The sequence below is a fragment of the Dreissena polymorpha genome, chromosome 11 (genome assembly GCF_020536995.1).
Source record: "Dreissena polymorpha isolate Duluth1 chromosome 11, UMN_Dpol_1.0, whole genome shotgun sequence".
Lineage (NCBI taxonomy): Eukaryota > Metazoa > Mollusca > Bivalvia > Myida > Dreissenidae > Dreissena > Dreissena polymorpha.
Genome location: NC_068365.1, coordinates 5,884,259 through 5,956,347, shown reverse-complemented (window position 1 = coordinate 5,956,347; position 72,089 = coordinate 5,884,259). Strand labels below are relative to the sequence as shown.

At 35.5% G+C, this 72,089-nt stretch overlaps 3 protein-coding genes across 11 annotated transcripts; 2 read left to right on the top strand and 1 right to left on the bottom strand.

The window, feature by feature from the left end:
- Positions 1 to 9,338: 9,338 nt before the first annotated feature.
- On the top strand, positions 9,339 to 11,114 carry LOC127851205 (uncharacterized). The gene has a single exon (XM_052384832.1). It carries the CDS (start codon positions 9,339 to 9,341, stop codon positions 11,112 to 11,114), a length of 1,776 nt encoding a protein of 591 aa, XP_052240792.1.
- A 6,009-nt stretch (positions 11,115 to 17,123) lies between these two features.
- On the bottom strand, positions 17,124 to 34,105 carry LOC127849515 (protein FAM32A-like). Its single transcript, XM_052382139.1, has 4 exons — positions 33,979 to 34,105; positions 21,376 to 21,526; positions 20,832 to 20,885; positions 17,124 to 18,285 (listed from the first exon to the last, which is right to left on the bottom strand). Exons 1-4 carry the CDS (start codon positions 34,047 to 34,049, stop codon positions 18,217 to 18,219), a joined length of 345 nt encoding a protein of 114 aa, XP_052238099.1. The 5' UTR covers positions 34,050 to 34,105; the 3' UTR covers positions 17,124 to 18,216.
- A 363-nt stretch (positions 34,106 to 34,468) lies between these two features.
- Positions 34,469 to 64,252, top strand: LOC127849513 (spermatogenesis-associated protein 6-like). Of its 9 annotated transcripts, none has more exons than XM_052382133.1 (14): positions 34,469 to 34,609; positions 38,755 to 38,892; positions 41,315 to 41,363; positions 41,785 to 41,957; positions 42,319 to 42,417; positions 44,264 to 44,349; positions 46,009 to 46,041; positions 49,498 to 49,579; positions 53,139 to 53,265; positions 54,680 to 54,726; positions 56,738 to 56,801; positions 57,876 to 58,102; positions 60,518 to 60,576; positions 61,876 to 64,252. In XM_052382133.1, the coding sequence occupies exons 1-14, from the start codon at positions 34,562 to 34,564 to the stop codon at positions 62,030 to 62,032; spliced, it is 1,389 nt and encodes a 462-aa protein (XP_052238093.1). In that variant the 5' UTR covers positions 34,469 to 34,561; the 3' UTR covers positions 62,033 to 64,252. The 9 variants fall into 9 exon arrangements, with proteins under 9 accessions (XP_052238093.1, XP_052238092.1, XP_052238094.1 ...); XM_052382132.1 differs by having other exon boundaries at positions 49,408 to 49,510; XM_052382134.1 differs by lacking the exon at positions 54,680 to 54,726 and adding an exon at positions 54,489 to 54,514 and having other exon boundaries at positions 49,408 to 49,510.
- The last annotated feature ends 7,837 nt before the right edge of the window (positions 64,253 to 72,089 follow it).

Below are 72,089 nucleotides of genomic sequence, written 5' to 3'. Positions count from 1 at the left end.
ACAATTAATATCTCCAACGATTCAACCTTTAACGTTTTGGAACAACGAAGGTTTGCTTATCAAGGTTTCAGCCATTTTTGGGGCGATTGCCTTCTGAAATTCGCCCCATAGGTAACATAATATGTATACCGAAGACAGTAACCATTTAGCATCCAGATTCTGCATTCGCAAACAAATATCTCCGATCGCATGGTATTAGTATTAATACGCCACTAAAACACTGTGACGAAGTACATCAGTATTTGCCGTTTCAAAAATTGACCAATCAGAAGATGTCAAAGCTATAGGAAATTGTTAGATTTTTTAATTATACATATTGCTGAAACAAATGAGTTTGACCGGTTAGCGCATTCGGTAGAGCACGAGACTGTAACGTCGGGGTCGTGGGTTCGAGTACCAAGTTGGCTGATAATTTTTTCCCTATTATTGAATGGATGTACTTAATTCTTAGACAGAATACCCCTTTGGACAAGACGTTTTTACCTTACCTATGGTTTAGTATCCAATTCCTCAAAAACGAACATTTGCCGTATATTACTTGATACTGAAGGGATTAAAGTTATACTTTGACATACGGAGGCCCGTATACTAAGGCAATAACGATCCAGAAACCTTACTGTACTAATTAGAAATTACTGCAATGCTTGTCTTTATAAAATGTATGTCAAGTTTGGAACTGGGTTGCCTTTATTACCATGAACCCTGGTTGACATTGACCTTAAGTATCAAATTACTGAAGAAATAACATTTTCCATATCTTACTTAAAACTGAATGGATTTACTTTATACACACACGGAGGCCCGTGTTCTTAGGCAAGAACGATCCAGAAACCTTTCTGTACTAATTAGAAATTATTGCAATACTTGTCTTTATCAAATCTATGTCAAGTTTGGAACTGGGTAAGTGTATTATATCTTCGCAGTTTAGCTATCAATTGGCAAATACGACAATGACTTGTTTTAAATAGAAGCATTTACATTTAACCCAAATAGTCAACTTATATAATGTTGAAAGCCTGTCACCCTTCCTTACTTCCCTTTGTTTTCTTAAAAAAAAATGTGATTGGTTGGCATCACGTCGTAAAGTGTTTTAAGGAGCACAAAATTTGAACAAATCGCCCCACCAGTACTTGCCTAGGTGCCTATTTTTACTGAAATACGACCTCTTTCAACGTATGAATCAACTTTAGCACGTTAAATGATTTATTATCAACATAGCACGAACACGTGGAAGAGAAATACGATCTGCATTCAAACATTTTTCTTCTTTCTTAATTGGTGTATCCGTTGCGATTTAGAGTATTTTAAATATCGATAATATATTTTAAGAACATTTCAACCACGATTCAATAGGCGATATCACTTAAGTTAAACACATTTGCATTTTGCGACATTAACCAATCAGTTCATTTAAGCTACGTATCATTGTGCAATCTATTTATGAAACCCTGACTTCACCACGTACACCTGTCTATAAATAAAGATATCTTTCGGTTCATATGCAGTTTAAAACCCGAGCTTTTCGCTTGTTAACATGTTTCAAGGACTTCTCATTGTGGGCTTCCTCTTGGGAGGCGAAGTGTTGGATGAAGAGCCAGCTTGTTATACAACAAACCGGTTGAATACGAGAAAAATGTACTCGAGAAAATGCTTTACTTGGAACAGTTCAAAGCCGATGCTACAGTGAAATTGATTTATTTGGAGCAGTCCAAAGCCGATGCTACCTAAGGATTGCTGCTTTGGCGAGACAATTGCAAAGTACATAATTGTTTTGAAATGTTGGCCTGGGTCAAAATACAGATGAATGGTGCATAGAGTGAAATGACGTTGTAGTATATTATGAGTGTGTATTAATACAGTTAACTTCATATTTGTGTACTGGAAATGTCATTTAAAACTTGTCACATTTAAACATTCTATGAACAATCAAACCTCTATAACTATTTTGCTTCAGCTCATTAAGCACAATATTTTATTATCAGTTGTAACTATTGCTTTCGTTTTTGGGAAGTTATGTTTTCATCAACGATCTCAGTGATCATCATAATTTAAATAAAACACATCCCTGTGATGGATTTATAAATACAACACGAACCATTTGCTTTCTGTTTCGGTTACTGCTCAAATTTCAATAAATATTTTATTTGAGTAAATTGACTTTGAAAAAGAATGAAGTTGTTTCTTTGTTTTCTATAATTATTTAATAAATATTTTAAACATTCCATATATAATTGTTTTGAAAAAACAACAACATTTGAATAAAGGAGAAATAACAATTCAAATCTATTCCCAAAAATAGCGTTTGAATAAAAAAAAATTATAAACAGATTCACATTGCTTGTAATCGGTAAAACCAATCGCATTATACTAAATTGTGCAGTTGTCTATTCAATCATGTTTGTATCACATCGATAACAATATAAGGTCTTGAAAATATTAAACTCAGACTTCAATATACTTTTTAGGCCAGACAACACAGTCCCCGCAAACCATGCGGAGTTCGTCAACATACGTGCACTGGGGAATGAAAACGTGTCCCAACGTGACAGCTACAAGTCTTATTTTCAGCGGACAGGTAGCTGGATTGTATACAAACCGAGGCGCAGGGGAGTATATTTGTTTGCCAAACGACCCATCATATGATCAATATAGCGACGCCGCTGACGAATATAGGTCATGAATGTACGGTAACCGAGTACGAAACATTCTCGTCTCCAGTTTTAACCAATTTCTATAACTTTGAAGTCCCATGCGTTGTTTTCCTTGCCTGACGGAAGACAATCGTTATGATACCTGGTCGTACATCGTGCTACAGCGGCTGGACCATGGAGTATCAGGGGTACCTGATGGGGCCGTACTATAATTATCACAACAAGGGGTACCTCTGCGTGAACAAACTTGCCGAATCCTTGTTTAATTCCAGCTCTGGCAACGAGGATGGAGCTGTGATCTACATGACTGAAGGTCGATGTGGCTCCCTGAAGTGTCCTCCTTATAAGAACGGAGCAGAACTTGCCTGCGTCGTTTGTTCAACAACCTCATAGATATGAGTGTTACATATGGAGTATTGAAAGCAGATACAAACCTTTTTAAAGACGTTAAAATGCCTAGTTTAAGTAACCACAGACAAAGTTATTTTCAACAAATAGTGCACTTCCATATACACAATGCTCTTTCATAATTGTTTCTTCTTATTTGTGTTATTTATATTCTGACCTCATGAAAAGTATATGTTACTTTTTATGTACATTTTATCATCGTGTTAACACGTTATTTTATGCTACCATTTTTCTGAAGAATGAAGAATAGCATTACAACACATTATGTCAAACATCGCTTTTGTTAAATTCTGCTTTAAACAATAATGCATTTACATATCGCATAACGCATCTCATTTTTAATATAACTAAAATGTACTCTGGTAGATATAAATATATATTTATCTATCATATTTGTTTGTTTTAATATGTCTTATAAAGTGTAACAATATTGACAATAGAACGTTTTAATGTGTAAGTTACGGCTGCATTGTCTACTTGGAGTCGAGGTAACTGCAAACACGGAAAAACACAGTCTACGCTTCTTCTGCGATTATCTTTGGATACAAGACAGATGAAAAAAACTTCTTTGACAACAATTAAACTATCTTTCTGGAAAGTGTGTTGATCAGCCACAATCAATTTAACTGTTCGACAAATGTCTCTTGAGCAAACAATTAAATAAGATCTTCAAATGATGAAATGTGCGCATAATAATTACACTAAACTGGTTAACCAGGTTTGGACAGTTTCTAAAATTTATTACAACCAAAGTTTTCTTGCCTGTTCATATGTGGGCTGTTTGGTCGCGTTAGCTTTAAATATTTTGTGACAAATGCCGAACACTATATCGGAAATCTTCACCGCTCATAATCTAGAAAATAACGGGCAATTGAACCATAACGTGCTAAAAATAGTAACCATGTGGAGGCAATAATATCCCGACATTGAATTAAACGGACAGTGGTTCATACGCTGACGAACATATGGCATACTTTGAAATACACATGATTGCTTAAAATCTTTCAGCAAGTCACTTTGAAGAACAAACTAAATCGTTTAAAATTCGTGCGTGTTCAAACAGAAATAAGGATTAACCAAATGAACAGCTTAATTTCCTGTTTTAGTTTACATTAAATCAAGATGAACACTTTTTGCTGTCTTGTTCAATTGTTTAGATGTTTACTTCGTCAACAATGACTACAACAAAAAGTGTTGCATCATCTCTAACCTATACGAACCCCCTTATCATTATTTAAGCGGACTGAGTTTATACATAACTGATATATTAATTTGCAATGACTATGATGCCTTTTCGCTTGCAAGAAAGTGTGTAAATAAGACATAAAACCATGCTATTCCATCGTAATGCAGAAGGACCGTTTAAGCTGTACATGTGATAATCATAAGGATTAGAAAGATATAAATTATAAATGATTTATAAAGACAACCATGAACTGAATTCCACAAGTCTCATTTTGAAAGGTACTTACAAGTAACTATTGATACAACAGTAGGTTCACGTTCGAGATGGCGCCATTACGTCGGTTGAAAACAATAAGAATTTTCCTCCACAATAATCGCTAGCGTTTGTTAAACGACTTTGAATTTGTTGTAAACAAAATTGATACTTTCAGTTAAAAAATGACAAATTTAATGTCATGACCACTCATTCAATAAAGCTTCGTGATGTATAATATTTTGCCGCATATTGGGTTAAAATGGAAGTAATAAACAACATCATGGGGTTTTAGTGTGAAACGATTATCTCATTTTGACATGTAAAACAGAGACAAGAGTTTTCTACCGAAATAATCTCATTTTGCAATACAATTTTGTATTTATCTAAAAACATACATGTCATAAATTATGCTCACTTTCCATCCATATCAGTAAAAAGGTATTAGCGTTTATTTCGAATGAAAATTCGCTTTTTACCTGGAGTTACATCAAGTCAAATTTCGCAGCGAGTTTATTCGAGATATAGAGCTAATATTAAAACGAAATAAACGCTAGTAACTTTCTTGCTTAATGGCTGGAAAGTGAGCGGTATGTAAACAATTAATACAAGTAATAAAGGGTATAAAGCGGCGAAAAATACCTGCCTCGGCATGGTTGTCGCTATCTTGATAGTCACGTGATAACACCCTCTGGCATAAAATTTCTTAAACTTCGACGGGACATGTGACAATTTACTGGGAAACATAATTGCTCAACACTAAAGGTGTTCCGCTTGTAAGTAGCCATAAAATTTCTGAAAGAACCAATCCAAAAAGAAGCTAGTCCGTTAGTTTTCGGACAATACTATTCGACAAAATCAGGACATTTTAGTGTTAGTGATGGGCAATTCGACCCCTAAAAACAATAATTCACAATAAACACCAACGACTTGTATTTTCCATGACGAACAATCCAATATTGACGAACCATGTGTTGAAGAGGTCACTACACAAAACGTTTACCATGCTACCCAGTATACTTGCCCGTAACTTTAAAAACTAAATGGTTTGATATGCGCTTATTTGGCGTCCAATCGAGTCTGGAGTATTTACATTTCGTACATCAACACCTGATCTGCGAGCACCTAAAACTTATAACAACCAATCAACAAGTAAATACAATGTTTTAGTGTTTGTAACGTGAACCAGCTATTTTCTGAACATCAAACGAACATATATGCTTTACAAAGAAGAGTGACAATTAGTCAATAGTCAATATCAATCAGTCAATACATTGCTAATACGTTATACAAACTGCTCAACTTTAGCATGAACATAATGAAAATTGTGGTTATCAGGAGTTATGAAGTGATTAATACTTAAGATTCAACTGTATAATGTATTAGTGCGATTGCCCAAGAATATCGCATCTCAGCGGGACTTTGGTAAAGTCCTTTCGGAGCCAGGGTAATCCCAACGAAACCGGGTTTGTATGGCATGTATGTCTAGAAATGTTGATCACGTTTTACTAATCTATCAGATTCACATAGCATCTTTTTAAACAAGAATAGATGCAAAGTAATATAAAAATGGACTATCTGGAAACATTCAAGAAATGATTCACAACATTCCAAATTTTAATAATATTCAATCCTTTGTTTTGTTTAAAGGCACAGTTACATCATGTGATCTTTACGAATGATTGTGTGTGACTTATTATCCTAGCCTATAATATTGAGCTTGTCCGTCCGTCCTTATTTCTTTATGTCAGTCCGGAACACTATTGTGTCCAGGACCGGAGCCATAAATCGGGACTTCTTGGGTAAATATTTCAGCGCAATGACTGTGCGCCGAACATTTCATAAAGAATCCTGTATTTTTCCAATAAACACGGGTTGCCAAGTCAAGCCACCAGGTACAGACTTTTATTTATATAAATACTATCATACCTTTGGGAAAAATTGTGTTCTTTTGACACTCGTTTAGTTGTGTTCGTCTGTCCATCATATTGGCTCTTTATTCTGGAGTAAAAAGAGGGGCATATAGACGTTTAATACGGTATTTTTCTAATATTTTGATCTTAAAATATATGAGTATTTAATGGCTTTTTTCACAAATGTCTCTCGGAATTAACGTTCATTAAAATATTTATTGTTCTTACTATAAAACAATTTCCCGTGGGAGTACTCATTGCGCATCAGGACATTCTGACGAAGTAGACAAATCGTTATGGATGAAATTTACATGAAGGTCCAATTAAGACATTCGGTAACGAGACTTTGCTTAGCGAAATTCTCATTTATGTGCGTTATTAATGTACACATAATTTCGTGAAAAAGTTGAGGCGAGTTAAAAAAAAAAAAGTTTAATCACTATTACTTAGTTTCTAGATAATCATCTGCTTTAAAATGAGAATATGCATTGATTAAATACCTGTCTATGTTTTGGTGAAATACAGTCGGTATGCTCTTTAAATGCTTACATACGACCATGCCATAGCTAAGATCTATGTCATGGTGATGTGTAGCGGGGCTGTATAAGTTCAAACATAGGTAACTAATGTACTGAAGTACGGACTATATGAGATTTACATTTAAATAGGTTTTGAATTCTTGAAATCAGTTGTACTAATTTAAAACAGGTATTTAGAATTGTGAGTGTTATGGTTTATGAAGTGTTTGTATAACTAAATATATGGGATTACTCTATATATTTTTATAGATGATGACTTCATATATTTTATAACTTTATAATTTTGACATGTGATGATTTAATATATGTGTTGGCTTTATATATGTGATGACTTTATATATATGATAACTTTATATGTGTGATGACCCAATAACTTTACATGAAATGATGATTTTATATATGTAATTACTTTATAAATGTATGATGACAAATAAATGTGATGACTTTATAGATGGGATGAATTTATATATATATAACAAAGTCTTTATTAGCCTTGTTGTGTTTAAACAAAAACGCTGTAGTTATTTTTTGCCGAAGCTTTCGACCTCACGGTCTTCATCAGCGGCCATTTTTTATTTTCAGATGTTTTATTATGAATGGAAATGACGTCGTGCATTTCCGGCGTCAACGTTGCTTACGCGCCCTTTTATTAACGTTTATTCTTGCACGTTGATGCCATATGGTCGGTATGTCCTTAGTTTCGACTTCCACAATTGCTCCATGGTTTTGCGGTATTCGTCCGACCCGCTGAGTTTTTCGAGTCCCATTATTTGGAAGTCATCCATGGACTGTCCGTCGGTGTAGAAATGTTCAGCTACCGGGTCACTGTGCTGTGTGCGAATACGCGACAGATTCAATAGATGTCGCTGGTACAGAGTTCCGCCGGTCTCTCCCACATACACGAACCTGCGACTGCGACGACAGTTGACCGCGTACACAACATTGGATGATTTGCAATCAACATTGTTTCTGACGCTGTACTTCCTGCCGCTGGGATCTGTGAAATATTCCGCCTTCATCATGTACGGGCAAATGGCGCATCTATGTGCCCCACAGGGCCCGCTCATATTGGGTTTTCGGAAGAACATCCTATTGTGTTTCTTGTGCACTAGGATGTCTTGCAGGTTGCAATCCCGTCTGAAGGCTACTAATGGGGGCTCAGAGAACACGTCCTTCATTCTATCAGACGTGTGCAGCGTGTGTATGCGTCTACGGATGATACGGCCGATGTTGGGTAGTGCGCGCGAAAACGTTATCACCAGCGGAATCCTTGTATTATGCTCCGAGTTTTTCTTTTCGCGTAAAAGGTCCTCTCTCTTTTTACTGTCGACCTTAATCAATTCGGTCTCCACAAACGCCCCGTCATATCCACGGTTCACGAGCTGTGTTTTCACCGCCTGTCTGTGCTTCCGGTAGGCAACCTCTTCTGAACAGATTCTTTTCTCACGCACACCCAGACCATATGGTATTGCTTTTTTTGTAGATTCCGGGTGCGAAGAATCCCTGTGTAGGTACAGTTGTTTATCGGTAGGCTTAGTATATAGGTCGGTTTGAAGGCGCCCGTTCCGTATTGTTGTCACCGTGTCCAGGAACTCTAGTTTTTCTGAAGAATAGCGGAGCTCGAGTTTAATGCGAGGGTTGATTCCATTCCCTTGTGTGTGGAAAGTTTTAAGTGCCTCGATACCATGCGTCCATAAGCCCCACACATCATCCACAAACCGGAAGTATGCGAGTGGTTGCTTTTCTGACCGCCGGAACAGTTCCTGTTCCCAAGCACCCATGTAGGTTGATGCATAGTTCAGCCCGAGGCGTGAGCCAATAGCCGTCCCTTCTGTCTGTATAAAGTGTTCGTCGTTGAATGAGAAGGTGTTGTTCTCCAACACAGTGTCCATCATCACGATGACGTCCTCTGTAGGTATTTCCGGGTCCGTTCGCCTGTTTAAAGCGTCTATAGCAGCAGCACGGGCCTCATCTCTCGGGACACTTGGATACAGGGCCTTCACATCTAAACAGAATATTAGCGTACCTTCCGGAATAGGTTGTTTTAATTTTTGTATTTTGTTTAAGAAGTCCATAGTGTCTCTTACAAACGACGGAAGTGACGTCACATGGCTTTGCAACTGGTCCTCAACAATTTCCGCCATTTTCTCTGTCGGGTGGCTTCTACCATTCACAATGGTGCGAAACGGCATTCCTGGTTTATGTAACTTCGGGTTCCCTTGAAGCTTACCGGAATACTTGAAGATAAGAATGTCGCTACTGACAAACCGGAAGTGCAGTGTAACCACACCGGAAAATGTTTAATGACTGCAGAAAGCGTCCTTGTCGTCGAAGAGGAACCGGAAGTGGGATCTGTTGGTTCAGAAAGACTTTCCATGCCTACAAAAATATGCATGTGTTGTTAGACAAGCCGGAAGTGCAACGCCGCAATACAGCAAACGGTTCAACGTCTAAAAATTGTGTTATCGTCACTGAGGGACCGTCGGTCCAACCGGATGTAGTGACTAACCTATCTAAGAAGCAACTTACTGTCTCACAAATAAGAGTTCTATCTAAGGGATTGAAATTTGTTCCAACAAGAAGAGTCGTTGACAAAGGCAAGTTGTTGACGGACCTCACTGCATGGGAACGTCGCATGCGTCTCAGAGAATATTTCTACTCTGAAGAGAGGGACGGACATCCTAATCAAGAGAAACCGTACAGGAAGAAGACGCCGTCAACATGGACTCAAAAAGCAGGCCGCGATAAATGGTTGGATGCGTATATCAAGGCTGTAAAGGATGACATCATCAAGGGTCTAAAAAGAAGGTTTATGCTCAATATGAGTAAATCTGAAGAATACGCTCTAAAAGAACTTCTTAACGACGATGAAATTGTCATTCGGCCTGCTGATAAAGGTTCTGGTATAGTCGTAATGGATAGCACAGATTACATACAAAAATTAAAAGGTGAAATTTCCGATAGCGACACATATGCGGAAGTTACCGACGACAAAACAAAATCAGTGCAAAACAAGGTAAAAAAGGTGGTAGACAACCAGTACAAAAGAGGTTCCATAGACAGTGATCTCCGACAATACATGACAAGGAACGATGGCACTTCCGGTAAGCTTCAAGGGAACCCGAAGTTACATAAACCAGGAATGCCGTTACGCACCATTGTGAATGGTAGAAGCCACCCGACAGAGAAAATGGTGGAAATTGTTGATGACCAGTTGCGAAGCCATGTGACGTCACTTCCGTCGTTTGTAAGAGACACTATGGACTTCTTAAACAAAATACAAAAATTAAAACAACCTATTCCGGAAGGTACGCTAATATTCTGTTTAGATGTGAAGGCCCTGTATCCAAGTGTCCCGAGAGATGAGGCCCGTGCTGCTGCTATAGACGCTTTAAACAGGCGAACGGACCCGGAAATACCTACAGAGGACGTCATCGTGATGATGGACACTGTGTTGGAGAACAACACCTTCTCATTCAACGACGAACACTTTATACAGACAGAAGGGACGGCTATTGGTTCACGCCTCGGGCTGAACTATGCATCAACCTACATGGGTGCTTGGGAACAGGAACTGTTCCGGCGGTCAGAAAAGCAACCACTCGCATACTTCCGGTTTGTGGATGATGTGTGGGGCTTATGGACGCATGGTATCGAGGCACTTAAAACTTTCCACACACAAGGAAATGGAATCAACCCTCGCATTAAACTCGAGCTCCGCTATTCTTCAGAAAAACTAGAGTTCCTGGACACGGTGACAACAATACGGAACGGGCGCCTTCAAACCGACCTATATACTAAGCCTACCGATAAACACCTGTACCTACACAGGGATTCTTCGCACCAGGAATCTACAAAAAAAGCAATACCATATGGTCTGGGGGTGCGTGCGAAAAGAATCTGTTCAGAAGAGGTTGCCTACCGGAAGCACAGACAGGCGGTGAAAACACAGCTCGTGAACCGTGGATATGTCGGGGCGTTTGTGGAGACCGAATTAATAAAGGTCGACAATAAAAAGAGAGAGGACCTTTTACGCGAAAAGAAAAACTCGGAGCATAATACAAGGATTCCGCTGGTGATAACGTTTTCGCGCGCACTACCCAACATCGGCCGTATCATCCGTAGACACCTACACACGCTGTACACGTCTGATAGAATGAAGTAAGTGTACTCTGAGCCCCCATTAGTAGCCTTCAGACGGGATTGCAACCTGCAAGACATCCTAGTGCACAAGAAACACAATAGGATGTTCTTCCGAAAACCCAATATGAGCGGGCCCTGTGGGGCACAGAGATGCGCCATTTGCCCGTACATGATGAAGGCGGAATATTTCACAGATTCCAGCGGCAGGAATAACAGCGTCAGAAACAATGTTGATTGCAAATCATCCAATGTTGTGTACGCGGTCAACTGTCGTCGCTGTCGCAGGTTCGTGTATGTGGGAGAGACCGGCGGAACTCTGTACCAGCGACATCTATTGAATCTGTCGCGTATTCGCACACAGCACAGTGACCCGGTAGCTGAACATTTCTACACCGACGGACATTTCATGGATGACTTCCAGATAATGGGACTCGAAAAACTCAGCGGGTCGGACGAGTACCGCAAAACCATGGTGCAATTGTGGAAGTCGAAACTAAGGACATACCGACCATATGGCATCAACGTGCAAGAATAAACGTTAATAAAAGGGCGCGTAAACAACGTTGACGCCGGAAATGCACGACGTCATTTCCGTTCATAATAAAACATCTGAAAATAAAAAATGGCCGCTGATGAAGACCGTGAGGTCGAAAGCTTCGGCAAAAAATAACTACAGCGTTTTTGTTTATATAAATATATATATATATATATATATATATATATATATATATATATATATATATATATAATGCATAGGAAGCTAGTCAATTAAACACCTGTTACTCAAACCATCTGAATACAACAGCCACCTCTCTACACCACCCAACTCCTATTTATGGCAGTTGGTTGTTGTCAGAAGGTTGAAAAAAATCCTTATTTTTTCGGTAATAAAGTAATGGCAAGTTTTTTGAGGCTCATAAAATAGTGAACCAATGAAGTAAGGATTGCTATCATCACTACCGCCTACTTTAAAACTGTGACTAATTAAATATTATACATACAACCCCCATTTACACTTATTAAGACATCGTTCTATAAACCTAACCAATTAATTTATGTGACAAAGCAGTCAAGTCTTTCTTTCCAAAATAGTGTTGTTAAAAAGAAATAAAACACGAGAATTTATTTTGAAAAGGCACAATTGATAATACATAAGGCATTTAAAAGTACATTTGTATGCATATGCGCCCACATACACTTAATATATGCCCTATAAAGCAAAGAAATTGCAACAAAATGGCTTGAATTATAAAGTCACTGCTCACATAAGGTTTCCTGGTCTTCTCCAGATGGTATCCGTGTTTTCCCAACATGGCCATTAAAAACGCAAATTTCTCCACAAGAAATAGTTTTCTGGAGAAATCCTGCCGAGAGGTTATGGTGGCAAACATGTGTAAGTTTGTATAAATCCTTTAATAATTGTAGTGGCTTGCAAATTAACGCAGTTTTTCTCCCCTAAATGCCTAAACATGGCCCATTTTGCCCGATCTTCTACTTCAGGGAGCCACATTTCGCTCATTTTTTACGAAAATTTGTCAGGATATTTTTTACATGAAGGCCAATACCTTTGTTATTAATGTTAATACACAGTTGTTTCAAATTGGACTTTGAAAAAATATTTTTTTTCCAATTTACTTACCCTATGTTAGTTCATGCTAAAATAACGAGCACTGCTCCAATGGTATCACACTGCTCACAAGGTATCGGGTTTCCTGGGGTGAACAATTAATCTCTCCGACAAGCCATTCGATTTCGTAAATCGTAGTTTTGGTCAGTATTCCATACAAACATTTGCGGGTGGGCGGTAATGTCAATATGTCAGTGCAGAGGTTCATGAGGAAGTTCTCTCCTTTCTACTGCTCATACAACCGGATGCTGGTATTGCGTACATTATTTCGTCATCAGTGATATCGCAAATCTTCTTACATATATTAAGGACGAAGAATCAACGGGGTTTACACACGCGCTGGGCAGAATGTAAACACACCGTTAAGAACTTTATTTTTCAAAGATCTCAAGCTATTGAAATTCTTTTGCAACAAGGGCTGTTTGTAAAACATGCATGCCCCCCCCCCCCATATGGACTGTCAGTTGGAGTTGCAGCCATTGTGTGAATACGTTTTTTGTTATTGTGACCTTGACCTTTGACCTAGTGACCTGAAAATCAATAGGGGTCATTTGCCATTCATGATCAATGTACCTATGAAGTTTCATGATCCTAGGCATAATTATTCTTGAGTTATCATCAGGAAACCATTTTACTGTTTCGAGTCACTGTGACCTTGTACCTATGAAGGTTCATCATCCTAGGCGTAAGCATTCTTGAGTTATCATCCGGAAACCATTTTACTATTTCCAGTCACTGTGACCTTGATCTAGTGACCTGAAAATCGATAGGGGTCATCTGCCAGTCATGATCAATGTACCTATGAAGTTTAATTATCCTAGGCGTAAGCATTCGTGAGTTATCATCCGGAAACCATTTTACTATTTCCAGTCACTGAGACCTTGACCTTTGACCTAGTGACCTGAAAATCAATAGGGGTCATCTGCCAGTCATTATCAATGTACTCGTGAAATTTCATGATCCTAGGCGTAAGCATTCTTGAGTTATCATCAGGAAACCATTTTACTGTTTCAAGTCACTGTGACCTTGACCTTTAACCTAGTGACCTGAAAATAAATAGGGGTCATCTGCAGGTAATGATCAATGTTCCTATGAAGTTTCATGATCCCAGGCGTAAGCATTCTTGAGTTATCATCCGGGAACCATTTAAATGTTTCGAGTAACTGTGACCTTGACCTTTGACCTAGTGACCTGAAAATAAATAGGGGTCATCTGCTAGTCATGATCAATGTACCTATGAAGTTTTATTATTCTAGGCGTAAGCATTCTTGAGTTATCATCAGGAAACCATTTTACTGTTTCGAGTCACTGTGACCTTGACCTTTGACCTAGTGACCTGAAAATATATAGGGGTCATCTGCCAGTCATTATCAATGTACCCATGAAGTTTCATGATCCTAGGCGTAAGCATTCTTGAGTTATCATCAGGAAACCATTTTACTGTTTCGATTCACTGTGACCTTGACCTTTGACCTAGTGACCTGAAAATATATAGGGGTCATCTTCCAGTCATGATCAATGTTCATATGAAGTTTCGTGATATCAGGTGTAAGCATTCTTAAGTTATCATCCGGAAACAATTAAATGTTTCAAGTCACTGTGACCTTGACCTTTGATCTAGTGACCTGAAAATCTATAGGGGTCATCTGCCAGTCATGATCAATGTACCTATGAAGTTTCATAATCCTAGGTCTTAGCGTTCTTGAGTTATACGGAAACCATTTTACTATTTCGAGTCAATGTGACCTTGACCTTTGACCTAGTGACCTGAAAATCTGTAGAGGTCATCTGCCAGTCATGATCAATGTACCTATGAAGTTTCATGATCCTAGGCCTAAGCATTCTTGAGTTATCATCCGGAAACCATTTTACTATTTCGAGTCCCTGTGACCTTGACCTTTGGGCTAGTGATCTGAAAATCAATAGGAGTCATCTGCCAGTCATGACCAATGTACCTATGAAGTTTCATGACACTAGGCCTAAGCGTTCTTGAGTTATCATCCGGAAACCATCTGGTGGACGGACGGACCGACCGACATATGCAAAACAATATACCCCCTCTTCTTCCAAGGGGAGCATAACAATGTAAAGTGCATAAAAAACAGCTTTTCTTGCATTTTGAGAAGATATCCTAATCTATAAGAATAAATCCTTGAATACGTCTGAAATCGGTGACAAATTTTACTTTGTGTGAAGCATAACCGTGCGGTACACAAGCATGTTTTAACCAATAACACAGGCTTATTAAATAAAGTAATTATGATGTATTTCACATTGCCATAAACAGCATAAAACTCTGTCTTTTATGCACTGGGTGAAATTCATAATACATGTATTTTTTTAAGTTATTTGAAAAAAATGCACCACTTACCGGTGTGTTTACATCTATAAACGTTTAAATGGCAAACCCACAAAGTCACGTGATCGTGCTTCCTGATATTATCGTTTGTTTATAGCTCAGCCCTTGGCAATCTTTAGCAGCTTGACCATTAAAAATGACAGGAACTATTGTGTTTTCAATAACAATTATAGTAAAATAATGAAACACGAAAACCATTAAAGACTTTATTCACTTTTGTCGAAAGTAAAACTTTTCTCTTAGTATTAGTTTAGGTATAAAAATAAATGAAGTAAATATACATCCATTTCAACAACATGCGATTTATTATTATATATGATTTTTACTGAAAAATAAACGTAAATATTGCTGCTAGTTCATTTCATTACACCTCATGAGGTGGGATTCACTATGTTACAGTGCAAGTTCGCTGGACACCCACAGCGGCATCAGATCTCGTCGGTTAAAGATAATATTTCGTGGTTAACACATATACAGTGTAAACGATTTTAGAATGCATTGCACAATGGGCGCAAAGTACTCGTGTACTAACAAAACTTACTCTGCATAAGTTCTTTTTCAGCAATGTTCGGCGTTGTGGCATAAAGGCCGGCATACATTTTGCAAAATCGAACACTGTCCATTTTCTAGTTTTTCTTTCCAAATTTTGAACATAATGCAAAGCTGTTTAATTTATTATGTAAAATCATTAATTGGAACTCTCCCTCTGCATATATGTGTTAAGTTTTCGCTTAAATATATTGAACTTTTGCAGAGTTAGACATTATTTTGCACAAACGCACACTGTCCAATATTTGAATATGCTTTCCATCCCACATTTACGGTGTCATCAAAAAACTAATCATACTTTAGATTATCAGAACTCGTTTTGGGGTATTGAAGATTAAAAAAAGATCAGGTAATTAATTTAATGCATCAATATGTATATACAATAATTGAAAGTTGTCACTTTAACTTTGTTCGAGCTAGTTTATCGATTATTTACACTCTAAGTTTACAAAATCGTGTGAAATCTAATATCTCCGGTCTTTGAAAATTAAGATACATCATCCATATTGACATTGATTAAAAATCATATTCCCGATGTTGAAGTTACTAAATATTAAGAACATTTAGAAGTATTATAGTCAAATTTCGATGTCATTCAAGAAAATTAAAGGTCTATATTGATTCTTACAGGTCAGAATTGAATAATCATATCTTTTACAATTTCCATTTATAATCTACCGGTAGTCAGTGGTTCATGTTCATAGTTTTTAAGCATAGTTCTAACACATGAAATTCATTTTCAGTGAATCTGCATTGTAGACAATTGTATTTGAAATAACATAGTTTCTCTACCTACCTTCTCAGCCCTTTTTGCATGGGTTAGGGAGGGGAAAGGATCATGCTTTTATGTTTGGCCTTATGGTCAAATTACAGCCCATACACCTTAAGTACAATAGGAGGCATAATCATGCTTTAAAGCTGTTTACAGATAAATCTTGGTCAGTAAATGTTCATATGGACCCCAAAAACATATACCAAGTGTTATATAAATATACATGTATGTAGTAGAAAGAGACATGGAGTAGTTGAAAGCAAACAATCATATTTTTTAAGTAAAAAATGGGGCTTAATACTGCTAAATGGCAGATCAGAGTCATGAACCTTTGTCATTGACCCAAACAATGACCCCAACCACATGTTTCAAATCAATACCTGTAGTAGAAACAGTCATTTGGAAATGATGCCTGTTAACCTTGACCAAATCAAAACGCAGACACTGACAAATGGGCGAGTAGTATAGCTCGAACTACATGTATTCAATGAATGGCTATAAATTACAGTAACCAAAACACCCAGGTGCAAATTCAAATAAAGCTACTTAATATGTTTGTAAATTTTCATTTCTCAAGCAGTATTTGTTTAGTTACTAAATGAACAGATCTTGCATTAAAAAAGCCTACATGCTTTATTTCAAGTCTAAAATGCACATAACATTGATCATGCAAAAGTGGGGAAAAGAACATGTTCACCTTGGTGTATGTTGAAAACTTAAAACATTTATGTTAATTTAATTTAATTACAAACATACATTTCAAAATGTGAAACTTGTAAGACAGAGCATGACAATAGACATTATTTTACATCACACCATTTTCATTTAAACAGTTGAAGAAATAAATGTTAGTTAATAATATAATTACAATACCCGAAAACACAGTACAAACAATTCAAATAAAGTAAAAATAATTGCATACAAGTTTTATCATCTGATCAATGAGATACATGCAGCATTAATAATTATAAAAAAATCCAAGTGGACAAATTCAGAAAGGAATAATAACAGTGTGCACCAATTTGTAAATCAATTGCAGAAGCAGAGCTAAGCCAATTCTGATGCTACTAGTATGTGTTAATTTGTATTTTATATACACACCAATGGGCCAACACATCATATACCTAAGACCTATGTCAATATAACAGGTGAAAACAAATGAGCCATGCTCTGGGCTAAGGGAGATTTATGTATGTACATAAAGTTTCGTTCAAGATTAGCATATGCAGCCTGTACGGGCTAATCAGTGATAACACTATCCACCTAAACGGGATTTTTGCTCAGATGAGACAACCTTAAAAAAAAATCCATTACAGTTGAAAGAGTTGTTGCTGATTAGCTTGAGCAGATTTAACAATCTTATCTGGGACGACACTTTATGCACAAGTATTAAGCCCAGTTTTCCAAGGGTTAGGGTTAGGGTTAGGGTTAGGGGTTAGGGTAAGGGTTAGGGATAAACCTCAAATCCAAGACTTTAAGGCTGATTCATCTTTCAAACTATCGTCTACATACAATTAGTGTTTACATATACTGTAAAATCATTATAATTCGTACAACATTCTTTTTTTGTGGATTTTGTGGGTTGCCCGATCAACGAGTTTAATATATCGGAAAATTACTAACGCAAATACCTTTTTTTTCAAAATCAGAAATCCATGTCCACAAAACATTTTTTGAAAACTCACAAAATGTAACGCTGACAAATATAAATTATTTAACAGTGCTAAAAGCATAGCCATTAAGTGATCACTGAACACAGAAGCTGAGAGTTCTTCCTTCCACACACAGCTTGTGTCCCACCATGACCCAAATGTCCCTCACTTTGTCCAGCTCACTTTGGGGATGTCAAAGTGCTCAGTGAGATTGTCAAGGTGCTGGTTGAACTCCTGAAATTAATGACAGGCTCTCATTAAAGTTTGTCAAATAAAAGGCAGGCTCTTGTTAGAGTTTGTCTATGTAATAAATGACACGTTTTTGTTTGGGTTTGTAAATCAGTTGTCTTTTGAATCTCATCAGTATTTTTGCTGAGCTAGTTTAAAGTCAAATGTCTTAAGTTATGAGCACCTCCTAGTTTGGCATGTAATTCAATGTTTTTGTTCAATAATTTACATCAAAATAATAATTTATTTCACCATTAATAACATATTTCAACATCCAACAAATAAGAAACACACTTAATGTGCATCAATAGAGACACAATTTTCAAACACGGTAGTAAAAGAGAACACAATACCACAAAGACAAATTTGAACTATAATTATATTCTCCAATAGACAAAAAAAAACAAAGGACAATAATTCAGCCCAAACCGGTCACAGTCGAAACAATCATATACACATTGAGGTCATTAAAATGAGAAAGCTTAAGCAAGATTCAACACGTAGTTAATGGGCATTTTTGGGACTACAAACTCAATAATGGTAAAAATGACAAAGGGCCATAATTCTGCCAAAAGTGGCAGGCAACATTCTTTTATTTTTACAATAATCTATACATAAAGGTCATTCAATTGTGGAGGTTGTATTAAGATTTAACCTGAAGATAAAGAAGAGATAATGTCAACCTCTGTCAATGTCAAGCAATTGCTGTAATCTGATTTGATAATTCAATCACATGATTACATGACCTGATTATCATTTCGCAATGAACCAACCTAATATACCATGTTAATGTTTATATTCATGACTGTGCTACTTTTTCATAAACAAATTGCAAAATGAAGTCAGAATTTTGGGTGACTTGTAATGACGTTGCAGTGATATTTTTACAAAATTTCTCATCTGAGTTCTGGGACTCGATAACTTGCAAATCTATGAGTCCCCGAATTGAAAGAATGAGTCCAAATATTAAACGATATTATTTTTTTATAAATTTCAATGCATTTTTGGGACTCGCATAATTCGAAACTTTGAATCCGCAGAGGTTTTTGTGAGTCCAGGTCGCAGGACTCGCAGGTAAAAAAATCACTGACGTTTTTTTAAACGTCATCAGTTAAATGACTCAATAGTATGGCCCCAACTTCAACAATATGCCATACAACACAAAGAAAACTGAAACTCAATTTATATGCCAGTGTATAGAAGTCTGTTGCTGCCTTTAGAATGTTATCATTAATGGTACTTAATGTCTTTTTCATGACTATTGAAAAGCATTGTTTTTCATTTAATCAACGTATGAACTGTCCGGAAAATAAACATTAATTTTTCCATGAACTTTATCATACACTGATCAATGATACACAAAAAAGGAATTCAATTCTTAACTGAAACACAAATGTTGAGACAATCATTTTTATATTGAAACAAACAACACAAAGAGCAATAACTGTGCCAAAACTGGTTACAGCCACATTTCCTTTCTTCATAATCTACACATTCAGCTTGACTGACTTGTGACTTTTGCACATTGTCTAGTCTAAATGCACTTAACATTGTATCCAACTTTCGTAAATATTCTTGAATGGGTATAGGAAGAATGGACAGAACATGAAAATAGAAGCTTAAGCCTTTGACCTAACTAGAAATATGACCTTGATCTCAAGTAAAGATTACTGACTCATGTCTTATGTACACACTGTCAATGCCCTAATTATTTGAGACAAGTTCCATCAAAATCCTATCAAGGGTATAGGAGATATAGAGTGGACACAAAAATGGAGGCTCAAACCTTTTGCCTTGAGGAACTACCTTGACCTTGATCCGGCATGACTGACTCATGTCTTCTGGACAAGTCTCAATGCACTAAGCATATGATGCAAGATTCGTAGACACAATGCGGAAGCTTGAACCTTTTACCGTGAAGTATGACCTTGACCTTAATCTGGCATGACTGCTTTCTGAACATTGTCTAGATGCTTTTAGCATTTGAGGCATGTTTAATGAAAATCTGCCAAAGGGTAAAGGAGATATATAACAGACATAAAACTGTTACGGACAGACTGATAGACTGACAGACTTACTGGCTGACGGGATACAGGAACAGGGAATTCTTCCTTACAATTTGTGGAAGCACATTAATTGTCAAGGGGTCTTGACCCACAAATAAGGGGTATTTTTTTGCAAAAATGGCTTCCAGTAAAACCTTGAAACCAGCAGTTGAACTGGTCAGATAATTCCTGGCCAATACACACTTTGTTCAATGTTAGTATGTGAATTGCAGCTGCTATCATCCATGACAATTGTATCTGGTTTGGGAACATCTCAATCATCACAGTGTGTTTGACTGTGCCATAGTTAATATGGATCTTAGTCAGTTACCTTAAGCATAAAGCCTGAAGACATGTATAACATGTATAAGTGTTAAAAAAGCAAAACAATTTGCAGGTAAATGTAGACAACATTTTAAACAGTTGAATGAAATGGTTTGACATAAAATAATCCTTAATTTCCTAAGTGAAAAACAAGCACAAAAAAGGATTGTAAAAAGAACTTACTACAATTCTTTCTTTGTGACTTTTTGTTGCCCTCTCCAGGATTTGCTGGGCCATCTGCAAACCATAATTTGAACATTATGTATTGCTAAAAACAAAACCTAGTGTTCTAAAGAGTGTCTACTTGTTATAAAAAATAACTGAACAAGTTTGAATTATCCATAGGAAATACCACAATTTTCTTTAACTTACGCTTCAATATACTTCTGTATCATATTCTAAGTTGCTTACTCAAATCTTATCTATTTACTATTTGAAACAAGATTTGGTATACATGCCAAAATCATATTTAATATATTCTTAAGGTAATTTGAAAAGGTAATTTGAAAAGAATCACAAAAGTGATGTTCACAGATTAGCAAAATTAAACTGTTAAAATGATGTATCATAGATTCTACACTGCTTTGTCATAATTTCCAACAACGCTAAATCCCTAAAACAGATTTTCATTTAGACATATCATAAAAGCGAAGTGTTGTCCCTGATCAGTCTGGGTAACACTTAACACACATGCATTAAGCCCTGTTTTAGCCAGAGTGAAGCATACCTTCTTCTCCTTTCTCTTCTCAAAGGCAATCTCTGCCTTGGTCCGTGTGTCAGCCCTCTGCGCAGGCTGCTGCTCTGATGTGCCAGGCGTCTCTGCCAGACTCTGCAGGTACTTGTCAAGCTCCTTGTCTTTATCCTTCCTTTTCTTCTTCCTGGCAAATATTAGGATAATTTTTGACATAATGAAAAACTTTGTTTGCATAAGTTAAAACCTATTAATTTAAGCTTGACTGCATTGAAATTCTGAGGCTTAATGAAAGGCTCTCCAATCTGTGACCTGGGTTAAACCGTTCTTGGTATCTTTGAGGGAGATCTTAAAGCGGGTATATACGATTTTTTTTTATGTGTTTAATTGTGATATATTGATAAAATATGTTACAATAACACAAAATAGGCAAGAAAAATTATACATTAAAGCCGAATTTCATAAAATGCAGCAAAGACAAATTAGCGCCCTGAGTGACGTATATATTTTCCTACAATAACCGAAGCATTCGTCTTTGTATTAGGATCGGAGTTAGTGTTCGTGTGTCGTAGGAATAGATATCGTTGCAGGAATTCAAATAAACCGTGAAATTAAGTTTCGATTCAAATCGTACATGTATGGTATACATGCTGGAGAATTCGGCTGTACAGCCGTTTTCAATTTCAGTATTAAAAATCTTGCTTATTTCGCATTTTTAGACACATGTTCTTCTTATCTTTTATTTTAATTTATATTGAACTATATATATAATAAGTTTTTTACACAGTTTATATAAATTCATAAATATTTGACAAAATCGTATATACCCGCTTTAAGAATGCTCCCACAGTGGGGGATTGAACATTTGACCTCGTGGTCAAAAGGCAGACAAAATACCTACTATAACACCGTGACTTTTCATATCAGCATACTAGCTTGCATAGATCCATTTTGACCTTGATTTCTAGCAGGGTTACAAATGCCAAAGTCTACTCTTATACTAGTCAATATAAATTGCCGCCTTAGAGTCTTTTGATGATTTTTGCTTTGGCAGACTCTTCAGATTTATTCTGAACGCAATTATTTCAGCTAACTCTTATACATATTGGTGAGGTTGGTGTGCACTGACCTCACATGGCTTCGTGCTATTTTACGAAGGGCTTAGCATGGTTTCAACATGAATTAATGTCAGAAGCTTTACATGCTGCACTGTGCAGTCATACATTGTATTTTACTGATGGTTATTCACTAAAAATGCCTTAACATTTAAAGTGATTATTACTGTATTTATTGCAGGCAAAAAACTTACATAATGAACAAGACATATTGTTTTCAATGTTATTTTAATTTATTTTGGTATGTGTGATTGTTCATGCAATAATAGCAAATACACATTTTCATGGACATGATCATATGCGGGCGCTCTCAAGATCTGTTTCTACCCTCGTACTGCGCACCCGGGCAGTAACGTATTTTTCGAGCGGCTGCGCCAGCAGATGATCATGCCCTCGAAAACATGTATTATCCATATAGTCAAAGCTTGACCTTGTGAACTTGCTTTTGGACACATGGCTTTGCCCAGGTATTGTCAAAAAGAACATTTTGACCAAGTGTTATCAAGATTGAGTCACAAATGTGATACAATACAAGGTTTTCTTAGTCTTTGAAAACACAAGAATCTGATGCTAACTCAGCATAAATATTGTATAAATAAACAATCTGAACAAATTTCATCAGAAATAAGACATAAATGTGGAATCTGGAGTGATAAACAGATTTTTTGAAGTGTGGCTTAGTTTGTGGATGTACATGACTCAGCTTCGTACTCAGCTTATATTCACAATAACCATCTAGATTGGATGAAAATTGTGGGCTTTAGTGCGATAATGAGCTTAAATTTGACTACACTTGACATACGATGCCGGACACAGGTGATCATGCTCGGGTGAGCTCCAAAAATGATGACATCAATGATCAATGGCTGTTTTGAGAATCATGTTATTTTTGTTATAGTATGATATGAAAAATTGTACCATATAACAGTTGAAATAAAGATTTAAAAGTAAAGAATAAGAATTTTAAAAAATCACACTGACAATTTTAGTGGTTCAATACAAGCATACAAGATTCAGTTCATAGCCATATAAACATAACACAAGTGACATATTTATATTAAATAGCATGTCAAGGGAATGTGATTGATATAATTAGTTTACTTAAGGAAAATGTTTTAAACATATTCAATGTGAGTTAAATATTTGAGATCTAAGTATTACTGAAACAAAATAGGATAAAAAGACTAACAGCCACAATTGCTTAATAAAATACATCAACAATGAAAAATATAAGGCTGTTAAACCAATTGGATGTGATTCATTAACTATGAAGCAAACAAAACCAAATGCTCTGATAATGGTTTTGAACCATAAATACCCAGGTAAACAAAGCAAAGTAAATTTCTACATGACAAACCTTTTCGATAATTAACTTTAAAGTTTAATGTTAGAGGAATGAGTTAAATTATTTTGCAAAGCGAGACAATAAATCACACCAAATATTGAATAGCAGTAAATTTGCACTTCCATCTTAATCCAAGCATGAAAGACAATTTAAAATTCCATGGATTAAAATGTGTTATTGGAAAACTATGGTTGAAAAAGGTGGCTTTTTTTAAATCCCTGAAGTCAATCAACACCTCTGTAGCAACAGAGAACTCATACAGTTCCCCTGGTAGCCACAGACACCAAAGCCAACCCCCTCAAGCCCACTTGATGCTCAGACATCATGCTTCAGCTTTGTACTGTCGCTACCGGGCCCTCCACAAGCATCATATAGGATATTGCTGATCAATTTCCAGAGCATGCGAGCCAAACGATCTGAATTCTGGGTACTCCTCCAAGAATCCAACCCTGATATCGTTATTGGCTGTGAAACATGGTTGCACAACGGCTTCTATGAGAGAGAAGTTCTCCCTGCAGGGAACCACTTCGTTGCCACACGTGTTTCCAGATTCAAACCACCTCAGAGAAATATTCTGCTTTGGAACCATGCTGATCTTGCTACCTCTCGCACAACTATTCATAAATTTCTTGACATCTTTCTCAACACACATAACTCGGATACAGACATCAACACTCTTTGGAAAGAATATAAGCAGTTCTGTATCAACACCATAGAAAAACATGTTCCATCCAAACTCACAACACATTTATTTATTTAGTTAGTTACGTTACAACCAACCCTGGGTAAATCGAAAGATCAAGCGCCTATCAAGTCAAAAGAAGAGGCCCTCAGGAGATCCAAACATACAGGGAAATCAGAAGACCTCACCCGAAATAAACAGCTGCAAAAGACAGTCCAATACGAGTGCAGACGGGCAAACAACACATACATCAGTGATACTGTATCTGAAGATCGCCACCCTAAGAAGCTGTATTCCTTCATTAAAACAAGAAGATGTGACAGCAGTGGTATCGCCCTCATAAATGGCACAATCTTGAATGAGCAGTTTACAAGACATAGTGTGTTCACAGAAGAGGACCCAAGTACAAACATGTAACATCCAAACAAGAGGGCCATGATGGCCCTGTATCGCTCCACTGTTTTTTATGCGAAAAAGCGTGCAATGTGCATGGGTTGAAATCTACTCAAGCATGTGACTTTTTATTTCTATCCCTCGTCCCACTGGGCGCTTAAAGTTGGAAGGGTGAGCATTTTTAGATATAAATTTGGCCCCAGGGGCATAATTTGAACAAACTTGGTAGAGAACTATAAGATGTCACTACATACCTAATTTGGTAGCCCTAGGCCTATTGGTTATGGACAGAAAGATTTTAAAAGTTTGCACAAAAGAGGCTTTATATAAGCATATGTTCAGTTTTGTGACCCCTGGGGCAGAGTCAAATTTGAGCCCAGGGGAATAATTTGAACAAATTTGGTAGAGGACTATTAGATGTCACTACATACCAAATTTAGTAGCCCTAGGCTCTATAATTATGAACAAGAAGATTTTTAAAGTTTGCACAAAATGGCCTTATTTAAGCATATGTTCATTTTTGTGACCCCCGGGACAGGGTCAAATTTGACCCCAGGGGCATAATTTGAAAAAACTTGGTAGAGAACTTTAAGATTTTAATACAAACCAAATTTGGTAGAAATAGGCCCAATGGTTATGGACAGAAGATTTTTTGAAGTTGGCACAAAATAGGCCCAATATAAGCATAGGTTCATTTTTGTGACCCCTGGGATACGGTCAAATTTGATCCCAGGGGCTTAATTTTAACAAACTTGGTAGAGGACTATTAGATGTCACTACATACCAAATTTGGTAGCCCTATGCCATACGGTTATGGACAAGTTAAATTTTTAAGTTTGCACAAAATAGGCCTTATTTAAGCGTATGTTCATTTTTGTGACCCCCAGGGCAGGGTCAAATTTGACCCATGGGGCATAATTTGAACAAACTAAGTACAGAACTATTAGATGACACTACATACCAAATTTGGTAGGCCTAGGCCCTACGGTTATGGACAAGAAGCTTTTTAAAGTTTGCACAAAATAGGCTTTATATAAGCATATGTTCATTTTTGTGACCCCCGGGGCAGGGTTAAATTTGACCCCAGGGGCATAATTTGAACAAATTTGGTAGAGGACTATTAGATGTCACTACATACCAACTTTGGTAGCCCTATGACATACAGTTATGGACAAGTAGATTTTTAAAGTTTGCACAAAATAGGCCTTATTTAAGCGTATGTTCATTTTTGTGACCCCCGGGGCAGGGTCAAATTTGACCCCAGGGGCATAATTTGAACAAACTAAGTACAGAACTATTAGATGTCACTACATACCCAATTTGGTAGCCCTAAGCCCTACGGTTATGGACAAAAAGATTTTCAAAGTTTGCACAAAAAAGGCTTTATATAAGCATATGTTCATTTTTGTGACCCCCGGGGCAGGGTCAAATTTGACCCCAGGGGCATAATTTGAACAAATTTGGTAGAGGACTATTATATGTCACTACATACCACATTTGGTAGCCCTATGCCATACGGTTATTGACAAGAAGATTTTTAAAGTTTGCACAAAATAGGCCTTATTTAAGCGTATGTTCATTTTTGTGACACCCCGGGCCGGGCAAGGTCAAATTTGACCCCAAGGGCATAACTTGAACAAACTAAGTAGAGAACTATTAGATGTCACTACATACCGAATTTGGTAGCCCTAGGCCCTACGGTTATGGCAGGGGTTTTTATCTGATTTTGGGGAAAGGGCCTGGCCTTTTTTGAGGGGAAAAAAATCGCGCGAAACGTTGAATTTTGGGGGAAAAAAATCTGCGAAAAGCCGGATTTTGGGGAAAATAAGGATAGTCTAAAATAATCAATTTAACGTATTTTACTGTTTTTAAAACAAATTCAAGGCAACAGGTTATTTAATTATGCAATATTTTTCAAGTTTCTACAGTGGATCAGGTTAACTTTTATATAAAAAGGTAAAAAAAAAAAAAAAATTTTTTTTTTTTTTTTGGAGGGGAAAATGAAATCTAGGGGAAAATTTACCAGCTGAGGGGAAAAAAAATCCGAGGGGAAAGGGCCGATTTTCGGCGGGTCGCAAAGAAGGAAAAAAAACCCTGTATGGAAAAGTAGATTTTTAAGTTTGCCCAAAATAGGCTTTACATAAGCATATGTTCAATTTTGTGACCCCAGGGGCAGGGTCAAATTTGACCCCAGGGACATAATTTGAACAAACTAAGTAGAGAACTATTCGATGTCACTACATACCGAATTTGGTAGCCCTAGGCCCAACGGTTATGGACAAGAAGCTTTTTAAAGTTTGCACAAAATAGGCTTTATATAAGCATATGTTCATTTATGTGACCCCCAGGGCAGGGTCAAATTTGACCCCAGGGGCATAATTTGAACAAATTTGGTATAGGACTATTAGATGTCTCTACATACCAAATTTGATAACCCTAGGCCCAATGGTTATGGAGGAGAAAATTTTGTAAGTTTTCACAAAATAGGCCTTTTATAAGCAAATTTTCAATTTTGTGACTCCCGGGGCAGGGTCAAATTTGACCCCGGGGGCATAATTTGAACAAATTTGAAAGAGGTTCACCCCAGGAATATTTGTGAGAAGTTTTATCAGTATAGGACTTGTAGTTTAGGAGAAGGAGATGTTTAAAGAAAAAGTTAACAGACGCACGCACGCACGACGGACACGGGACCATGACATACGCCCGGCTGGCCTCTGGCCAGTGGAGCTAAAGTTGAGCGGAACACCATACCGGTCAATGGCAATCTTTTTTCAACATAGGAAATGAGGGTGTACACAAACTCTTGCTGAACCTGAACCCACACAAGGCAACAGGACCTGATGCCATCCCTACAAGGTTCCTTCAAGAATTTGCAAGTGAACTCTCACCTACTGTATGTTGACCCTCATCTTTCAGGCCTCTCTGTCACAAGCCTGTGTGCCTGATGACTGGAAGCAAGCATTGGTGGCTCCAATATTCAAGAAAAGCGACAAAAGCACACCTGCCAACTACAGGCCTATCTCTCTAACCTCCGTCTGCTGCAAAATCATGGAGCACATCATGCAAAGCCAGATAATGCAGCATATGGAAGACCTGAACATTCTGTCAGACGCATAGCATGGGTTCAGGAAGCGCCGGTCATGTGAGACGCAACTACTCCTGACCCTACAGGACCTCTCGTCAGCTCTTGACTACGGTGAGCAGATAGACGCCATCTTACTTGACTTCAGCAAGGCGTTCGACAAGGTTCCGCATGAACACCTTGCTGTGAAACTGAAGCACTACGGCATCAGTGGAAACGTTCTCACCTGGATTAAAAGCTTCCTCTCAAACCGAAGTCAACAGGTACAGGTCGAGGGCGTACAGTCAAAACCAGCACCAGTAACTTCAGGTGTCCCTCAAGGCTAGGTGTTAGGACCCTTGCTCTTCCTGGTGTACATCAATGACATGCCCTCCAAAGCTCAATCCACAACAAGGCTACTCGCGGATGACAGTCTTCTGTACAGAAAGATTAAGTCTCCAGAGGATGCACAGATACTGCAGAATGACCTCAATGCCCTCCAGGAGTGGGAAACAACTTGGAAGATGTCCTTCAACCCAGACAAATGTGAGGTACTGAGGATCACAAGAAAGCGAACCCCAACTCAAGCAGACTACAGCATCCATGGGCACCAGCTGGCCTTAGTCAAGACAGGAAAGTACTTAGGCATGACACTTGCCAGCGATCTTTCCTGGAAACCACACATGGACAGCCGCACTAAGTCTGTCAATAACTCTCTGGCCTTCCTCCGCAGAAACCTCTCAAGCTGCCAAAAAGACATAAAGTTGCAGTGCTATAAGTCACTAGTCAGACCTGTCCTCGACTACGCATCAGCAGCTTGGGACCCTCACACACAAGCATGTATTCAAGAGTGAGAGGCTGTACAGCGAAGAGCAGCGCGATTCATCACAGGCAACTACAGGACTACAAGCAGCACTAGCCATATGATCGCAGACCTTGGGCTACCTACCCTAGAACTCCGCCGCCAGCACTCTAAATTTCTGATGATGTATCGGAACACATATGGTCTTCTTGACATTCCAGCCACTGATTCTCTCCAGCAATCCATCACATCTACAAGAGGACGTGGTCTCGAAGACATGGATGGTGCAGTGGTCCGTTACTGGATACCCTACTGCAGAACAGACACCTACCGCCACTCCTTCTTTATCTCTGGAGCTCGATTGTGGAACCAGCTACCAAAGCACCTCACAGTTCTACAGACCCCAGAGTCATTCAGGGAAGGACTGGCCGTCCTCCAATTCAAACATTGAGCTTTCCTGACTGTACATATTATAAATATTAAATGTTTTATTCTTTTAACTGCACTCTCACGATAACCTTGTAAATAAGAAATGTACGAGTATGCTCCAGAGTGAGATTAGTACATCACATGGAAGAAGAAGAAGATTTCCATGAACTTGGTCTTATTAAACGCAGAAATGAATTTCCTTTGTGGAAATCTCTATCTATCTCTCAGTTAATGTGCTGGGCCCCTCTGGGACATTGTCGCACAATTGTGAACTATGTACATGTGTGAAGGGAAGAACAATGGTTAAAAGCCGGATAAAAACATTTTGCTCCAGAGTTATATGCACAGCTCCCCCATCCTAGTCTTAAAGACATCTATGGACGGGGAAATGACCACCTGTTCTGGGAGACCATTCCAGAGGCGTATTCCAGTTGGGAAGAAGGAATACTGGTAGGCATTGACTGTCGTGAATGGCACTATGAAGCGGTTTGCATGGCCTCTGGTGTGCACTCCTGCTGGTATGAGTACGCTTCTGGAATCGATGTCCACCAGGTTGTTTACGATCCTGTACATCATGACCACTTTTGCCGCTTGTCGTCTGTATTCAAGCGTTGGCCAACCGAGCTTGTCCATCATTGCAGTGACACTCCTGGTGTATCGGTAGTCGCCTGTGCAGAAGCGGGCATTTCTTCGTTGGACAGACTCCAATTTGTTGATGTTGGATCGGGTTTTGGGATCCCAAACAGATGCCGCATACTCAAGCTGGGGTCTTACAAGTGATGTGTATGCCTTTGCCTTGATGTCTGTAGGGCAGGTTGCCAGATTCCTACGAAGGAAGGCTGATGTTGAGTTTGCCTTTTTAGCGGTGATGTCTATATGGCTGTTCCACGTGAGTTTACTGTCTATGGTCACACCAAGGTATTTGGCTTTATCTGTCTGTTTAAGTGTTTGGCCATGGATGTTGTATGAGCCAGGTGTGATGTTCCGCTTGTTGGTAATACGGATCATTTCGCACTTGTCTGGATTAAAGTCCATTAACCACTCCCGCTCCCATACTTGTAACTGGTCGAGGTCATCTTGAAGTGCCTTGGTGTCATCTGCCGATCTTATGGTCCTGTATAATAGACAGTCATCGGCAAAGAGGCGTACAGTTGATGAGACTCTACCTGGGAGGTCATTTATGTAGACCAAGAACAGGAGAGGCCCGAGGACAGTACCCTGAGGGACTCCTGATGTAACCGGGGCTGGTGCAGATACCTTTCCGTCAAGTACAACTTGCTGTTGTCTATCGGATAGGAAGCTGTTAATCCACCCCAGAGTCTTGCCGCGCACACCGTAGTGGTGCAGCTTTGTTGAAAGACGTCGGTGAGGCACCGTGTCGAATGCTTTAGAAAAATCAAGTAGTATCCCGTCAATCTGTTGCTTGTTACTCAACCCTGCTGCAAGATCCTGTACTGTGTTGATGAGTTGTGACTCGCATGATCTCCTCTTTCGGAATCCGTGCTGTGCATCACAGAAGCTTTTGTTCATCCAAGAACTTCATCAAGTGGCTGTGAACAATGTGTTCCATGGTCTTACAGCAGATTGAGGTTAGTGACACAGGACGATAGTTGGAAGCTTGGGTCTTGTCTCCTTTCTTGAAAAGTGGCGTGACATTGGCTTGTTTCCAATCAGTAGGGACTTGGCACTGATAATGAGACGCTTGAAAGATGAGGGTTAGTGCTGGGGCTATGACCGATGACATCTCCTTCAGGAATCTGGATGATATCTGGTCTGGTCCTGATGCTTTGTGTGGGTTGAGGGCTTCAAGTAGCTTCCTTACACCATTGACATGGATCATCAGTGGGGGGGCCTCCACTGGGATATCCCGTCCGAGATCTGGAAGGTTCTCGCAGTCCTCCTTTGTAAACACTGAGGAGAACTGGTCGTTCAGGATGTCTGCTTTGGCACTAGCATCAGAATAGGTGGACCCATTTTTTTTCAGGGGAGCAACGCCTGAACTGTCACTTTTCATGCTTTTTACATATGAGTATAGCTTCTTGTTGTTGCCTCCAGGTTCACTTATCATGTCTCTAACATACTCATTTCTGGCATTTCTACAGGCTTTCTGGTTTTCTTTCTGGATCTGTCTGTAAATATTCCATTCTGTCTGTTCTTTAGATTTTCTGGCTCTACGATATGCCCGTTTCTTTCTTCGAGCTAGTTTTCTAATATTTCTATTGCACCATGGTTGGTTGAATCTTGAAGATGTTAGCTTAGATGGTACATGCGATTCGATGACTTTGTTACATTGTTGTTTGAAGTCTGCCCATAGTGTGTTGATTGGTGAAGCGATGCTGTGGTTTCCAACAAAGGTTTTGCTAAAGCTGTCAAGGTCTTCTTCCATGGCAGGTGTATTCACCTTCTTCCATAAGAAGATGCGTCGTTGGACTGGTACATATGTACATATATTGCAATTATCTTTTACAAATGCTGTGACAAATTTCAAGAAATAACACGATACACATGTAATCCGATAAAGACCTAAGCGATCCGTTTATGGCTAAATCAGTGTACCATGAAATTCGCGCTGTAAACAAATAATATTTTTTCGGAAATTTAAAACAGCTGGCATGTTTCAATAGGAAAGACATGTGTCTATCTAGGTTTCATGGTTTAATTACTGAATGCTTGGTGTTTACGTTGAAATGAGACTCAAAGTCCTTAGCTATCTGTTATACACCAATCGACTGTACTTAAGTAAGCGATTGCAGTGCCTTCCCCAGGAATTTTTTCAGGCGCCCCGGGGCCGATCGGGGTGGGTTCGGGAGGGGCGTCCCCTCCGTACGTTGATTTTTTATTTATTTAACGTGTCAATTCACGTTCTGTGGTGCGTTATAACTCAAAGAAAAACAGCGTCAAAAGACGTCATTTGGTGCGCTATGACTCTTAAAAAAAATCCCCCAGTCATTTAAAAATATATTTTTTTATATTGTTTAATTGTTTTAAAACTTTTCCGCACAGATAGTAAAATCCCACCTCGAACGATTCCCCAATACATCCGTTTCAACCCAACTCTATTCCTGTATACTTACTATTTTTCAAGTTTCTATTTATTACCCAATAATCCCGTTTATTCCGTTGTTATCAATCTCTTTCTAGTAAATATTTACGATAAAAGCTTTCAGTTATTTCTTTAACACAAACCTTGCCATTTTTTAAGTGACTATTTATAGATTTGATGAAATATTGCCTCTGAATATGCGTCAATCCCCTGACCTGTTGTGTGCTTGTTAAAACGCTCAATACACACCATTTGTATGCAATAGACGCGACGTTGTACATGCTGCATAATTTTCGCGCTCTTTTTAATTGAGAAAAAGATTCGACACAAAATAAATTTGCACTGCTAATTTGAAGCAAAAAAATTTAACGTTGCGGTAACATTTACATTCGGAAGTGTGTTTCGGATTAAAAACGCGTTAACATCGACTTACGGGAATGGGTTTCGGATTACAAATTTAATTATTCCCATTTGAGATTTCAACAAATATTAACCGTTGCGTTATAAATTCAACGATAATTTGTTTAAACACTTTACGAGTCGAATAAATGTTTTGACGGAATAATGCATGAAATTAACGTTGTCCACGAGGATCACGGCCGGTTGCCATCATCAGCCTTCTAACTATCGATTATCGGACGAAACATTTACAAGTGTGCGTAATTAATTCAACGAAAATTTGTTAAAGCGCATTACGTGTCGAATAAATGTCAGAAAAAACGAGGTGAATCAGTTCTATAAATGGACATGTTGAAATATACATGTACTGGAATTAAATAAATTGTTATCACATAATTGTAACCGGGAGTCATTTGCACAACTTACTCGCTATAATAATTAATTGTTTACCACTTGCAATTAATTTCTCATATTAATTATGAGTCATAGGTAACACTTGTTTACAGTAAAAAGGTGTGATGATGATGCCCGAAACCGTCTTTAATGTTCTGTACTATACTAATTACCGGTTTTATATTGCTCAAATGGTACAACTTCTTGCTAATCAAGCTGCGATAAACTCTTACTTCATGCCCGACGTCAATCAAAAATAATGGTCGATAGTTAACCCCGCCCTCATAAGCATTCGCGTAACCGATTGGACGATGAACTTCACAGTTTGACGACTGGAAAGTTACCAGATACATCCTTGTCAGCATTTAAATGGCCGTGTAATGTGGCTAGAATAATCGATACGCGCGTCATGCTATTCTCTTATCAGTGGTTTATCCATTACCCCATGTGGTGTTTATGGCGATTACTTGTGAAAGTAGGTACCGAGTGCTCTTTTAAAACAGGAAATATTGATACACTGATAGGGAAACCTTGATTTTTTTGGACAATCTCCACTTCCTTTTACTGAAGAATACACTGATCGGAAAATTTCAAGCGCCCCGGGGACTCTGATTTCGAAATTCAAGCGCCCCGGCAAGGGGCGCTTAAATGGCCTGGGGAAGACCCTGGATTGTATGAGGGGCAATAACTGGGAGTTGGATTATTGCAACTATGATCAATATGAACATTTTTCATTTAAGAGTTTAGTTGTATACCTTCCTAAACAAACAATTTAAGTTGTTAATAAAATGCAATTAAAGATTTATTCACGATTTTGTTTTTGTTGATGAACAGCTTGGAGAGCACTACAAGTACAAAATCATATGGTCGCGAAATCTTATTTCGCACATCAAACACATGACACTTGTCATGTATCTCATATTATTTCGTTTCAAACATTGTCTTATGTTGTCTTTTGTTTTATTTTGTGTACTTACTTTTTAATTTTATGATCTGAAACACCTTTTAATTTTAATGAACCTCGACAAACATTGTCGTATTCAGACATCTTTATTTACTTTAACATTCGTTCAAAGAGGTTTCGTACCTACAACATACAATCATGTTTATAGTTTTTAAAGAATATCCTATGAAATATTCGAATAAAATGTATACATAATGAGATTCCTTATATAAGAAGTACGTTTTTTATGTGCAAAGGGAAGTAAATTTAGGGTTGGAAATTTTATGATGCAGATGTATCGAAACTGTTGAGTACGAAATTTAGGGATTAATTATTTTTCGTAATTTGTATTTTATTGTTGTTTGGATATTTTTTAAATAATAAATGTGAAAAATAAATAATTGAATTATTATCAAATAATTAGTACATAATATAGTGTTTGTCGTTTATAATTGTTTTAAATAATAAAACTGGTCCCCGTTCACAATAAGAAAGCAAGACTTTTGATTGGTCGAAATAGGGGCGTCCTTAGAACCAGAGCAACGGGTTGGGATTTTATATTTTGGGGTCATTATTTATTTAAAACCGTTTAAACGTAGAATTAATTAACCTGTATCATGCCACGAAGAGCGCTGAGATGTGTTGTGGATTTAAATATTGAAAGGGTATGCTGTTTTTATTTAAATTTGCTCAAAATTAGCCACATATAGAGATGTCAAAAGTCATGTTGACAGGTTTTTGCTTGCAAAGCACATTCCCGCTTGCGCTTTATTGTATACATAATATATTGTACTTGTATATACCACTTATTAAAACTAACATATTAAATGTGATCAGATTTAAAATAAATGGTTTTAATTGACATAATATGGAGGAATCAGTATCAGCAGCAAGATCATAGTAATTTAGTAAAAGATTTACTTTAAACTAAAGCATGATTTATTGATTTATAATTCAATGTACAGTAGTGTATTGGTTTTCACACTTGGTATTTAGGGCTCTTGTGATTGTTATCAAATATTTATGTATAGGGCTATAAACTGATCTACCTTTGACAAGTATTTGATATGGGAGTTTTATGGCTTAAGATCTGTGAAGATGAATCAATACATGCATTGCATCAAGGCCCATATTATGGAAATTTAATGCTGTATCAAACTGGTATTGCAAGAAACTGGTGTTTAAGTTTGCCTATAAAATGCACAATTATGATCAGACCATTATTAATTCATTAAAATGAACGCATCATTGATTGAATATTATGTATTTTCAAAATTGTTCAAGGTTTAGTGGCTGTGCCCCTACCATCATATATCAAGCGACTCACCAGATTCACTCGTCACATGCATCCCCTCTCCTACAGACAGATCCATACTACTGCAAATTATTATAAGTTTTCATTTTTTCCACTATTGTGATGTGGAACAACCTCCCCGCCACTACAGTTTTACATCCTGATCTTGAAGGGTTTAAGCAGTCCCTGTCCCGCTGAGACTTCCGAAATCTGACCCATTTTATACCTGAACTCTGATAAAGTAGACCCATTTTGATACAAGATTTTTGAAAAAGCATACCAATTTGTATACGATACCATTGAGAAAGTGGACCCATTTCAATATGGTTGTTACTGGTTGAGTCGTGGGTTCTGTTTGATTCGTGGGTATAGAAATCGGGTGAAATCTCGCGATAGAACGTTCGCACATGATGTAGTTTGTTATGGAAAAATGTTTTGACACGGTCACCATTTTTGTCCGATCAAAAATGCGTCAAAAACAAGTGATAAGTGTAATTCATCATAACTTGATAGGTCCTTATGAAGTATTTGCTCATTTATGTATTGTTCATATAGTGATTCAAAGTAACACAAAATTGTTTATTTATGAGTATTTACCATGCTACATCGTCTGTTGACATTTTTTCACAAGAAATTAACCTGTCCTGCATGGTCAGTTTAAAGGCTATTTATAGTATGCAAATCTTGAAATTCTGGCAGCCAATAAGAACCCACGAATCAACCGGAAGCGTATTTTCATGATGGTAGTTTGACACTATCAACACAGTCGATTATTATGATGTTTAAAGACGATAAACATTTGGAAAAAAGCAACACATCTTAAAGAAGAAAGGTTAATAATTATTTTCATTATGATTCATGGTCATATATTTATAAAATATTTGTGATGTAACAACTTTATGAAAATTACCCACGACTCAACCAGACTATAGCATACAAGAAGTTTGATAAACTGGACCCATTTCAATACTAGAATTTGATAAAGTGGACACATTTCATACTAGAATTTTAATCTTTTTCATATCAATACAGTATACTTATTAAATTTGCTATTATATCTTTCCTGCTACTGAAATTTACTTTTTGATACCAATTTATATACAAGAATGACATTTATCATACCCATTTTGATACTGATACTTTCAAATCTACCGGTATATGCATTTATATACAAGCAAATTTCTGATTTCAATACCCATATCTATACTTAGATGCTCAAAACCATACCCATATCTATAATTTTAGTGGAAAAACACACCTCATAAAATCGGAACACCCCTATATCGGCCCCGAAATTGCCATAAAAAAACACTGGATATATAGATGTTAGAATAGTTATACGCTAGTGTAGATAAAAAATGTTTTTGTATGGTTTCCTTTCCCGTAAGGCCATGTCAGTTGTTTTTAGTTAACTGTCAAACTTACCCAGGTGATATAAAAAACAACATATATATTCTTTACTGCATGACATTAGAAAATGAGATATCTGTCATATTTCATAATTGAGAGCACACACATGTCATATGAAACATATAAAAAAGTACACATTATTTAAACAACTTTGAATTTAAATTAAAACAATATAAACATATCAATGCTTTGTATTTGTTGCTATTCTTACTACTAGTCCAGTGATTTTTTTAGCTTTAATTTGTTACAGCCTGTGCCATTTTAATTGGGAAAATTAGTGCGATAAACCGTGAAATTTGGAAAAATAGCGCGATAAACCATGAAATTGGGAAAAATTAAGCATTATAAATAGGATTATAAGTAACAGAAGTGATATTGTTTTTAAGTGCATGTTCAAGGAGTTTTCTAGAAAAGGAGTCTGGTCAAATTGTTTTTTTTTTTAATCAATAAAAGTGGCAAGTTTGGGAATGATTTATGGACAAAAATGACTAAATTCAAGTTATATATTTTGTAAGATGTTTTAAAAATAAAGTTGAGACCTAGATTTAAGAAATCATAATTAAGTTATATGAGACTTCTTTCTTAAAAAAAAAAAATAATTTTTTTTTGGAAGTTGGGCTTTTTTGGGGAAATTTTGGTCAGATTTTTGGGAAAAAAACGTGTATTTTTGCGATTGGGAAGCAGCCGAAATTCGGCTGTAAATTTGAGCAAAAAAAATCACTGTAGTCACTTCATATTGGAAAAGAAGCACAAAGGCATAGGCTGTTATGCTAATCATGAATACTATTATAATAAGATTATTTAGTTCAGTGTATAATTACATAAATTGACACATACTAGTTGTCTTGAGGTGAAGTATATGAACAAGTCCTCAAAAATTACAATGTCAAACAAGTTATCCATATATCATTTCAATTACTTGTTATTCTATAAAATAATGCAATGACAAACAACCAATACACTTTGAAAACTAGAGGATAATTATAATATGTATCATCAGACATTATTAGAATATCACATAATACATGATTTCCAATGATAACAAAGTCAATAATTTACAACCAGATAAAATATTTCCATTGAGATAAATGCTATTGTAGCAACCTGGCTGACTTATTTTAAAACATAATCTAATAAACATCTCAGATAGAAGAGCACACAGATTTCTTTGTAAACATCATATAAACAATACAACATGTACTTATACATTTATCAGGCTTTACAGCACTTTATCCATGTCTTATGACATGGTGCAAAACTGCAAATAATCAGGAGTGCACATACTAGATCTACATTTAGAACCACATACATTTTACAAATGCAACTTCGGTATAATGTATTATATTGAATCATAAAAACCGTCTAGAACATGCAAAAACACTTAAACCTCAAATTACAATTCATGATGATAAATACTTAGAATGTAAAAAATACTTAATAAATAAAATTATGTAAACTGTAAACGAATCGTCTTTCTTTCTCAATGACAGATAAGGCTTAGTGGCGCGGTCACTTGTGAAATAATATCCTACATCAGTAATAAATACAAAACCACGCTGACAAGGTTACAAACAACTTATATATAATTACTTTAAATGCACCTTGCAACAGTTACAAGTCATATTTCAAACACCGTGAAAAAAGCTCTTTAAAAAACATAATATACAACAGCTTCGATAGTTATTTTGGGAGAAACATAAGTAAAACAACATTGGTTTTCATGGGGATACAAATGTCTTCTTGGTGATAACACATGTCTTTATATCAGTATTCATATTTGAGCCTCATTCTGGGAACTCGGGACTTAATGCATGCAGTCCGTAAAGGCTGATAAGGGAAGACACTTTATGGTTTTATGGATTTTTTTGTTCAAAAGAGTTCTCTTCTAAACATAAATCTAGTATGAGCTGAAAGTGTTGTCCCTGATTAGCCTGTGCAGACTGCAAAGACAATCTATTAGGGACGCCACTTTAAGAACTTGAATTAAGCCACGTTTTCGCAAAGCTCACATGTGTTTTCTTGTTGAGGATAACACATGTCTTTATATTTTTGTGCTAATCTACAATATATCTCATTCGTTCACTAAGAACTCTCGCTCTGTTGCAGGTTTCTGCCCCGGGTGTCTGGCTGCCAAGCAAGGAGGACTGTTATCTGAGTATCAGTGTGTTTGGCCAGTACAGGAATACACGAAATGTCACGTCCGTGTTTCCATTTATCTTCTATGAGCCATTTAGATTCGAAAAGGTGTGTGTATGTACTGTGCAATATTATATGCAATGAGGGACCACGACTGTTATATTTAGTGCTGCAACAATACGCCAAAAAACGTATTGCGATATAATGTCAGTTCAAAAACCCGTATTGCAATATATCGCAATATATTGCTTACTTGTACCAGCATTATACATGTAACTCGCCAATTACCCGATAATCCCGTATATTCCAGTTTTAAAGCAAATTCTGGTAAATGTTTACTATAAAAATGCTTAAGAATAACACAAAACACAAACATTCGCCCATTTTCTTAAATATCAAATACATTTTGGCATTTGTTACTATTTAAATATGTGATGAAATAACTTCCAACGGGGCGTTTTTTTCCCCACTGAACACGCATAAATCGCCTGGCGTGATGTTCCCAATTTATACAACACAAATACACCAACACTTTCCACGCGACGTTCTGCATGTCTCTATAATTTTTGCGCGCTTTTTATTGAGAAAAAGAATAAAGCACTTTGTTTATTGTCGCGTAAGCATTACATTTCGGAAGCGTGTTTCCGAAGTTCGGATTACAAATTTAATAATGCTCATTTCAGAATCGAACGAAACATTTTGTTGTGCGTAATTAATTCAACGATAATTCGTTTAAAAGCATAGAATGAATGCTCCCATGTAACAACGCTACTCAGTATAATAGACTTTTTAGAATGCCATTTTTACGTGACAATTTATTTTTACAAAATTCCGCTTTGTTTTGTTTACCTTGATACCATTATTTTGGATGGCTTTTCTGAACGAAATGTAGATGCTTGTTTGTAAAATTTTCGTACCGGTATGACGAAAATCGTATCGCAATACAATATGCTGATTGTGTATTGCGATATATACCGATATACCGGTATATTGTTGCAGCTCTAGTTATATTACATTACTTGAAAAAAGTTCATATTTTCAGTATATTTGGTAATAAAATTTCGCGCTTTGAAATGGAAAGTACATCGCAAAAATAGGTGACAGCGATAGGTGTTTACACTATAAATAACACAAGTATATTGATCATTTTATATATAATATATATATATATATAATTCACAATGCATGCACAATTTGCATTCCTGGGTTTACCACGTGACCATGATGATCAATCTTCTTGTGTTATTTTTAGTTAACTGGTAGTAACCTGGTACCTGTACCTAGTAAAATTTATTACCAAATATACTGGAAATATGAAAACTTAAAATAATGTAATATACCAGTCGTGATATTTTAATCAATATAAACTAATACAGGGTTTTATGGGACGCGATATGTTGCGTCAAATACGCATAAAATGCCAGTCAGGACCCGTCATATATGTTAATTTGCGTCCCATGGGACGCACAATCATTTTGACATATTGGTTCTCGTAATATCAACAAGAAACTCTGAAAGATAACTGCAGTATGTAATTATCTAGACGGATGTACAAGATGTCTCGCTTGTTGATTTATCGACCAATCATGTTATCGCGCACCTACTGTTGCTAGGTGCAAAGTCCCAAATTGAGATTACATAGCGTAAATGTGAGCTATTTATGTCGCTATGAAAGAAAAGCTTACTGAGGTTACGATAGCTTATTATCTGGCAAGGAAGATTAAACTATAAAAATAAATACAATCTTTAATTATATAGGTGTGTGTTAAATCTCGGCTATTGTTTACGTAAATAATCGATTACTTTACTTTTAAGTAATTGACTTTGACACAGCCAGCATATTTAGCATATACTCGCTGCTTGTAACTCAAATGGTATGCATTGAAATATTCCCTTTTTCGTCTGCAAAAATGTCAAAGCAAGGTAACCTACAAGCATTATTTCAAACTAAGTTATATTAGGACCCCCATTTTTATTTACAGAACCCCTGAAAATTATTAACTAGAGTCCTAGGGACCCCTAAAATTTGACATGAATGAATGTTGAATGTAAAACCCTGCTAATAATTGTAAAAAAAATATGGTATTTAGAACTTTTCTTTTTTCGTAAATCGCGGTTAACGGTCCCTTAAAAAATGCCCTAAAATTTTTAATTTTTAATTATAAACCAAGTTATTGAAAACTATTCATAATTCTTATTCATTTTTTGAGGATTTTTTACATTTAAGACTCTTAAATATTGTGATCTTTTGAAATATAAGACGCTTTTGGTATAATTATAGTAGTTTTTTTGTAGCTATACTGTCTGAGTTCTGTTCTGGGAAAACTGGGCTTAATGCATATGTGTCAAGTATCATCCCAGATTAGCCTGTGCACTCCACACCTTCTTATTAGGGACAACACTTTCAGCCTAAACTTTATTCACATTGTTATTAAGCCCAGTTTGCCCAGATTGAGCTCCTTAAGGTTATAAAGTCTGTAGAAGAATTTGATAATAGCAAGAACAGCAACTTTCGTTATTTACATTTCAGACTTACTACACAGCTTTAGACCCACAAGATGTCGCCGAATTTCTTGAAGGTATGTCTATTGTGAACAATTTTGAATGTTTAGCATACTACAACATTTTACTACATACCTTGCTATAAATAATATCAAAAACTTACATTAACTTTTAATGGAAAAAATGACACAACCTGGTTTACACATTTCAGTGGGCTAGTAACTGTACAGGTTGATATGGAAGAACTTTACCCACATGGTGTCAGCTCTCTCAGTGCTGGAACCGAATTTTGAAGGCCTTTGCAAACAGTTTGGATCCAGATGAGACACCACAAAACGTGGCGTCTCATCAGGATCCAACTGTTTGCTATTCTGATAGTATTCTTTGAAAAAAATCGTAGAAAATGCTAATTTTAGAAATTCAGCAGACAAAATTTTAGCAGATGACAAATTTCCCAGCATGCAAAGGGTTAAATAGCATGGTTAATTTGTATTTCAGATGAGCTGGTTATCATTGAGTTACTTCAGTACTCAGACTACTCAGACGGTGCTGTCCGTTTGGCATCATTCTCAACCAGTGCCAGGGAGTTCCTGTTCCCCTACCCCTCTCTCTGCCCCTCGTATACATCCTCATGTCGCGAGGTCCTCCTGTCACGCACCATCGCATTCCCAGTAAGTGTACATGCCATTCATACTGCATAGCGGTGGTAAAAACTTGTATTACTTAACATTATCGTTTGTTTCATTGTAAGAGAGCACCAAAAAGGATATTTAAATCTTTCTTTAAATGCAGTGGTTGTGAAATGAATCTGATATGCAAAATCTTGAAATCACACTAAAACCTTTTATATGAAGATACACAAGACAGTTATCATGCTTTTTCTAGTTTATTTCCCCGATACTCTTATTCACAGAAAATACTTGCAGTTGTTTTCATCTTCCTGGCTATTTGTTCTTGTATTTTGAAGGTATTCCCCTGAAGCTTGGGTTCACCAAAACAACTGTGATGAAAGAATCTTGTTCTGTTTTTCAGGGTATTTCTCCCAAGCTGGAGTTCACCACTGGGACTGTGATCAAGGAATCTCGTTCTCCAGAGCTCGACGCTCTTGAAGATGCCTTGGAGGAGGAAAAGGTGAGAAACTGGCAAGAGTTGTCTTTTATGAGATAAGCAACACAAGAGTTGTCTTTCATTAGCAACACATAAGAGTTGTCTTTCATAAGCTACACACAAGAGTTGTTTTTCATGAGTAACACACAAGAGTTATCTTTCATCAGTAACACACAAGAGTTGTCCTTCATGAGTAACACACAAGAGTTGTCTTTCATGAGTTACACACAAGAGTTGTCTTTCATGAGAAACCCACACAAATTGTCTTTATTAGCAACAGTTAAGTGTTGACTTCCTTGAGAAATACACGAGAGTTGTCTGTCTTGAGAAACAGACAAGAGCTGTCTTTCATGAGCAAAATAATTGACTCGAAAAATTGTAAAGCGCCACAGACAAGAGTTTTCTGTAAAAAGAAATACTCAAAACATGTAGTTTTTTTTACATGAGCAACACACAAAATTTGTCTTACATAAGCTGCAGGAAACTGTTTCCTTCATGAGCAAAACACAATAGTTGTATTTCATGCGCAGCACACAAGACTTGTCTTATAGGAGAAACACACAGGTGTTGGCTTTCATGAGCGATACACAAGAGTTGTCTTTCAAAAGCAACTCAAAAAAGTTTTATTTTATTTTATGAGCAATACACACCAGTTTTCTTCAGGAGCAACACACAAGAGATTTTCGTCTTGACCATAATACAAGAGTTTTTTTTCATATGCAACGCACAATAGTCATCTTGAGTACCACACAAGAGTTGTCTACATATGATTTACACACAAGAGTTATCTTTCATAATTTACACACAAGAGTTACACACAAGAGTTGTCTTTTATGAGAAACACACAAGGGTTATCTTCCATGATTTACACACAAGTTGTATTTCATGAGTAACACATAAGAGTTGTCTTTTATGAGTAACACACAAGGGTTTTCTTCCATGATTTACACACAAGTTGTATTTCATGAGCAACACAAAAGAGTTGTCTTTCATGATTTATACACAAGAGTTGTATTTCATGAGTACAACACAAGAGTTGTCTTTCATTTGTAACACACAAGAGTTATCTTTCATGATTTACACACAAGAGTTGTCTTTCATGAGCAACACGCAAGAGTTGTCTTTGATGAGTACGAATCAAGAGTTGTCTTTCATAAGTAATACACAAATTTTCTTTCATGATTTACACACAGGAGTTGTATGATATGAGTAACACTCACAAGTTCTCTTTCATAAATAACACAGAAAAGTTGTCTTTCATGAGTAACACACAATAGTTGGATTTCATGAGCTATACACGAGACTTGTCTTTCATAAGCAACACACAAGAGTTGTCTTTCATGAGCAATACACAAGAGTTGTCTTTCATGAGCAACACAAAGGTTTTTTTCATGACTAACAAACAAGAGTTGTCTTTCATGAGCAACACACACGAGTTGTCATTCACTAGCAACACACAAGAGTTGTCTTTCATTAGTTTCACACACAAGAGTTGTCTTTGAGCAACAGACAAGAGTTTCTTTCATGAGTTACACACCAGAGTTGTCTTTCATGAGTAACACACAAGAGTTGTCTTTCATGAGTAACACACAAGAGTTGTTTTTAATAAGCAACTTCCAAGAGTTGTCTTTCATAAGAAATTAGGTGAGAAACTAAATGTCAATAAAGTGTTTTGTATGTAAAAAAATAACTAATTTCCATAAAAATAAAAAACAACTCACACACACTCACACTTTAATCCATTTTATACAACGTCTTGTATGGTCCACAACACCATAGATATCTATTTTTATGTAACAAGTTGGACTCATAAATTATGATTGTTTAAGCATTTATTTTGATTTAATTAATTGATTATGTTGTTTTTCAGATTGCAAGAAAGGCTCGATCTCGCTCAAGGTCAAGAGGTCGTTCTGTTACAAGGTCAAGGTCACTGTCAAGGACAAGAGCATACAGGTGAGTAGATCTATACAGAGAGGGCTCTGTCAGTTTGCGTGGAACCTGGCCCATGTATATGCCCATGATGGCTTGACTATGACTTTTTTGTTGGTGATATCTACACTGTGTTCTTTATATAATTGTAAGCACTCTGTGTTTCGACCTATTGGACCTGTATTTGCCAACCCATTTGTAGATTTGAGATTTAAGATACAAGAAAGAACATTCAGAAGCGTTAATGTTTAAAAATGATTTTCATTTGAATATTTCTTATTTAGACTACCTTATTAATAGCATCCCTTTTTGTACTCTACATACAAATTGAAAACACTGAAGCTTTGTGTTGTTGAATGGAAGGCTGAGAATGGTTGGAGAACTTGGGCTCAGATTATTATGCTGTTGAAGATTAATGTTAATTTATTATCAATGCATGTGACTGTCACTCATTTACCAAAAGAGGCTGTTATGGGAAAACTGGGCTAAATGCATGTGTGTAAAGTGTTGCCTAGATTAGCTGGTACAGGCTTATCAGCAACAACACTCCCAGCTATTATGGAATTGTTCGTTTAAAAAGTCTATTCTAAACAAAATCCAGTTTAGGCAGAAAAGTTGTGTCCCTGATTAGGTACTGCACAGGCTCATCTGAGACAACACTTAATGCACATACATTGAGGCCAGTTAACCCAGAAAGAGGCTAAAAATTAGTAGTTATTCATTCACCTGTTTGTGTCTTTAAAACATGACTTTATGAGGACTTATTCTGTCCCCTCTTACTGTAATTTGCAATACAGATAGTGTAGAGTAAACTCGTCCGCATAGGCTAATCTGGGACATCACTTTTCATCTACACTGGAATTTTGCTTAGCTTACTAGAGAAGTCCATGAAACAAAACAATACCATAATAGCAGAGTGTCATACTTGATAAGCCTAAGGCTTATTTCGGATGGTTTTTTATGCACATGCATTTAGCCCAGTTTTCCAAACTTTCCTCAATATTCCTTGGTCACTGACTTCATTGCAGCTTTCCAGTTTCCAGAAGGTTGTATGGCTTAAGGTCTAAATATGTCTATTGGACAAATACAATAAAATCAAAATTTGTAAACAAAAACGTATTTCTAATGTATCAAAATGAAACCTGAAGTGTATTTGAAGTTTAGATAATAATGTTTATATATTAAATAACAAATACATTAAGTGCATAAATCAACCATTTAATAAGCCAATACCTTAATTCAAAATCAATTTCAACACTGACATACATCATTACCTTTCGCTAAATATTTGTGTGTAAAATTGTTAAATTGATCCTCACTCTAGGAAAAGAGGGCTTAATGCATGTGGCACTTTAGGAAAAGGGGGCTTAATGCGTGTGGGTGAAGTGTCGTCTCAGATCAGCCTGTGTAGCCGTCACGGGCTTATCAGGTTTGACACTTTCAACCTTAACTTGATTTAAGTTAAGAAGAGACTCTTTAAAAAAAAACAAGAAAGCTTATGTTTATGATTAGCCTGTGCGAACTGCACATGCTAATCTGGGACAACCCTTAAGCACATGCGTTAATCCTGGTTATTCTGGATTAAAGATGAATTTGTATAGCTGCAATTGTGCCTCAGTGAATATTGTGTGTTATGACTGTAAACTGCATGTGACTTTTTCCTCATTTCTGTTTCATTATTAGCCCGGAAGGCTTGCATATCACAATTACATCAGGGTAGGTGAAACTTTAGCTTCCATTTTTAGGGCCATTAACTATCCACCCCTTATCTATGCACTAGCATTTTCATCCATTTCAGCTTCGCTCAGACATTATTTAGAGGAATGTTTATTACCGCTTCAATAGTTTTATTATGGTTCAGTCTAAAAAATGCAAACTGTTAACAGCTTATGTAAGTTCAGTGTTATTCCTAAATTTTAAAATTAATAGTTTTGTTCAGATATAGAATTAAATTGATGCCTTCTTAGAGGTTTATTTTCTGTGGTTCATGTTTCTGTTATATGGTTTATTATTATTGCTTTAAGATTGCATGTTATCCCCATTCTGAAAAAAGTGGGCTTAATGCATATGCAGATTAATAAAGGACCAAAATTTCCATCTAGACTGGATTTTTGTTTAGAAGACACCTCCTGTAAACAAACATGACCATACAAGTAAAAGTGTCATCCATGATAATCCTATGTGGACTAATATGGGACGACACTTTACACACTTGCATTAAACCCCATTTTTCCAGAATGAAGTTCACATTGTTAACCCTTTGCATGCTTGGAAATTTGTCGTCTGCTAAATTGTTGTCTGCTGAATTTCTAAAATTAGCATTTTCTTCGATTTTTTTTCAAAAAATTCTATCAGAATAGCAAACAGTTTGGAAAGGCCTTCAAAATTGGGTTCCCGCACTGAAAGAGTTAATGCAGCCCTCGTCTATTAAGTAATCCCCATGCATGTATGATCATTTTTGTTGAAGTCAAAAGTCTGTTGCAAATTGGTTTTTTTATTGCACGTTTATTAACCTTATAATGGGATCATCTATAACAAAATTTCCCCAACAACATATACTTTATTATGATTCCTAAAGATTTTATGAAAGTCTTTACCACAGTTTGTCACAGAATGCTGATTGTTGGTTTGCATGTTGCTGTTATGTTTCATTCTTGGTTGAATTGTTCAAATATTGACTTATTATGTTGTATGATTTACTTTCACTGCCTTTAGCCATGTACTAACCTGTAATATGATGATATAGAATCCTAAGTTACATAGATACCCGTGTTTACCTTGAACCTAGATGCTTTTCCGGATTTTGCAGGGCTCTGTTTTAGATATTCGTATTTAGCTAGCATGGTAGTTAGCATTAAACAAGATATGCAAATTGTATAATCTTCTTAGTTAGCATTTATTAAGATATGCACATTTAATAATATTGCATTTCAACTGTTTTAATGTGAATTTTGTAATAACACCACAAAGGGAGAGGAAAGGCATCTATCATATGAAGCATTGCACTTGTTTGTTCTTATGTTCATTTGTCAGTATTGTTGTCCTCTAGCTTGTGTTTTCAAGTAGGTATTTACATCTCTAGAATTGTGTTTTCAACTCTTGAACTGCTTGGTGGATTTTACCTTTCACAGTTTTATGAACTTAATGTTTAGATCATAGTGAAGGAAGGAATATAGACTGTGACCTGTTTAGTGGCAGAAATATAGCTGTTAGTAATTTTTTCCACTATTGAGTATATAATCCCCAAAACTCCTCTAAACTCCGTACCACATAGATACGTATTTGATGAATTTGTAGTCCCTTAGAAAGCTACATTTAATTAAATACCATTCTTACTAAATTCATGTTTTAAAGGCCTCATTTCCAACTCGTAGACACTGATGAGCAGCAAACAGCATAAAACCTGAACAGACTGCAAGTTTAACTCGCAAACTGGCTGTTCTGGTTTTATGCTGTTTGCACAGAGCCATTTTCACTTTGCTTCTGAGTGGGAAAGGGTTCAACTAGTGGATGGGTATCACTTAGAGATTCACTGCTAAACAACCTTAATGTGAAGATTTAGATAAAACAATCCATTTGTGCAGAGTGATGGTAATTTTTTTCCACTTTATAATATATAGTTCTATATTTTGTATGTGTTAATTTCTCTTTAACCGCTAGGCATCAACTCTAATTTAATACTTTCACGAAGAGGTAAAGAAACTTGGGCATCAACCAATTCTGGAAGAATTGTGGCCCTTTTTGTTTTCTTTTTTTAAGTATTATTTTATTTTCATGATTTTTTGGTGGAAACACGTCCTCTGCTTGTGGATTGGTCTGTGTCAACACATCTCTTCAGAGGGCATACGTCACATCTAGTTGTAGTACAAAACATGTCTAATGTAGGCATACGTGTCACATCTAGTTGTAGTACAAAACGTGTCTAATGTAAGCATTCGTGTCACATGTAGTTGTAGTACAAAACATGTCTTATGTATGATACCTGTCACATCTAGTTGTAGTACAGAACATGTCTTATGTAGGCATACATGTCACCTAGTTGTAGTACAAAACATGTCTCATGTAGGCATAAGTGTCACATCTAGTTGTTGACAAAACGTTTCTCATGAGGACATAAAAGTCACATCTAGTTGTATTACAAAACATGTCTTATGTTGTCATTCTTGTCACATCTAGGTGCAATACAAAACATGTAGTATCACATGGCCATACGTGTCACATCTAGTTGAGGTAATTTTTAGTCTGTTTTGCTCCTTTCCACTATAAATTCTATATTTGTTATTTGGTGATTTCCCTATATATATTATCTGTTTCCATTTTCATTTTCAGTTGAATTTGAAAATGCTTTATTTTGTCCTCAGTATAGCACACCAACATTAACTAGACACTGAACTTTAATCTTAAAGATCTTAAAGCTTTTTTATGATAAATAATTATGTTTTTGTGCTTCATCAAGTTAAATTTATAACATAATTTTGCACTAATTGACAAAACACATAAAGAACACGTCTGAATACAGGACTGAATTCAAGGAAATTATTTATGATATTAAGAAATCAGAGGTAAAAGGTTAATGACAGGCAGCTTAATTGAATATCCGCAGTTCTCTGGGAAACCATGCAGGGTTTAATGCATGCCCCTAGAGTGTTGTCCCAGATTAGCCTGCGAAGTCTGCACAGGCTTATTATGGATAACACTTTAAGCTTAAATTGAATTTTTTGTTTAAGTATTTTCAAAACAAAATCCAATCTAGACAGAAATATTGTCCCTGCTTAGCCTGTGTGCACTGCACAGGCTCATCTGATGTTACCATTTATACACATGCATTAAGCCCCCTTTTCCCAGAGTGCTGCTCACAGGCTATATTAAGTATATAGAACAATATTGTTCCTAATGAAATATACAAAAACAGCCATTAAATGAAGGTATTGACAAAATATCTAAATTGTAATTGGTAATTATTTTTACCAGCCAGGTTAAAGCATAGATTGTCTACATTTCTGGGTACTTCAGTACCTTAACAAGCCCTTGTGCCTCTTTAGTTCTGTGTTTCCATAGTAACACAGGTTCTCTCTCTGACAGGGCGTATTCTTCGGACTCCGAGGACAGCGAGGGTTACGACTCTGACCCATCTTACATGCGCCCTACCATCTCTTCTATTTTTCGTTCCAGGTCAAAATCTGGGGTACGTAATTCTTACGATGATGAAAATTTGTCCGACGAGACTGGCAAAGCACCATTTGTTGTCCGACATGTAGGTTTAAACTTGAAAACTTTCCCATTATTTGTTTTTTTTGTTTAGATATTAGCCTTGCTTTCAGAAAATGGGGTTTAATCCATGTGCACAAAGTGTCCTCCTAGATTAGCCTGTGCATTTTACACAGGCTAATCAGGAACAACACTTTCATCTTTTATTGGTTCATGTAAGGATGTAAGGAAGTATCTTTATAGAAAAACTCCAGTTAAGGCACAATGCATTGTCCCTGATCAGCCTGAGCTGATCGACTGCACAGGATAATCTGGGATGACACTTCATGCATATGCATTAAGCCCTGTTTTCCTGGAGCAATGCTCATATTTTAGATTTCCTACATAACATTATTAACCCTTCAGAATCTTTTTTTTATCGAATTTGTAACTAAAATCTTGATTAATTCTTTGATTAATGTTTATAATTATTTCCTAAAATTCATTGTTTTGACATCAATATATATTTGTTACTTATTGAAAAGTACTTTTGCATGTATAAAAAGGGTTAATTTGGTGCTGTGCTTTCATATATTTCCAATCAGAGTTTATATTTGCAGGTTTGGAAACAGTGTAAATTCTTGTTAAATTTGCAAAATAAAAACTGACTTTAGACATATATTCCATTATTTAACATGTCAGAGCTCTAATGTGCCAAATTGAAGATGAAAAAGAAATTTAATAAACACATGTGAATTTATATTTTCTTTTTCCTTCCTGAAAAAATAATTATTTCAACAGAATCAGATTATACATCAGAAATTTAAGACATATTTTCCAAACCTGCATTATTGATAGGAAATTCATTGGTGAAGGATATTTAGATTATATTAGATTTATCTAGAGACCAATATTCAGATTTTATTCAGTTAAAAGTCACCTCTTTTCATTAGATTTTAATCATGTATTTTTCTATTCCTGTAATATCCAATTTCCGTCTATTAACCATATAAGTACCTACCAATAGAGCCTCAATGTTGTTTGCATACTCAGGATATTAAATATCGAGTGATAAGTTCAATAGCCTTTGCCAATACTATTGAAATGTTATCATAAAAAGAACTCTATAGTGGTACGTCTATTGCATGTATTGAACAGTCCGATTTAATGAGGCTGTAAATTACTTGTAAAGAATGAAAGGTGTAAAGATTAGGCTTTAGAGCAAACATTCCTGCGATAAATCTGCTGCCTATCCTGAATATAAACTTCTGTAAGATTTGATGTAACATGTATATGGCCGTGCTTTGGGTAAATGGGGTTTATTGCATGTGCTTAAAGTATTGGCTCACATTATCCTGTGAAGTCTGCACCGGCTTATAAGGGACAGCACTTTCAATTTTTATTGAATGTTTTGTTTTAAAGGTAGTTGCCCATACAAAAAAAATCTCTAGGCAATGTTGTCTCAAATAAGCGTAGGCGGACTGCACAGGCTAATCTGGGATGATTGAAGATTGTTAAAGTGATATCATGGGCATTTTTCACTGTTAAATTGACCTGAAAAGAATTAACAGGTCCAAAGTGTTAAGTTGAAATGTGGTAACTGACCAAGTATCTGCAACTCATCTTGCTACCAGTTTTTTATAAAAAATATATATTATATTCGATATGTTACATGACTCACCCAGTCCTCTAAGCCGAAATGATCCTTAAAACAAAAAAGTGTATTTGTGTTGTATGAACAAATCTGCACTAAAACTAAATTAAGATTCACATCGTACATCAAATCATTTCTGTCGTCAGTTGTCAACACGAAAGTAGGGTTGATATTCAAATGCAGTATTTTTCTCTTTCCGGGATTTTGTTTTTGTATGTTGATGCTGCATTAACAAATATTAGTGTATATGAATAGAAAACACCAAAAATAAACAACGGTTGCGATAGACACCTATGAACTGTAAGTTGCCCATATCACTTTAAGATTAAGTGACACATTATTTTTGTGCGGGTTTTATTCTCGTAAAATCTTCAACATCAAGGTCTATGACAATAAAAATGTATGACATTTTTCTACCGCTGTCATAATGTCATAAAAATGGATAGCATTAAATGAGCCTGACACTCCCTCTGGGAAAACAGGTTTTAATGCATGTGTGTAAAGCATGATCCCATATTAACCTGTACAGGTTTTAATGTATGTGTATAAAGTATGATCCCATATTAACCTGTACAGGTTTTAATGTATGTGTGTAAAGTATGATCCCATATTAACCTGTCCAGTTTTTAATGCATGTGTGTAAAGCATGATCCCATATTAACCTGTACAGGTTTTAATGAATGTGTGTAAAGTATGATCCCATATTAACCTGTACAGGTTTTAATGCATGTGTGTAAAGTATAATCCCATATTAACCTGTACAGGTTTTAATGTATGTGTGTAAAGTATGATCCCATATTAACCTGTACAGGTTTTAATGCATGCGTGTAAAGTATGATCCCATATTAACCTGTACAGGTTTTTATGCATGTGTGTTTAGTATGATCCCATATTAACCTTTACAGGTTTTAATGTATGTGTGTAAAGTATGATCCCATATTAACCTGTACAGGTTTTAATGTATGTGTGTTTAGTATGATCCCATATTAACCTGTACAGGTTTTAATGCATGTTTGTACAGTCTGTGAAGCCTTATCAGAGACAATGCTGTCTGCTTTTATTGTATATTTTATGCCCCTGGATCGAAAGATCGTGGGTATATTGTTTTTTGCCTGTCTGTCATTGTATGTGTGTGTGTGTGTGTGTGTGTGTGTCCCATAACTTTAACCAAAACTTTAACCTTGGTCATAACTTATGCAAAATTGAAGATAGCAACTTGATATTTGGCATGCATGTGTATCTCATTAAGCTGCAAATTTTGAGTGTTGAAAGGTCAAGGTCATCCTTCAAGGTCAAAGGTCAAAAAAATAATTCAAAGCGCGCATTAGGGGGCATTGTGTTTCTGACAAACACAACTCTTGTTGTTTTTAGAAAGTCTATTCTAAACAAAAATCCAGTCAAGGCAAAAGTGTCGTCCCTGCACAGGCTAATCTAGAACAAGACTACGCACATGCATTAAGCGCAGCTTTCCCAGAACGTGGCTCAAATACTTAACAGATCTTGGTGTTTATTGTTATCAGAAATCAAAATATATTATGTGTACAAGCTCTTAATGATTGACATAAATAATTATCATTTAAATAATGTTTAATAGTACTAAATTAATGAATGTCCAAACATACATTAATAAATCATTATTAATTGATGTGTAAACGTAATTTAGCCTGTCTGAGGGAAAACCAGGTTTAATGTGTGTACGCAAAGTGTTATCCAAGATCAGCCTCTGCTGTCTACACAGGCAAATCAGAGGTAAAACTAGCCCCCTAAACTAGATTTTTTCTTAAAAGGGAGTTCCTTTAAATGAAAAATATGATATAAGCAGAAAATGTCCTCCCTTATGAGCTTGTGCAGACTGCACAGGCTAATCTGGGACGACACGTTTTTCACATGCATTAAGCCTGGATTTTCCACAGCGAGGCTGAAATTGATGTGCAAACTTAATCACTTTTTACATTGTTATTGTCACCATCAGCTGGACAAGAGCTTGATTGGTCGCACACCTGGTGCTCCGCCTGCCAAGGGTCAGAAGGTCAAGAAGTCACGTGGGAGGTCAAGGTCTAGGTCACGATCCCGACCCTCAAGTGCCCTCAGCGGATATGGTAGGCGATCACAAATGTGCAATAAATTAGTTTATATGTATTGAAACAATGATTACATCTTTTTTATGCACTAATATTTAATTTTAATAGAGCTTTTATTTTTCATTAAATAAATGTGCTATAAATATTGATTACAATTTTAACTGTTAATTGAAACTACTGATTTTTTTCTACAAGTCCTTTCAAATTCAAAACCAAGGTCTTCAGTACAAAAAGTGTTATTCGTGGCTTTGAACGTGTTTTTTTTTCTTAGATTGTGTTGGTAATACTTAAAATGTTTGCCTTTATTGACATCTATGTCTTGTTTTTCACTTTCTCATCCAGTATTAACTGTTTGTTGTGTATATTTAATATTCGTTATTGTGTTCTGCTGCATGGTCTTAAAAATGCTTTTTCTTTAAGACCCATTCCGGCAAAAACAGGGAGATTATCTTTAGTGATCATAAATACCAATATCATGCAAAACAATTTGCTGTAAATAAAAGTGTAGTCTTTTTATGCCCCCCCCCCAGTCTATACTGGGGGACATATTGGTTTGCCCTGTCTATTTGTTTGTTTCAAACTTTAACATTGGGCATAACCTTTTTCAATATTGAAGATAGCAACTTGTTATTTGGCATGCACGTGTATCTAATGAAGCTGCACATTTTGAGTGGTGAAAGGTCAAGGTCATCCTTCAAGGTCAAAGTTCAAATATATGGGAAACATAATGTTTCACAAACGCATATTGGTTGGGTTTTTTCTCTGTCAGTAAGTGACAGATTGCCAAAAAAATCATTTTCTGATTTGACCTTATCATGAATCATGATATGGCAGACTTTATTGCTGATAATGGCCCTGCAAGTGAAATGGGAAGACTGGGCTTAATACTTCAAGTGTTGTCCTAGATCAGCCTGTATAGTCAAAATCTACGTTTAGGCGTTATGTGCTTTTTTGAATAGCCTATGTGGATTGCACAGGCTAGTCTGGGACAACACTTTATGCACATCCATTCTAAAAAGCCTGGTTTTCCAAGAACATGGCTGATGTTTTTGCAAGCCAATATTTCCAGGCCTGATTATCAGCTATGCACACTTAGTATAAGTTACAACATTTTCGGTATGTTTTACGTCGCGACATGCAATAAAAGGCCAAGCATCGGTTTGTTCGTTCAACCAACGTGGATTTGGTTTGGCCTTGCTTATGCATATTTGCTGTACAATAATATGTCAATTTTCACATAGATTCCTTGGATTCGTACGACCATGGGGTAAATGCACTTTGATCAACCCAACTATGTCTGTTGCTAGAGTTCATCTATATAGATGTATCCATATACTCGCCTGAAATTTTGTATATAGCTTTTATCTCTCCATGTATATATCTAGTGCTTTTTCCCAATATTACTCACTTCTGTTCATCTCTCTGCTTGTAGTTAGTGACGAGCCTGTATCCTACACCCCCAGGCAGTATGTAAAAGAGGTAAAAATGCCATGTTTTGCTTCATTCGCATGACTTTCCGAATTTTACAGCACTAGAAATACTAGATTGAAATAGCACAACACAACTTTTCAATGTTACAAACTCAGTTAACAAAATTTGTAGACAGCCATATAGCTAGTCCCTTATATGATTATATTATTGTGTTAGATCAATACAATTTTACTAACTAGGTGTATTTAAATAACAATATCTTCAAGTGTCATTAAAAAATGGTAAATGTATTGCGTCTGAATTGTATGCAAATGAAATGAAAGCATAACATGAATTTTGACAAGACATCAATATTGAAATAAAATATATTTGTCAAACTTCTTTTTTTATCAAAACTATTCACATAAAAGTCCAAGCTATAATACTAACCCAAGTTTCAGTTTTGGTCTGCGTGGTAAAGTAAATGAACAACATCTCCATATCACTGTTTCTACTACAGACCTATAATTGATACTTTATACATGTGTTTTGGGTCATTGTGTGAGGTCATTGACCAAGATCCATAACTATGAACTGAAATTTAGTAGCATTATGCTCCTTTTTTAATTAGAAATGTGTAAAGGTACATTTGCAACTTCTCAATGTCACTGTTTCTACGATGATAATTTACAATAGAAACCTCAGACATTTGTATTGGGTCATTGTGTGAGGGTACTGACCAATTTTAAGCAGAAAATGAACACCGTTTTGTACTTAGAAATTTGCTTACAGGGAACAGGCAACATCTCGGTATCACTCTTTCTACTGAAGATATTCAATTGAAACGTCTGACCTGCAATTGAGCAGAATTATTTCCATTTTGTATTAAGAAAATTCTGGTTAATGTTTGGGTGCAACAACTCCATAGATCTTTATAAACTACAGATATTGAAACAGCATGTTGCATATTTGTTTAGAGTCTTTATGAACATTCACTGGCCAAGACCTATAAATTTGACTATAAGTATTATTATGCCCCTTTTTGTACTCAGAAAAGTCAGGTTACGAATTGCATGCTAGTTGAAATTCCGGATAAAGTTTTCATTCAATGAAGCACATGTTAAGATCATCATGAAAGGTCATGGACCAAGCCTCATGGTCGTTTCATAAACGATCGTACGACAATTTTAACTTACGAGAGAATTTTGTTATCTTAATAAGTAGACAAACTAGCTCGCCATGCTCGTCGAATCTATACGGCGCTTGAGATGCCAATGTAATTAATTAAGTACTGAAAATTTATTATATTATGATATTGACTTTAGCAATTATGTATCTTCGAAAAATGAATCGTGTCGTAAATGTGTACTACAATGTTTATTGAAACGGTCCCCGGATGTGGCATAATTTTGCCCCTGATTGTACTTTTTGTATTAAGGGAATTGAGGTACACAAGTGTTCAACAACTCCTATCTCTAGCTGACACGCAGATCTAACATGGGGTTGTTTATGGGGCCAGTCTATTTGAGGTCAATGGGTAGCTTAGGTGCAGACCTTGCTTAACAAAATAAATTGAATTCAACTTTTTTTTTTTGGTAAGAAGTTGCGCTTAGTTTCATAAAATGGTCATGTTTCTTGTTCTTATTTATAAATTATCAGCTTTTATTTTCCATATGATATATATCTTTCACAAGTATTCCACTTCAAATATGTCCTTGTTGTTTTAAGATCATGTGCCTGCTTGACAATGAACATTTAACTATCAAAGCAGAAGAAAGTCGAAAGCACTGACTTAGGACAATTCTTGTTATTTCACTCAATTATTTGTAATTTGATTTGGTAATGTCTTAAATCATCACTGATTATATTTGACTTTTGTTTACTACATGTATGTTCATGTATGTTCATACTATGCTTTACAATGGGTATTATATTGTTTGAGGCACATGACACCAAGAGCATTGTTTATTTCTTAATGATAAAGGCTAGCAAAATTTAGTTAAAAAGCAATTTAAGGCTCTATAATATTGTCGTTGTTATGTGTGGAACATTATTTCATGACAGTGATTATTTGAACCAGGTGATCAGAGATGGTGACGATGCCTTGCCTGTCTACATCACCAAATACGTGTCTGACGATGATGGTATGTCGAATCAGCTGACTAAGATATATATAATTATGTTCTGATTTTGTGTATTTTTGACTCAATCTGGAAAACAGGGTTTCAAATTGTTGTCCTCACAAACTTATATTGGATGACACATTCCCCCTAAAAAATGTGTTTCACTAAGAATTGGCTTCAACGAAAAATGCCATAAAAGCTGAAAATGTTGTCCCTGATTAGGCAGTGTAAGCTGGGATTACACTTGATGCACATGCAGTAAGCCTTGTTTCCCAAGGACCAGGCTCATTTAGTATAATGTACTCTAGTTAGCTGCATTACCATTTTGACCACAGAGGCTCTCTGCATGCATTATTGACCATTTTGACCACAGAGGCTCTCTGCATGCATTATTGAAGGAGAATGTTGAATTGTGTCCTAACGTAAAGTGTTTGGGATAAATCCCTTTTAGGTCAGGGAGGATATTTTTAGATCTTTCTTAAGACTAGTAGTTCCCAGGCAACTGACTCGAGAGTGCCTATGCAAGCAAATTTATATGGTTTCAATAGCTAAAGTGTATGAGCCACGCTCTTGGTAAATGGGACTTAATGCTTGTACTTAAAGCATGCGTGTTCAATCTTCACAGGCTTATTAATAATGATGCGTTCAGTCTTAAACGGATTTTTTGCTCAGAAGGGACTCCTTTCAATAAAAAAATACTATTAAAGGGGAAAATGCTGTCCCTAATTACCAAACTGTTCAAGCTAAGCTGAGACTACATTTTAAGCCCTCTTTTCCCAGAAAAAGGCTCATTTTATGCCAATATTCCAATACTTGCCATGTCATAGACCAGCCACTTTTTAAATCTACAATGTACTTGCTCTTTTTGTATATCATAACCGTTGCATTCTGGGAAAACTTGGCTTTATTTATGTGCGTTTAATGTCGTCCAAGATAAGCGTGTGCAGTTGACATAGGCTAACTAGGGACGACACTTTCCTCTTTAATGGCATGTTTTGTCCATGTCATTTTTACGCACATGTATAAGGCCCTGTTTTCCCAGATCTAGTAGTATTTTAATGAACCATACAACATTACGGTCTCTCTATCACACAGATGCGGAGGTTGAAGCCCTCACGTCCCCGACCTCATACCTGCCCCCACCGAGGCCGCGCTCTGTGAGCCCCTACATCTACAAGCCAAGCTACAGCACTCGGTTCTCCGGGCTCACGGCCTCAGAGAGGCTTGAGATTGAGCTCGCACTGGAGCGGGCACGGGCGAGAGCCAGGGCCCGGGCTATCATAGCCCGTAGCCGGAGCCCCTCTCCCGTCAGATACACTCCAGTACGTACTGTTTTAAGTTACTGTTTATTACTGCTTTGTATTAAAGGATTATATATTCCAGCACCAGATTGTATAAACCGTTTAACCAGTGTTTATACAATTGGGTGCAGTAAGTGGAATGGAATTGTTTTTAGAGGCTGTTAAGGTTGGCTGGGTATTTAATGATTGTTATTATCCCCTGCCGTTGGCGGAGGGATGTTGTTTTGGCTTTGTCTGTCCGTCCCTCCGCCTGTAGCTTTTGTGTCTGGGGCCACATCCTGGAACTGCTTTGGCAGATTTCATTGAAACTTTGTATGATTGTATATATGGAATTGTATATATGGATAAGAGGATGATGTATGTCCCAGGTAAGTTATACTCTAGTATGCTATGTGGATTTCATTGTTTTGAGTTGCTTTTAAGGACGGCTGGTTATTACCACTTTTTCCTTTCAGAAGCAAATTGTTAATGATTAAAGTGTTTATGCCACCAACATGAAACCAGAACAGACTGAGAGTGACTGCTGCTCATTAGTGTCATAGGGTTGAAGCCTTTGAAACTTGAATCTGGCACTACAAACACTTCAATATGCATATCTGAGTGGTTAAAGCCGGCCGAGTTTATTTTGTTATATTTTTCCATTTTTGTTATATGTCGCAAACAAGTGATTATGAGTCAAAATGTGATGGTATTTATGTCAGATGTGCCAAAGATTTGGTCAAACCGGTCAAAACATGCCCAAATCAGTACAAAGATAGGGCTTTTCAATTTCTGTCCATGGACAGAATTTATCTAAATTTAAACAAGCACGGGTCACATGTAAAACCACTTGAATTGCTCGAGGCATGGCCTCGCCTGAAGATTGAAAATAAATGCACAGACTCGGAGCACAGGTGTTGGGTGCATAGTTACATCAATTGCGCGATAGTTTTACTCTTGTAAAAATCGGCACTGAACATTCGGTCAGGCGAGAGCCGACCTGGCCTTTCTACGAGTTCGCGAAGTGTTTTCTTGTAGTGAATGTTGTCAAGTAGCAGTTCGTGGTCATTTTTCGTCACGAGGCAACCTTTCCCAACAAAATGGTACATAATTTACGAAAGTCGACCGCCATTTAGGCTTAAAAATGTTGATGTTGGTGATTTTCCTGTGTCAATGGATACCTACCTCGTATATATATAATATATCAGAACTTTTTTTGTCAAAATGATGAAAAATGTTGATTTATGTCATATTGATAGTGTTTAAGTGACTTGGCCGAACACCTGTGATTTAGTAGTTCTTCTTTGTTTTGAAAAGCATGGACGTGGAAATCACGTGAAATTGGCGCTTACGTGACCCAAAGCGCGTATACGTCACAGGTTTAAAATAGTCTTGAGAATTCCGTTATGTACATGATTAGGTTTCGTATTTTATATGCTTTTGACATTTTTTTACACAATTTTTGCAAAAATCAGTAAGGAAAAGTTAAGCTTTAGAATGTTTCTGACCAATAGTGATCAATTCTGGTCAGTTGAGAAAACCAAATTGTTGTGAGAAATATCAACATGGCCGGCTTTAAGTGTTAAATGGTTGTTTTGTACATTGGTTTCTGTTAAAGAGGAACTGAAACTGAAAAAGAAATGAGTTGCAAATGTGAATTTGCTGGAAAATTATAATAACACATTGGCATTATTCAAAATTGGGTCTTATTCCATATGCATGTTGCGTGGCTCCAGACCAGCCTGTACAATCACGCGGTTTACGACTGTTTGCTATCAAGTCATGCAAGGTTTCGTGGTCTCATTAGTCGATATGTAGCTCCTGACCAGGCTGTGCCAATGCAAGGATGTGTAGGCTTGTTTAGAGCTATGCTGGATGCATTTGACGTAAGACCCATTTTTAATAATGCAGCTTATATGTTCTAAGTTTTAAATTATTTCACAATTTAGTAATTTTATTTCCTAAAAAACCCACAAAAACACAGACGTACCTTTTTCTTTTGCATGCTTTATCAGCTGTTCAGTGGCATTTATAGTTAATCTTGCATGTGGGATGTTTTATTCTAATGAAATACTACAAGAACAAGTTAATGTGGGAAGATTATTTTTCAAATTTTCAAATCTGCATGAAGCAGACTGTACTTCAGTCAGGCTCTGGGAAAACAGGTCTTGATGCACGTGCATAGTGTCGTCCCAGATTAGCCTATGCACTTCAAAACATTCTAATAAAGGTCAACACGTTCCTTTTTTTTAAAGGTAGTCTCTTAATAACAAAAAATCCAGTGTAGGCAGTGTGTTTTATCTCTGATTAGCCTGTGCAGACTTAACCGGCTTATCTGGGTTTTCACTTAAAGCACATGCATTAAGTCCAGTTAGATCAGAGCCCGGCTCGCTTGTATTAAAATGCCAGCCTAATTGTGTTGCCAGTTGTCATGCTTCAGCTATGTACATTATGTAGATTCTTGACGGCACTATAGACGATCTGGCCTTAGAGACTAGCATTGCGAAGAACCGGAGGTACTATCCGAGATATTTACTTTAAAAGGTTCTTATTAACTTTTTATACCTTTTATTGCATGATGCATTTTAACTTAATCTTCTAAGGGACTGTGTCGTTTTGAAAAGAAGTCCCAGGTGTAAAAACAGATCTGGTTGTAAAGTATTACGATTCACAGTTTTTTCAAATACTTTTGATGGTCATAATAAATATTAACAAACACCCAAAAAATATGGTATCAATTTAAATAATTGTGTAATTATAAAATAGAACATAATTTCTCTTCACATTGGTATGCTATAATGAAAGAACAGCCTTCAGTTGAAATGTGACATGTTTTTTACAAAGAAACGATTTTCATTGGCACAGTCTCTGGAAAGTGTTATGGTTTGGTGAAGCACTCATAATTGTCTGCTTATATTTTTTTAATTAATGCAAACAATTTTAAAAAAAACAATATCTTTATATGCTTGTATTAAAATAAATTAGTGCACAACCTGTTATTTTGTAGATCTTATATTTAGTATGAAAAAGATCTACAAAAGTGTGTATTTCAGTTTGAAAAGTAGCAAATTAAAAAGGGTTCTAAATCAATATTATTTTATATAACAGAACAAATGAATTGCTTACAGTGTTTTGAGTGTATGCTTATTCTGAAATACTGTGTCTTTAAACAAATCTTCAGCAGCGTATTGTTGATTTTGAATTGTGATGAAATAAGCGTTATAATTAATTTGGTTTGAACACCAAAGTGTTGTGGTTTGAACACCAACTTGTTTTTGGTTGAACAACCAATAGTTTTTGTTTGAATCCCAATTGTTTGTTTAGGTTACTCTTGTTTGTGTTAACTGTCAGTACTTATGAGCATGCTGTTATTCCCTCTGCATAATTGTTGCTGGCTCACTGTTACTAATATGGATTTATTAACACCATTTCAATATAATATAGTGTGCATGTGAGTTTTTTTAAGATATGCTTTTAGACCCCAAAGATGTTGAAAATGTTCATATGATGCAGTTACATGTAATGCACCCCAAAGGTGTCGAAAATGTTCATATGATGCAGTTACATGTAATGCACCTTTTTTTCACTGGTTTCTGTGCCAACTGTTGACTGGTTACAATGTAATAGTTTCTGTTCAAATAGCAATATTTACTGTTTCTGTTACCTATTTTTACTGGTTAATTGTTTCTGTTCCAACATTTTACTGGTTTACTGTTCTTGTTTCAACATTTGACTGGTTTACTGTTTCTGTTTCAACATTTGACTGCTTTACATTTTCTGATCCAACATTTGACTGGTTACTTTTTCTGTTACAGCTGGGTGCATTTAGATGCTGAACAATACTGGACCCAACGTGCTGCTGAATTAACAGGAACTTCTCACAGGGACGTTTTTAACAACAACATGAACACTCTTTATTCTGGTCTTCTTAGAAAGGCGGAAAAACAACCTAAACAATCTCAAAGAACATGAATATTTATTTTATAGATTTTTATATTTTGTATGCTAGATATTTTTAATAAAATGGTTTTATCTATATTTAGAGTGAATGATTTTCATTTATGTATTATTTGATGTAGAAAAAATGTTTTTCATAGTAAATATGACATTTTTCTATTTCCTAGATTGTGAATTTTAGCATTTATACATCTGGACTTGTACTAGGTCTAATATTAGAATGCACATATATGAATATTCACAACTTCACAAGTATATTACCTTTCTTTCAACTTATAATGTAAACAATTCAACGAGTGTTTGATACTTCTGTGTATTTACATATGTGTTTTAATATATCGATATATAAATTTACACACTATTAAAAAGTCTATGGATATAGGAGATAAATACAAGGTCAAAGGACTTCACCATTATTATAGCCTTCTGTGATATTGCTTTCAATTATTGTGTTATTTTATCAATATATTATTTAAATCTAGTTTCTGTTTTTAGTTTATCTTTATTTTGTGTTGTCTTTACTCTTCTAGTCTGTCCTTTTTATCGAACTTGAAGTACTATAAAATCTGTCAAATTAAGATTAATATTTCAGTGTTTTTAGTTGTATTGACTATACATTGTAGGAATAACAACTGAAGAAATTGATAATTCTTGATAAAATATGCTGTATCTTTTTAGCTCACCTGAGAACAATATGCTTATGGTGAGCTTATGTGATCGCCTTTGTATAATGTTAGTCCTGAAGCGTAAATTGTCAACATTTACCTTTTTATCACTCTAGAGGCCACATTTATTGTCAAATCATCTTGAAACTTGGTCAGAAAATGTGACACAATGATACCTTGATAATACTGACAATAGATTCATAAACATAAACAACAGCCAACATTTGTCATGATATTGAATTTAGGCATAGTTCAATTTCTTCAAATAATTATAGTTATATCTCCTACTCACCTACTGATTGACCCAGTAAAATAGAAAGATCTGTTTCATTGGAATTTTATTTTACCTTTCATTCTTTGATAGGCATGGTATGTGAGGAGCAATTATTAATGTATTACCATTTGATACATAAATTAGTCACATGTGACGTATTTTACATGTTATAGACAGCCTCATTTGCAGGAGAAACAACCAGCAACTAGCTAACTGGGTTGTTCATTGTCCCCCATAAATAATACGTTCTGTGATTGAAATATGTTTAATATATAAAGTTTCTCATAATAATATGCTTAGAAATTAAATATGTATGTTTTTTAAGGTCTTTAATTCTTTTGAAGTCTTTCTTCTCAGAATAGTCTTGTTTCTTCGGGTCTCAGCTGAGTGCAAAAGAACGCATGACCCACTTGTATGGACATGATGTGTCATCAAAACAAATACTCATTCTATAAAATAACATTATGCAAATTCAACATACATTTTAATAACGAAAAAGTGCCATTTAACTTGATGGAGTGATGGTACAATTGTCCATACCTTCCAAGCCAGTCACTTTGAATTTCAAAGCACATTAATTTGTATATATAACTCTTTGTGGTATTGGCGTTATACACGAATACAGAACAGAATATCATAGAAGTTACCCATCGGTAAATCTTTGACTGATATCTGGTTCTTTTTTTGTTGATGTGGGCTTTTGTTGGCTATTAAGTTTATTTATTGGTATTCCACTTCTTTTATATGTTTCAGTTTCCTTAATATCTGTACAATTTGTAAGAATTTACAATTCAGTCGTCTATTATCTGTTGTTTTATGTTGTAAAATTTCAAACATATTTCATAAATGAATTTACTATAGTTAATAACTGTAATATTTGTCAATGGCTTATTAAGTGAAAGTTTTTCATAGACTGCCTTTAAACAGAAATGTGATGATATTTATATTTAGGCATGCTTTTATGTGTTCTCGTTAACACATAGTTTTGCAACTAACAGAAACGGATGCTCCAACCCATTTGTAAAATCAAGAAGTGAATACTTTTCCAAAGAAGGAAATTGCACTCAATAAGACATAATGTTCTTGTTTCCGTTATTAACTTTTGAGAATATTTTGGAAGTAAGGATATACAATTTACTAGAATTAAGAACACTCTTTACTTCTGAAACAGAAGCTAGGCAGCACATATCAGACATCTAGGGAATTCATGTTTGTCAACCATGCAGGTTTACATTTTGTAGCTAGTTGTTTATGTATAGAAATGCATATATTTGCCATTAAATATATTATAATTTATTATTATTGTGTTTTCATCCGTTTCATTTTCTGTTCAATGTACGATACAATGATCAAGAATCTTTTATGCAACATAGTGCGTTTTAGAAAGCCCTCGCAACTGTTCCAAAGAATTCCATCCTGGTTATTTGACGTGGGGAGAGTGAAACAATTTTACAATAGTTACCATTTAGCAGATGTGCTGAACATATAATGTGAGCTTACTCAATTTAAGAGTTATTACATTTAGTGTGTGTTTCTCTTACTTTGTTTTTTCCCAATGCATACCTTTTGATCAAAACCGATTTTCAAATGGTGTGCAGACGAAACTTATTATTACTTCCCTATTGTTAGAGTTATTTCACATTGTTATTTTTGTACAAACTTTTTGACCGGGGTCTCAAAAACTAAAAGAGGTATGAACGTAAAACTAAAATACATCTGTAAATCCCATAAAAGGGATGTGAAATACACAAGAACTATGTCCATGTTCCATATCCTGAGATATATTGCCATTTGTTTATTTTTGTACTTAAATTCTGTGCAAAGCAATCTTGAAAACTAAACGAGGTATCAACTTAAACATTATTTGTACCTAGACTTCAGTATGGGGATATATTGGATGTGATTTCATATTTTAAGTTATTGCCCTGTGTTAATTTATTATATCAACACTTTGATTAATTTTATAATTAGATGTATTTCAATGACGGACATTGAGTGTACTAGAACCACAACTTTCTGCTTTTATACGTTCACAGTGTAAGATCTTTTGGATCTCTAAAAATTTGGATACAAACTAATTAACATTACAAAACATTTTGTCTACCAAAGTTGCATTAAATTTATAACTGTCGATAAGGTATGCGATTTTCAAATCTAGCCCATTATTAGTTATGTCTAATGCCATTCAGAACTGAACATAGGGTGTCGCACATTGGCGTTACAACGTCACTCGTTTGCGTGATGTAAAATATTGTTGATATTGTGACAACAATCACTGTATTTGTACAATAATATCCTTTTATTAAAACCGCGTCCATGAAATGTTTAAAAAAGATAAAACCTATATTGTTAAAGTATTATAATTGCACATTTGCACTTACGTTTGTATACATAAACACGAGGGTCAAGTTTGCCATAGATAGCTCACGTTTGTACTGGGTTGTTTCTTTTTTCGAACCAATTGGCATGATTTGTACAATATTTGTAATGGACGACATCTGATATCGCATACGAAATATAAAAAAAATGGTGTGTGTTTTCAAAGCTACATTAAATCACAAATAATTGAATACTGCAATCACATAGAATTGCCTAAATGCCCGTCTTGGTCATTAACCTTCTAAAATTCACGAATCTCTTGTCTGTTTTAAGATGCAATTCATTATCTCAACACTTCAGATATAAAACAAGGGTGACATTTAGCAGTTATGACAAACACTTCTTAGTTTCGATACAGCGACTCGAAGTCCGAAGCGGTTTTTAACGATGGTTTAAAAAAAAACTTTCTAGTTGGCTTCAGAAGACCGTTCTTATGCATTGTATACCTAGTCATGGTATTGGAGCTGCCCATGAATTCTGACCATACAAAATAGGCTCGACAATGATTTTGCACTCAAAGCTTATTTCAGAAATAAAAAATTCAAACACATCAACGAATCAATAACACTGCCAAGTAAAGGTTATGCATAAAAAAGGAACTCTCCAGATTATGTGTCGACCGATGACATTAAATTGTGACAATGACGTATAACCTAGATCCAGTGTACTACAATCTGTCATAAAATCCTTGTAACATCTGTAAAATTATTTCTTCGGATTGGTGCTAGGAGTTGATTCCTATATTTGCATATGGACGTGACATTCACCTCTTTCACCAATATATTTGACAATGTATTTAACCTTAAATGGGGACCTAGATCTTGCACCTAGTGTCAAGAGTCACGCGAATAACATATGGTGCTTAATATCACCTCTGCCAAAAGATGGTTTAATGGTTTATTAAATATTTACAATAGACATACAGTCCATGAGTATACATGATCAAAACATAGTAGCGTATATAAAGGCATGACATGTGATCAGTATTGAATTTCATAAGTTGTTAAATAAAATATAAATACATGAAAACGTCTAGGACACATTCCTTTTTTTTTTGGATTACAGCATTAAGAATCTAGTTATCAATTGATAAGATAACAATAACATCAAAAACAACAAAGGCGAATCTACAAGAGAGCGAAAGGTCAAGTTTGAGTAAGAATTATATACAATTATTCATAATAATATTTATACAGGTTTTTTTGACTACATGCTTTATGTACATACATAGCTAAGTTTATGTTGGTACTTGTATTTTCCGATTGCATAAATTCAATTAATTTTATAATGTTTGGTCTTTTCCAGTAATATTTATAAATTCAATTAATTTTTTTCAATATTCAATATTTTTTAAGTGGCGGTAGCTCCAATAGCAATGGCGTAGGAATTCGTATTAATAAATCATGCAATTGTGACATTATTGAATATAAAGAAATCATAGTTGGAAGAATGCAACTTATAAAACTACATATATCAGATAGCAACGTAATTTTGATTAATCTATATGCACCAAATAATGATGACGTCAATTTCTATAACACATTAGAGAATACTATTAAAGACTACGAAGACGAAACATTAATAATTGGAGGTGACTTTAATGCCGTTTTAGACTATAACTTCGACAAATTAAATGGAAGGGACAATTCTAAGCATAAAACATCAAATAAAATAAATAATATCATAGAAAATTACGATCTCAGTGATATATTCAGAACAAAAAACCCAACTGCAAAGGTTTATACATGGCATTCCAACACGCACACACCAATTTTTTGCAGACTGGATTATTTCTTAATCTCAAACAACATTTTAAATGCCGTGTCGGACTGCCAAATACACCCAGGTTATCGCTCCGATCATTCTATTGTTAAAATGATATTAAATACCAACAAGCAAGAAAGAGGACCCGGGTATTTTAAATTAAACAATTCGTTATTACTAGACACTGAATATCAGTCAAAAATTAAAAATGAAATAAATTTAGTTGTTGAGTTTAATCAAGAAGCTAACCCGAACACCTTATGGGAATTAATTAAAGGAAGAATAAGGGATGAAACCATCAAATATTCAAGCCATAAAAATAAAATTAAAAATAAACAAGAAAATGAGCTACTTCAACATATTATAAACATTGAAAAAAAGTTATTATCAAATTCAAACGATAATTTACTTTTAGAACAATTAAATAATGCAAAACAATTATTACATGAATTTAATAATACTAAAATAAAAGGTTATATGTTAAGGAGTAAAGCTGAATGGATTGAGGGAGCCGAAAAAAATACAAATATTTCGCTAATCTGGAAAAACATCATTCTGAAAAGAAAACGATAAAACAAATAAAAATTGACGAAAACAAAATAGAAGAAAATCCTGAGAAAATCATACACCATATAAAAGACTTTTATCAAAAATTGTATAAAAAAGATAATAATATCGAGGAGAGCAGCCATTCGAAATTTTTTAACAACAATGTAAATAAAATAAATAATCCGGATAATATAGAGCATCTTACAGAATACGAATGTGCAGAAGCCTTAAAAGATATGAAAAACAACAAAAGTCCGGGTTCCGATGGTATAACTGCGGATTTCTATAAAATATTTTGGAGAGATATAAAGAAATACCTAGTAAATTCACTAAATTATTCATATGATAATGGCAACTTAACAGAAATTCAAAAACAAAGTATCATAACTTTACTTCCAAAAGGAGACAAAGATCTATTAACATTAAATAATTGGAGACCAATATCACTACTTAACTGTGATTACAAAATAGCATCAAAAGCAATTGCAAATAGAATAAAAAAAACACCTCCCAACCATTATAGGCACAGAGCAAACTGGCTTTGTGAAAGGAAGGTATATAGGAGAAAATGTAAGATGCCTGTCAGAAGCTATTGAAAAAGTGAATATTTACAATGAAAATGGGCTAATTTTTTTCTCAGATTTTAATAAGGCTTTCGACAGTCTGGATCATGCTTTCATGAGGAATAGTTTAGCTAAATTTGGTTTCAACTCCGCAATTATAAATTGGATTAATTTGTTTTACAAAGACGCTAAGTCATGCATAACAAACAATGGTCACTTTTCTGAATACTTTAACATACAAAAAGGTGTTAGACAAGGCTGCCCGCTCTCCCTACATATTTATAATTTGTATATAATTATTGGCAAATGAAATAAATACAAATGAAAATATTTCCGGTATAAGAGTGAAAAATACAGAAATTAAACAAACGCTCTTCGCAGATGACGCATGCTTCCTTCTGGATGGATCAAGATTATCATTTGAGACCCTTATTGCAACCCTTGACAATTTTTCAAAAATATCAGGCCTAAGATTAAATAAAAATAAATGCACTGTTCTGCGCATAGGACGTATGAAATTTTCAAACATTATTTTCTGTAAAAAACAAAATTTTTCATGGACATCGGTAAGTGCAAAAACGTTAGGTATAACATTTTTGAATAACACGGACGAAATGACCGAGTATAACATCAAACCAAAGATTAAAGAGTTTAAAAATTGTCTCGCAAAATGGCAAAAATGGAAACTAAGTTTAATGGGAAAAATTACAGTTTTAAAAACATTCGCCTTTCCGAAACTTATATATCCTTTAACAGTTTTAAATAATCCAGGCAATGAAATTATAAAAGACATAAAGAACTCAATGTTTTCATTTTTGTGGGATAATAAACCAGATAAAATCGCGAGAAACAAAATTGTTCAAAACTACAAAAATGGAGGACTCAAAATGATTGATCTCGAAAATTTTATAGACGCGCTAAAATCAAGCTGGGTGAAAAGGATGTTATATCAACCAACAACAAAATGGGCAAAAATTTACAGTGACATGCTTGAAAATAATGGCAATCTCTTTATCTTTAAATGCAACCTAAAATCATCAAATATAGACTCTTTGGAATTGAAATCTAAATTTCTAACTGAATGCTTAAAAGGATGGTGCCGCGCGAACTATAAAGAAAAACAGACAATCATAGGGAAAGAAATACTCTGGAACAATTCAAATATATTTCTATTGAATAAAACATTGTTTTACAAAACATGGTTCGATCGAGGTATTACACAAATAGAACATATCTTTAACTACAGGAACAAACATGTTCATACCTTCACAGAACTTCAAGAATTATATGATTTGCCCCGTTCTGATTTTTTAAAATACCACACGTTAGTTGGTTGTATACCAAAATGCTGGAAAGAAAAAAAATAACAATGAAGAAAGGTCATACGTGCCACCTAGTTACCTTATTAATAGAATCACCCCGACAACAAAAATATGCAAATTTATAAACGAACTGTTAATAGAGAATACACATATAAAAAACAACAAACAAGAACACAAATGGGAAATGCTTTTTAATAAACAGTTACATTGGGAATCAATATTCACAAATTATATTCAAATAACAATAGATTCCTCCTTAAGAACGTTCCAGTATAAATATATGATGAACATTGTTCCCAACAACGAAAATCTGTTTAAATATGGCTTTGTCGAATCTAGTCTCTGTGATTTATGTTCAATGTCTGTTGAAACTAATATGCATTTGTTTTGGAATTGTCCTAATGTTCATATTTTTTGGAACAACATTGAGACATATATAAAATCCCAACTTAGCATTTGTACTGATTTCAAATTGTCTTATGAATGTATTTCACTTTGTAATACTTTTATCAACAATAGAAACTGCTCAAACTGTATCAATTTTATTGTATTACTAGGAAAATATTTTATATTTAAATGCAAATATCGACGATGTCCACCAATTTTCCAAAGATTTTTGGAATATTTTAAATACAAAATAAAAATCGAAGAGATTATCGCAAGCTGGAAGGGTAAAACTGAAAAACATACTCAAAAATGGAATAATTTTGTGATTTAAATCTGTTTTCTTAAATTTAAGGGAAAAAAGAAGATAAATATGTTAATATATCTACTTCATATGCTTTTCTACTTGTATTCGTTTGTGTCCTTCATTATTTAAAACATCACATCCTTTTTCATTTTCATGTATTCCATATGTTTATATATATATGTACTTTTCCCTGTGTAAAATGATGGTATGTGCATATATTATGTAGTGAATAAAGTACTAAAAACGGAAAAAAATCAATTAATGTTATAATGTTTGGTCTTTTCCAGGAATATTTATTTATAAACAATTTTATAATATCATCATATAATGAACATTCTAATAAAAAATGATATTCTTCCTCAAGAACATTGCAACATTTTCCATCTTTAAAAGGTATAGCTTCAGGTGAATGTCATCTGCCTGATTCGATTTCTAATATATGGGATTAAACCCTTTATCTACGGAGATAGGATCTAAACTTATCTAAACACATTTATACTAACATTTTTTAAGTAAGGTTGCAATTCAAATTTACAAAACTGTTCGCAACTTATTACTCTTGAAGAATCATTAAGCTCTGACATCCAAATATATAAAGTATTTGATTTCAAATTAATATTTTTATTAACATAAAATTACATAACATAAAATTATCACTTAAGATTACAAATACAAACGACCAATGGTAACAACACCTAAGCTCTATCGAAGCGGATCTAATATTTATCTGAACAACAGTAGTTTTTGGTAACGAAAGCTTCTTTGGTACAGGTACAATATTGATGAAGGGATATGATATTTATAAATAATTCATGGTTTTGGATCTCGTCATTTCTTGAAAGTTCTAGCCTTTCATTTCTGCGGTTTTAGTCATCATATAACATTCATTAAAGCAATTATTCATAACGACCACAAACTCAGGAATAGATGTGTACCTCGTTGAAACTGGATTACAAGGTCAAATTTAAAATAGCGTGTGAACAAACATGCACAGATTGCATATTCTTTATGAAACGTGCTCAGATCTGCCGGTTGAAATCTGATTCTGATCCATTCAAATAAAGGCTGCCATTAGGTGGGGGATGTGTCCTTGTGTGGCTTCAGTAAAACCATTTGAACACTCTACACATCACATCTGCGACCCAATCATCTTGAAACTTGCTGAGACCAAGAAACGAATTTTGTTTTGAGATATATGGGTCAAGTTCAAACAATGTGTGTTTTTTTTTCAAAAACATGGCTACCAAATATTGGGACAGTTTTTCTCTCCTTATAAGTAAATTGTGAACTCTTGTGCGCACTATAACAAATGATATAAAGATTCAGTGGTTCCAATCCAGAATAATTCACAAGTTACTTGAAACAAAGAGTCGTTTGAATGAAGTGAAAATAACGGATGATCAATAATGTTCTTTTTTAAGGAACATTTAGAACATTATTTGTGGGAGTGTCATGTATCTAAAGCAATTATTGATGAAATCTTTCTAGGACCATCTATTCCTTTCCTTAATATGAATACTTTTCTCCTTGGATATGCAACAAAGTCTGCTAGAGCCATCAATATTGCTATTTTGTTTATAAAGCTATACTTATACAAGCTTAAAATGAAAACTTGCATTCCATGCAAAGCAGGATCCAAGAAATAAACAAAGTATGAAAACGATAACTTGAGGGAAAACAATATTCAACAAAATAATTTGGAATCCTTTGATAGTGAATGAAATCTATTTATGACATTGTTTCACAAACTTAGAATTTAAACTTTATGATTGGTGTAGTTGTTTTCACACTTTTTAAATGATATTTATAGCGTACCGTAACTTAAATAAAATTATATGAAGCACCAATTTGTCATAAAATATTAT

What these genes read in the sequence shown, in the direction of transcription:
- LOC127851205 (XM_052384832.1), top strand. Translation starts at nt 9,339, where the DNA reads ATGCATGTGTTGTTAGACAAGCCGGAAGTGCAACGCCGCAATACAGCA.
- LOC127849515 (XM_052382139.1), bottom strand. Translation starts at nt 34,049, where the DNA reads ATGTCTGAATACGACAATGTTTGTCGAGGTTCATTAAAATTAAAAGGT. An exon ending in AGAAGAGAAAGGAGAAGAAG is followed by an intron (nt 20,886 to 21,375) that starts GTATGCTTCACT and finishes TATGGTTTGCAG; the next exon opens with ATGGCCCAGCAAATCCTGGA. An exon ending in GTCACAAAGAAAGAATTGTA is followed by an intron (nt 18,286 to 20,831) that starts GTAAGTTCTTTT and finishes CATTAATTTCAG; the next exon opens with GAGTTCAACCAGCACCTTGA.
- LOC127849513 (XM_052382128.1), top strand. Translation starts at nt 34,562, where the DNA reads ATGCCACGAAGAGCGCTGAGATGTGTTGTGGATTTAAATATTGAAAGG. An exon ending in TGTCGCCGAATTTCTTGAAG is followed by an intron (nt 41,364 to 41,784) that starts GTATGTCTATTG and finishes TTTGTATTTCAG; the next exon opens with ATGAGCTGGTTATCATTGAG. An exon ending in CCAGGCAGTATGTAAAAGAG is followed by an intron (nt 54,727 to 56,737) that starts GTAAAAATGCCA and finishes TATTTGAACCAG; the next exon opens with GTGATCAGAGATGGTGACGA.